Below are 71371 nucleotides of genomic sequence, written 5' to 3'. Positions count from 1 at the left end.
CCCCGACACACGTGGGCATGCTTTCAGGACTCACCCTTCAGTACCGAACCTGCAGGTCCTCACACGGTGGGACTGCCTCTGCACATCGGTGATACCGGTTGCCTTTTCCTGTAGGAAAGCAAGCGATGCTATTTTCCCCCACTTTTCTTCGTTTTAAAAAAAAAAATTTTTATTGCATGGCTAAATGCCGATCAAGGTTTGTTTTGATCTGAAAAGATATTTTGTTGCCAGGGGTCAAGAACATGTCTGTATTTCCCGAGAATAATTACACTTAGCTCTTGAAGTTTTAAATGTACTACAGTGTGAGATAATCTCTGCCTTGCAGGCAGGCAGGGAACTGTAGGCTGAACAATGATGCAGGAGGGTATTTTCTGTATAAATATGGCCAGTGATCTTAATTCCTGGTCATGGCGGGCCGTGGGGTCTGCTGGTTTTTGTGTTTACTCGGCACTTAATTGATAAATTAAAGCAGTCTGTTACTCAGTTAACTCACCTCACCTGGTTTCTTTAGTCTGAATTGGGTACTGATATTAAGGTGGAAAAAACCCCAAAACCAGCAGACCCTGCGGCCCATCAGGACCAGGAATGAAGATCACTGCGCTAGGTCATAATAATCCACCTGGGGAGTATTTCAAAAGAAACATTATAAATCGCTTTTTAGAAACTATGTTATCATCAAGGCCACCGGACAGAAAAGCTACATGGTTCGATGCCTGAGATGTTCCTCGGAAATTACAGTTGATGTCTCCCAGCGATTAGCCGTCCGAAGATATATGCATTCCCCTCAGTCTGGAGCGCGGTTCATGCACTGCCCAGCAGACGAATCACCGTAAAACACGCTGCACCAGGAAGGGAGCTGACCGTAATGAGCGCTAACGTTTATCACCATAGCCCATTTCAGTATTGTGTTAGCTAGCCATTCATACCGTCATAATGACTCCATTAGACTCGAACACCATTAACCGTGACTGAAAAGGCATCTCGACTTGTTTAGAAATCTATATTAATTGTAATTACATTTTGTTTATAATGTCGATATTAATTTATGAATTATTAGTCAGATACGTTATTTTAACGATGATCGTTGTACTATCGCGTCACATTGAGGGGGTGAAACGTGCACGCGGTCTGCCTGATACGTTTCTGTTTCCGCAAAATTACAACCAACAAAATTAAATCGTTATAGCGGACAGCATTGTGGCAACAGAAATTTCTGCTGTTGACAAACGTTGCAGTCACAAACCTGTTGCTTCTCTCTCTAGTGTTATTCTTATTGATGTTGTTGTATAACTGTTGTATTACATGTTAATATTAGAATTTACTCTATGACTTTGACACAATGCAAAAAAAGGGAGATATTCTTTATATTTATTGGTTATAAATAGGACCTGGGATAAACACAAAGTACTATATATTTTATCTATGTAATTATTTATGAAGTAGTAGGAAAGAACATGTAAGCTGCATACACACTTTTACAAGTACACAGTAAAATGTTCAGTGTTTTTTTTTTTTTAATTAACTCTTACACAGAGTACATGCGGTCCCATTTGGGACTCCCAAGTGTACTGTGGTAGAGCTGAATGAACACTGGGCATTTTACTGTGTACCCACATCCACTCAGAAAGTCAGTATACCCTGAGGGGGCAGGTTTAATGCCCCCCCCTTCCCCCCCCCCCCCACCCTCCCCAGTGGCTGACTTTTATTTTATTTTATTTTTTTGCCCTTGTTTCGTCATTATGTTCAGCACCTGTAGCGTGTAGGTGGTTCTCCTCTATTTAAAAAGCAGCTCCCCAAAAACCTTCCCTAAAATGAAAGCAATTAACGTTCAGGAATGGAGGTGGACAAATCAGAGAGATCCTGGGAGATGTTAAATATCAAGTTCTCTATCGGGCCATAATCAAGCGTATGTAATAAGTCTTTGTGTGTGTGTGTGTGCGCGCCTGGTACGAAGGAACCACAACTTTATAAATGGCATTAATTGAGGTAATTGAGAAGTTCTGGTCCTTGGCGCATTTTCTGTCTTCTTTATTACGCCTGCAAACGGTTAAACCCGGTAATTCTACACGGAGGCTCTGCTCCCTCATTACCCATCATGCCTTTCACCCACCACCACGCCTGGTGACGGCTCTTTGTGACAGCGGCTCGATGCACAGACTAAAGCCTCCTGCTGTTTAGCCGGCGGTTTCTCTGGCGATGCCTTCGTCTTCACGGTAGCCGTGAGGTCCAAGCCCCCCCCGACCCCCCGCTCATGTTCCGTGCCTGTTCCACTGTGTTCCTTTTCCCTTTCCGGAAAAAAAAACCTCAAAAGCAATATCCTCCAGAACTATTTTGGGGATTTGGACACCTCAGCATCTCTTTCCCCTATTGGGTCTCTGGGACTGTGGCTGCCGAGCACAGATGACCCGACGGAGCACAAAACACCGGACTGAGGGATTTCCAACGCGGCAACAAAACCTTTTACCGGTGCGGCGTCTGCACCCATGCCTTCACACGGACATAAGAGGGGGCGGGGAATGGGGGGGTGAGTTTGTTTTTATCTGCCCCCCCACCCCCACCCCCCCCTGAAAGAGACCCCACATTGAAGTTCAACTTTGGCTGATGATCACACTTACCCTGAACTTGCCTTGGACGCCTGGATTCCCCTCGACGTCACTCTACCACTTCCTCCTCCCCAGCGTGCCCCCCCCCCCCCCCCCCCCCCCCCCAGAGTATTCGAGGCCCTCCACATTGTTCCTCGATGTCCCCCAAAGGACACTTGAAAATGTAGAACTTGTGTACATGTCGATGCTCACTGCTTTCTTATGTCCTTTGTTTGAAATTGTTTTTTTTTGTCCACGTGTGTTGATTTGCTGAAAAGGCCAGTTTGTTCATCATTTCAACCTGGGCTTGTACGCATTGGCTGCGTTCAGCTAGGCCATTCCTCACCACAGGAGCTAGTCACTTTTCAAGAAGAGCCATTGTCAGCTGTGCATTTTAAGGGCATTGTTGCTCATCCAGTCCAAAAGAACTAGTCATAAGGAACACACAGTAATAATGCATAAAATTAATTAAAATTAATTATTGGACATTTGTACATGCATCATAAATGCTTACTATTTGAATAACCTCATGTCTTAATTTCTTATTGTTATTATTATTATTATTATTATTATTATTACAATTATTGCCACCATACACAGTACATATCTATTCATATATTTAGCCTTAGGAATTGTTTTATATCGATTAATATTTATTTTCTATTGTAAATTTAACTGTACCTAAGCAGCTTTGAAGCACTGCTCCTACAGGAAAGATGAACAGTGTTTGAAAGGTACATCAGATTTGAACAAAAAAAGACAAAAAATGGCATATTAACATACTCATTATGTATGCGTGTATGAACGAGAGGCAGAAACTAATCCACTAGAGAACGCCTTTCTTTATAGTAAAGCCATTTCATTTTCTCTAAAATGTCTGACCTCTTACTTGTGTTCTGGCTGTGAGATGTTTATTCTATGAAATATTAGTTTGAGCCCCACTCTGTTCCTTCTACGAAAACAAACACACACACACAAGCACAATAGCAAAACTATTTTTTGATTTATCACGTTTACATGTCTGTAGTTGTGTTTCAATAACACTGTGCACGAACGATGGGAACACATCATATCTGACATGACTGCCAAAAGTTGAATGCTAAAAATAAGTCCAAAGAAGTAATAAATCCACATGATATCAATCATCCTTACCCCTTTATAGCAGTCAGAAGACTTACTAATCGATCGCCTGCTTACTGTTGTTCACATTGAGAAAAATAATTACACCATGAGTAAGTATCCTGCGGGTTCTCAGTGCTCTTGCCCCCCCCCCCCCCCCTTTTTTTTTTACAGACTTTTTGGTATTAAAATCCACCCTGATCACAACTACAGTAGAGATCTGTAGCCCTCTACGTGAAACCTTAAAAGATAAAACTGAGCTCTACCACCGTTGTCGGGGATTTCAAACGTCTGTTTCGGGTTTATTGAAAAATCCAATTGTGAAAACCCAGCTGAAATTGTGTCCTGTCAAAACAGGATTTAAAAACAAGGCATCTGCCATCTGATGCCCATCAAACCTTTTTTTTTTTTTTTTAGAAATCCCGTCAGATGTTTGGCCGGTGGATTTTCTAAACCGATGTAAAACTACTTAAGTTACAAATGCCCAGTTGTGTTGCCATGCCTACGTTCAATTTGCGAGTGTGTGGGTGAAGTTATACACAGTTTAGTGATTGCTATTAGCCTAACTGTTCAAAAACAAAATCACCAATCTCCAATAGTGTATGCTGGGTAAATATGCAAATTGTTCCCGCTCATACCGTGAGCGGTATCCAAATTTAATTTAAGATCTTTGAGAGGCCGTTTATTGTTAATATGCTGCTTTTTTGGGGGTCTCAGAGACTCGACGTTCCGGTGCGTAAAGCTCGTATCCGCTCAGACTTCAGAGCGGCTTGTCTCTCTTTTCATCCGTCAGACGTCTTGCTCAGAGCTGCAGAGAGTGGGCACGACCCGTCCCTTTGAGGATGAAAATCGATGTGGCGGCTCCACCGCTGGTTCGAAGCAGCGAACGTTTATTGAGAGCGCATAGATACGGCTTTCAATAAAATAAAGAGAAATGCGGAGATGTAAAACAGAGTTATCTTATTGAAGATTTCTACCTTGCCTTTTGGCCTTATTTTTTGGGTCTTATCGCAGGTATAAATTCTCTTAGAATTTCAAACAAGCGAAAAAGTTCACGCTTTTCATTCATTTCAGCCCTGATGGAATGGTCTCCCGCCTTAAAATGAAATCCAGAAGCCCGTGACTGCCCGATAACACCTCTCCCTTTCCAGTATCCGTCAGTCTCCGGAGAAGAACGGGGGGGAATTTAGATTTAGCGAGTCGTTTGACCCGGGTAATTATGGGAGGGAATGAACTCACACATACTCCTACAGAAGGTGCAAAAAGGCCATTATGTTGTTTTTTTTTTTTTTTTAGCGCTGTCCAACAGGCGCGGTAAATAAAGCTGTGAAATCTCTGGAGAGACGCCGTTCCTTCTACGCCTCGTTTCCGACGCGCGGATCTCGATGCCTATTGGCTGACGCTTAATGGAGAGCGACGGCACGACTCAGTGAGCGTTTGGCTGGAACGACGCCGTTGCACTGGCTGGAAATTTTATCTTTCTATGAATCTGTTGTATCGGTCTTGCCCTTGTGCTGAGTTCCTGTCTCTCCATGTTCATACCGGTCTTTCTCTATATAGTGTAGGTGCAGATTATTTGATATGTTTTCAGCTTTCAGGGTCTGTTCGCTGTTAGGGAGAGTTCTCCTTTCATCGTTTTTTCATAATTGGTCATTGAATGTCCGATTACCGAACAGCTGTGTGTGTGTGTGTGTGTGCGCGTGTGTGTGCGTGTGCCTGTGTGTGTGCGCGTGCGTGTGCCTGTGCGTATGTTGCGTGGTGTGTGTGTGTGTGCGTGTGCGTGTGCGTGTGCCCGTGCGTGTGCGCGTGCGTGTTGGAACATTGTCCAGCCCTGCTGATGGGTTCATTAATATCTCCACTATATGAACCTTCCTCTCTATTTCCTGTGTTTCAGTTAACCTATTCACACACACACACACACACACACACACACACTGCATATACTGTTCAGACTCCAAGAGAGGTAATAAAAAGGCTACAAGGCAACACTATATATTCAGTGAGTTCTTTATTCTGCACAAGAGGAGTCAGTCCACACATGTTTAAGTGCCCCTGCAGGGTGGTCCCTATGAGCGTTAATATCATTCATGTTTGCATTCAGCCCTTCAGTTGCAAGCAGATCATCATATTTTTATACTCTGATTTTCATTACTGATTTCCATGCAAGAGAGAATCGTCTACACACGTGTTCTAACAAACACACGCACACACATCCGAAACATAATTGAAGTATATAAATTCATCTGAACATTTTAACCCCCCTAACACCACCAATAAGGTAAGTGTGTAATTATTCTGGAGCGCTGCCTCTATCGAGATGCTTGGCACGGAAGTCCGTGTGAGATTGGAACCTTTGGGGTCCGTCGCTGTCTGTACTTGTCCGCTCAACTGAAGCATACATAATTCAGCCCCAATGATTCATCCTTGCCCCCCCACAGAGGGGACAGCTAGCCTCCTCCTCCGTTTCTATTAGCCCGGACAGCCACTGTTCCTTCTTTATGGATGTGACGAACATAAAAAACAGCCTAGGATTAATAAATAATAAAAAATAAGATTTAAAAAAGCGCTCTCATCGTAAATCAGTGCGTGCTTCCGTGGAGCTGGGGCCTTCAGACATGTTTTATTGAAAAAGCACTGAATGCATTTTCTCCTCGACTCCTGTGGGAGCGGTAAATATTAATGCCGTCTCTGCCACCATTAAGAAGGGTCAGGACTCTCAGTCTTTAACATGAGCTATTCCCTGTGGAAGTGATCATGTCCGTGCCTGTCCTGAATAACATAATAATAATAATAATAATAATAAGGAATAAGGAACTGCTGTAATTTGCGTGCATTTTTTCTCTGGATTTATTTGAGAAAATAACTGTCTAGTGAGACTACCACGGTAATCTTAGTCAAGTCAGGATTCACACCTGAATAGTGTTAGTTTGGTTTTTACTCCATGGAAAGAAAAAAATAATTAAATATAAGATGAGTCTTAACACTGACTGCATGGCTCCTTTGAAGTTTGACTTGATAAAATGTGTATATCGTACTCATGGTACGGTATGTAGCCTATACGATGTCCCTTTTTCCAAACGCGCTCCTGCTTTGGAGTCTGAGGAAATCTTCCGGAAAGGTCCTCAAAGCTGCATTGCACTGCAGCATTCCATTAGAGGGGTGTAACACAAAAGGGGGGGGGGGGGACAGCAATGTTTAAAAATGATAAAAGCTCTAACAAGAGACCTGCACTGTCCTTTACTAAGAGTCACTTAATATATATAGATTATTTTTTAATGCAATTAAATTATAAATTACAAATCCTAACTGACACCTAATCAATACCTGCCACTAGCACACAGTACCTTTCCAATGAAGAGTAAAATTGGGATTCATCTAGTGCCAGATCTCAGATATTGGCGACTGAACCATTTGGAAATGAGTCTGACGCCTGGATGATGGACTGCTTGAATTGCTAATCTAGCACCAGACATTAATCAGTAAAGAAGGTATAATGGGGTGATGTTTTGTCTAAAGGCCACATTGCCCTTGATTTACTGAAGCGGTGATGGTCGTAATGTGAAGTCTGCGAGAACAAATTATTTTTCAAACTTTACATCAGAGAACAAGAGTAATTAAATTGTGTTCTCTTCCTCCTCCTGCCATTTTCGGGAAAAAAAAAGTCTATCCAATTTTTTTCTTTCCTCTCGAAGTGGTATCAGAAATATGTTAACAAGTAAATTGCAGTCATTACATCGAATGGAATATTTTTTTGCCAGTCAAAAAATGATGGCGCATCATTACTTTAATGAAATTACATCAAAGTAACGAAATGTTTCTACAGGACTGCTCAGAGTTTCTAATTGCTCCCTTGCCTATTATATTTTAAAGTCGATGTGATTTTTTTCCTCTTCTGAAAAAGTCCAACCTGAATTCTTTTTTTCCAAGTTATTACTGGCCAGTTTCTAAACTTCCTTTTATCTCCAAAATGCTGGTAGCTATAATGATATATATCTGACTACCAGACAGTTAATGGTCCACCGTACTGTAGAACACTGCCTGAACAGATTTGGGTTCCTTCGACTCCAAATTCCACTGACGAGTAAAGATGTGTCTTTTTAAACTTAGGATTTAATTTTTTTTTGCATTTCTTTATTTTGCAGACCAAGTTTAACATTTTTTTCATATACAAAACATTCTTGTTTTACAAGTTTTACATTAGGAAGGCTTTAAGTTCGAAACACCCTGGCCTCCCTGTCTGACCAATGTGTACGGCTCTACTGTCCTAATACTGTAGCTTGTTCTTCTGCCTAGTTGGCTTAGCAGAGGTTAGGTCAGAACAGTGTTCACTGTATGACCTAAACTGTTCTTGGCTAGAAATAGCTGTACAAAATAAGTATTGCATCTTATTGAACCTGTGTTTTGTAGTTGTCCGTGACTATGAAATGCACTTTTTGTACGTCGCTTTGGATACAAGCGTCTGCCAAATAAATGCAATGTAATGTGTACGGCTCTCGCTGCCGTGATCTTGTGTAAAATCTGAAAATTGATGTTGCCGTACATCGTCATCGCTGATTGTGGCTTGTGCTTTTTAGCACATTTCTACGGCTTTTAAAAACAAATCATTGCAGAAACCATATTACGGGCATTTTTGTGCATGTGTGTGTGTGTAGGTGTGTGTGCGTGTTTGTGTCTGTGTGTGCGTGTGTCTGTGTGTGCGTGTCTGTGTCTGTGTGTGCGTGTGTTTGTGTGTGTGTGTCTGTGTCTGTGTGTGTCTGTGTCTGGTGTCTGGTGTGTCTGTGTCTGTGTGTGCGTGTGTTTGTGTGTGCGTGTGTCTGTGTGTGTGTGTGTCTGGGTGTGCGTGTGTCTGTGTGTGTCTGTGTGTGTGTGTGTGTGTGTCTGTGTCTGGGTGTGCGTGTGTCTGTGTGGGTGTGTGAAGCCGTCGTTTCCATAGCTTTTGGAATAAGACTGAGACCTCAATTACACTTCAGTTTCAATCTAACAGCAAGTCCACTCTGAAGCTCTCGACAGGGAAGAGCCAGAATAAAGAGTAATAGGCAGCCAAGTCGTGGCAAAAAGCCTGCTTTTGTGAAGAGGCCCTATTTTCATCTATGAGAGTGCATTGGTGAGAGTTCTGCTGCTTTAATTTTTTTTACAAAGGATATAAAATCCTTTAAACTTTTGGCCTAGACCTAGAACAGTTGGGGGAGAGGGAGGGGGAGGGAGAGAGGGAGAATGTCATTTTCGCTGAGAGATTGCTGCCAAAAATACCTTTTGCTCCTTGCCAGTAAAATATATCGAGAGAAACTTAATTTACTTAATTTACAAATACACTCGGTGCCAGGTGCCGTTCCATTGTTTGTTTTATATGAAGCGTTCCTGAAATTGATTGCTTCTGTGTTCGTTTGCGCTAAAACTAGCCAGAAGCAATTTTATTACACGTTACTGTGTTAAATACACTCGGCGTATGACTTGCTCCCAGGAAATAATACATTTACGTTTGAAGTCTATAATGGGGTAATTTTTCTCTTTCAATAGCTCTGTTCCCTCATATTGACAAAATATTTAGAATTTTATGAAGAATAATTTTTGATCGACAATTGCCTTATCTGAAAAAGAATATGCAGGAAGGTTTAGGGTATAGACACTGTAGTTAACCCACCTTGAACCCGTCCATCCTGCTCCTATTTACACATCGACTTTGATTCTATTGCTATGTGAATAATGTCGACAAGTAACCTGTAAAGTATGTATTTATTGTCCCCTTTTATGATTTATTCATCGCACCGTCACGCTAAAAAACATATATATTTTTTTAAATCTATATTAAAATATAGATTTTTCTCTCTGCATTAGTCACAGATTTATGTGCACCATAAAGCTAATGTATAATGCAGGTGTTTAAGAAAAGGAAACATCATTATCTTCCATTAAAGAATGCTGATGCCCGGAGACCCATGGCCGATATTTCATTGTGGTTCTCAGATCGATATTAATAACATGATTCACATGTATTCTCACCGTGGAGTGCATGTAGACGTGCGTGCTCAGTGCGTGTGCACACGTATGTGGAGTGCGTGTAGACGTGCGTGCTCAGTGCGTGTACACACGTATGTGGAGTGCGTGTAGACGTGCGTGCTCAGTGCGTGTGCACACGTATGTGGAGTGCATGTAGACGTGCGTCCTCAGTGCGTGTGCACACGTGTGTGGAGTGCATGTAGGCGTGCGTGCTCAGTGCGTGTGCACACGTATGTGGAGTGCGTGTAGACGTGCGTGCTCAGTGCGTGTGCACACGTGTGTGGAGTGCATGTAGACGTGCGTGCTCAGTGCGTGTGCACACGTGTGTGGAGTGCATGTAGACGTGCGTGCTCAGTGCGTGTGCGCACGTGTGTGGAGTGCATGTAGACGTGCGTGCTCAGTGTGTGTGCACACGTATGTGGAGTGCGTGTAGACGTGCATCCTCAGTGCGTGTGCACACGTGTGTGGAGTGCGTGTAGACGTGCATGCTCAGTGCGTGTGCACACGTGTGTGGAGTGCGTGTAGACGTGCATGCTCAGTGCGTGTGCACACGTGTGTGGAGTGCGTGTAGACGTGCATGCTCAGTGCGTGTGCACACGTGTGTGGAGTGCGTGTAGACGTGCATGCTCAGTGCGTGTGCACACGTGTGTGGAGTGCGTGTAGACGTGCGTGCTCAGTGCGTGTGCACACGTATGTGGAGTGCATGTAGACGTGTATGTACACGTATGTGGAGTGCATGTAGACGTGCATCCTCAGTGCGTGTGCACACGTGTGTGAAGTGCGTGTAGACGTGCGTGCTCAGTGCGTGTGCACACGTATGTGGAGTGCATGTAGACGTGTATGTACACGTATGTGGAGTGCATGTGGACGTGCGTGCTCAGTGTGTGTGCACACGTGTGTGGAGTGCGTGTAGACGTGCGTGCTCAGTGCGTGTGCACACATATGTGGAGTGCATGTAGACGTGTATGTACACGTATGTGGAGTGCATGTAGACGTGCATGCTCAGTGCGTGTGCACACGTGTGTGGAGTGCGTGTAGACGTGCGTGCTCAGTGCGTGTGCACACGTATGTGGAGTGCATGTAGACGTGTATGTACACGTATGTGGAGTGCATGTGGACGTGCGTGCTCAGTGCGTGTGCACACGTATGTGGAGTGCATGTAGACGTGTATGTACACGTATGTGGAGTGCATGTGGACGTGCGTGCTCAGTGTGTGTGCACACGTGTGCTGAGTGTGTATGTACATGTATGCTGAGGCCTCTAACACCCGGGTTTTTGAAAAGGGGGGGGTTTGTGTACTCAGGGGGCTCCTTAAAGGTACTGTAGGGCGTCCCGGGCCAGACTTTATAGGCAGTGACTGCATATAAGATTTGGGAGTATATTTAAAAAAAATTTAAAACCTTTCTTTTAAAGAGAATCCTTTTTACCCTATGATTGGGGGGGGGGCTTGTATAATATAATCAAACATTTCCCTGACAACATAGAGCCAAATTTCAGTGTTCATAAAATGATGACACTATCCTGGGTTAATTGCAAGTTTCGATGTTCTCATTAATTACAAACTATTTGTAAATGCTATCTTTTGAACAATAGTCAGATTAGTCTTTCTTTTTTTAAAGAACAATGATAGGATCAATGTTCTCAGTAATTACAAACCGTGTGTAAATAAGCTCCACAGAATTAATAATCAAATTCATCTTTCTTTGATAAAGTACGCCATCGCTCATTGTTGTGGATAATTGCGTCTCCTTCTCCTTGGTATTATTATCACTTGGCCATTAGCGTGACTCAGGTATGGAATGTATCTTTGCGGTGGTGGTTATATTTACCTTAATAACGTCTCCAGAAATAAGATCGTAACTAAATGAATGCGAACAGGCCCGTCTTATAAATAAATCTGCAGGTCTTGAGGCGGTCGCATTAACAATCACGCTTAACACGATTGTAACGTTGCGTGTCTCTAACCCCCGTGACGTTTGGATGAAAAGCATCAGCCACATGATTATATCGTAAATTGTATTTGTAAGTTGTCTCAACGCTGCCCTCCATTTTTCTCTGGGCAAAGTGTAAGCCCATTGTTTATTTATAACAGCGACTTGTTTATAGGGATTACTCTGGAGGGTTACATAATAGGTACCTGAATATAGGTTGTTTAGCGTGGGGGGTGGGGGGGGGGGGATGAAAGTATAGATGATTTGTGGAAGACGTTAGACACTGGAAGAACAGACATTGCAGATGTTTGCCAGCAGGAGGAGGAATAAGGTGTGGCCACAGGGGAAGGGGACCTACGTGTACAATTAATACACAACACGCAGCTTCAATTGATGATTATTCTCATACGACCACAAATGACTTTCTTTTTTTTTCTTCTTTTTTATCGCTCAGCAGCAGCACGCTTGATGGGAGCAGCAGAGAAAGAGCAGCACGTTTGATAGGAGCAGCAGAGAAAGAGCAGCACGTTTGATAGGAGCAGCAGAGAAAGAGCAGCACGTTTGATAGGAGCAGCAGAGAAAGAGCAGCACGTTTGATAGGAGCAGCAGAGAAAGAGCTCGGAGGCGGAGAGCAATGCCGTGGGGATTCGAGTGTTATCAGTCAGTCATATTTTCAGATTTTCCACTTGAATGTTTTTTTTCTTTTTTTTTAAAGCACCGTAGAGAATCTGGGCAAGGGGGGGGGGGGGGGGCAGCATTTCGCTGAGCTCCAATAACAGTTTGCATAAAAGCCATTCTTCCCACACGTAAGCCTACTGTACAGAACGCAGGACGCAATCATTTCAGCTCTTTTCTCCCGGGCTTCTCCGATGAGATATTTAGTCTTTATCAAAGGCAGATTTGAAAGCCTTTGAGATTAAAGTTTTTTTTTTTCTCTCGCTCTCTCATTTTCAGTAGAGGGGAGCGTAAGGCTTTTTGCCCAAAGACTCTTTCCTGCATCAGCGTTTTGGCAGGAAAAAAAAAAAAAAAAAACTTTTCATTGATCTTATATTCCACCGGGCTGTCAGCTTCTAGCTGCCAAAACATAGCCTTTGGGGCTGAACCATTCTTAATACACGGTGGATGAAAAACGTAACAGCTTGGAGTGGAAATGTCCTTGTGTAAGTGACTGAGAAATACTAGCAAAAGTGTTATCGCCTCTTTTATAAATCATGGAGGACACGGGGAAAGCCTGGCGTGTCCACAACCGCTTCTCCGTGAGAAAAAAAAATGCCTGAATGCTGGATTTGAGCCTATGAATTCTCTGTGATTCCTTTTCCAAAAACTAGACATACTGGATCCTTACTGCTGCTGCTAATATTAATGCTGCTGCTGCTGCTACTACCACTACTACTAGTACTGCTACTACTGCTACTACTACTACTGCTACTACTGCTACCACTACTACTACTACTACCACCACCACTACTACTAGTAATACTACGACCATCACCTCGACTGCCACTTTTCCTACAAAATGGCAGTGAGTGAGTTGCCCACTACCCCTAATAACAGTATGACCGCAGGTAGAGCTGGTTGTGCTTCCTGAAGTCGGGCGCTTGTGTGATGGGAGTCCTCGTGCTTTGCCTGACTCTACCGCGTCGGAGTGACGGCGGAGTCGCCGTACCGTTATAAACGCGTTAGCGAGCCGTCGCACGGCAGCACTTCCTGTCGGGATCCCCGGAGAGCGCGGCTCACGCCAAACGCGTGTCGAGGGCGCGGCACGGAGCGGAGCGGATACACGGGGGCCCCTCGCAACACGCGAGCGGCCGCATGACTCATCAGCGGCTCCGCTGGCGGCTGCGGGGCTCCCGTTTCCCTTGGTGACGGCGGGCCGCGCCAGGTGCGACGGCGAAGGCGACGGCTGACGAGCCGTCGCTGCAGAGGGCGGCCCGGGGTCCACGCGCGGTCCACCGGCTCCGTCCGAGGGACCTGCACAGGTCAGGCTGGAGATGACGGACAAACCACAAACCTTACCGCTACCCGCCCCCCCCCCCCATCTCAGTCCCACCCCCCTGTTCTGACCCTCAGAATTGAGTTTCTCAGGCGGCGCTACCCCCTGGAATGCACGGGCAGGCTGACGCATCGCTCTGCGAGAGCAGACGCATCCATCAGCCTCTCACAGTCTTACTGAGAGCCACACAAATCACGCGCCCCCCCCACGCCCGCCCCCCGTACAGCAGTGCTGTAAATCACAGGCTGGTTTTGATCACAGCAGATGAATGGAGGTACCAGGCTGAACACGGGCACCAGTGCTGTGGGCTTCGTGTCACTGTGCAAAGGGATGGGGGGGGGGGGGGGATTAACCCTTTGAAGAGTAGTTGATTCTAAGCCAGTGCCCTAGAACTCCGCTGCTATCATACACCGGCAGTGACTGTGACATCAGCGTTAGAATGTTCGGTTAAGAACATTCTAATGGCGTATTTGTGACCTCACACCTTCAAAGGTTAAGTGCTGGCTGTCGTAACACATGGCGTCCAGCTCATATTTAAAGCTGCAGTGCAGCGCATGGCACATGTGCAGTGTGATGCCTTGTGTCTGTGGAAACTCCGCTCGGACGGACACAATTAGCATTAAATTAGCTCAGACTCAACACCTTTAATTTAGCTAGGGTTAATTACAAGGTCATGCATTAATTAAATAATTATGATTTAAGTACTATAGAAGTACTATAGTTTTGTGTGCAGCTTTTTTCAGTCGTGTTTAAATAAACGTCTTTCTAAAACTATTTTTGAATTCAGGATCAGGTTTAACCTTGATGGAACAGAACGATGTCCTTCCTATTGTTTACATCATTAGTTTAATTACTGTATGGATTGTTGAGTAATTCTGCGGTTCGACAAGGTTCATACATATTTGCTCGGCCCTGTGCTCTCTGAATATCTCGTTAATAAAAAGGACATTATACAAGGGAGAGCCAAAAAATGATTTGCTCGACAACTGGCCTTTGTGTATTATGGTATGCTGTAAAATGTCTGAAGGGTTATGTTTCCTTAGACTTACAATATGTCAAACACTGTGCCTGAGAAGTAGATATATCAAAAATGTACAAATAATTTTCCACCAGATCTAAATGGTCTACAATTGAGTGAAGCTGACTGTAAAGCTTTCCAGCCAGCAAGCCACTGTATATCTAATCTGCTTACATAATACATGCCACCTGGCATGTACTGGCATTGCTTTGCTTCCCTTTGTATTAGCCTCAAGCTTTGATTTATCACACCATTTTAAAAGTCGCCCCCCCCCCCCACCAAGGCATCTCCATGGTTATCTTCACTGACATTTAGAAGATTCACCACGGGCTTTGTCATCAGCAAATTTAATTAGCCGTCTCTTTGGGATGGTTGCTAAGACAATTATTTGTCTTACTGTCTAAGCCAAATAGCAGTGGCAAAAAAAGCTCGCTGCCTAGAGAAGGTGAAATCCATTCCCGGACCTCGGCTGAAATCCATTTCTCGACCTTAGCGTTTTCGATCCCTTCGCTTAAAAAGTTAAGTATCCAGAAAAGGGCCCTGTATCGATGAAGCAGGCACAGGGACGGTTGGCTTCTAGTGTTTTTGAACAGTTCAAGCATTTTTATTTATTTATTTTTATTTTTTAACTTTTTAAAAAAATAAAATAAATGCATTTTTGGGGTAGTCCATTTTTAAAAAATCCTTTAAGGCAAAACAATGGCCAGCTTCGTCACAATTTTGTGTTTTCACCAGTTTTGACAGGAATGGATTGGCTATTTGCTGGAATGTATTGGTTTAAATTAAGCAGGTATGAATAGTCTCTCTACTGAACATACCGCAGTAGAACATGTGTTAGACAAATATGTATCCTCCTAAAACGGGGCAATTCATGTTTCCATGTACAAGACACAAGTCTCTGGTCTTAACCTCAAGAACCATATGCAGTATTCTACTATACTGAAACCTACACTACAAGAGACATTGAATATAAATGAAATTTTTAAAAATATTTTATTTGCAACATCTATTTAAAAAAAAAAAAGGTTGTTTGTCTAACATACAAATACACGATGTTTATGTACTTTTATATTGCCTCTCAGTTGGCTTGCATTGCCGAAAGGAACAGATGGATTGCTAACCATGTTTATCTTTAAAATAAGGACCCAAAAAGCAGAATGTATTAATTTTATTCAAGGGCATAGCGGCTGTATTACATTAATCACAAAAGAAGCACAACTTATTTTGTGAATATCGTGTTGCATAAGCGTAGAAATCCCTATTTAAATTTGACAAGGGTGCACTCATTTTTAATTTCAAGTGACAGGATAAGGGCCTACTCCGTCTTGCAGTTCTTGTTCCAAAAGCACTTAAAAATCTATAACCCCAGTCAAGCTAATTAACTAAAAGATTGAATATCTATAGCGCTCGAGCTGTTGAGGAGGAATTTGGCTTGTCAGGCTACAGGTGAAGACCTTTGCCAGGTAATATCAGGTGCTATTTTTAATGAGATAAAGATGTGTCAAAGATGTAAATTGAAGGAAAGACATATAGGTGAACTCGTCATGTTTTATATATATATTATTTATTTATTTGTTTGCTTAAACATAACAATATATAAATAGCATTTTGCAAATAATAATATTTAAAATGCATGTACTGTTAAACCTTGTGGGTCTGTTGGATTTTCTACATAATCAAATTAACATATTCCATTGTGACCACATGTAGACTGAAGGTTGTATTTTGCTTGACATAGCAATAACCTGGCATTCTGGGAATTTAAGCACTTGTTCAGAATCAGAATCATGGTAAATGGACTGCATTTATATAGCGCTTTCATCCAAAGCGCTTTACAATTGATGCCTCTCATTCACACACACTCACTCACACACACCCACAGTGAAAGGCTACCATGCGAGGTACCAATCAGCTCGTTTGGGAGCAATTAGGGGTTAAATGTCTTGCTCACGGACACTTCGACACTCCCAGGGCCAGGGATCGAACCGGCAACCCTCCGACTGCCAGACAGTCGCTCTTACCTCCTGAGCTATGTTGCCCCATGAATCAGAATAGTCTTTATTTGCCAAGTATCTTTACACATGCAAGGATCTTGGGATTCTTGTTTTTTTTTTTTTTTTTTTTTTTAGGCGTATGGTATGAGCACAATATAAAATTAAAATGCAGAACCACTGCTCTACACCGGGCCCGTGGACAATGAAATTAGCTCTACTCTGAACATGAGATAAAATTAGCAGCATTTCCACTTTATCAGGCCTTCTTTAAGCCTGGGTTTGCTAGGCTGGGTGATTTATTGTCTTATGAGGAAATATCGGAAGATTTATTTGGTAATTTCATCACCTGGTCATTTGTCAGGGAGGACTGCTGTAATGTGGAGGAGTCTGCTTAGCATGGTGCCTGCTCTTAGAAACCAAAGCCTTTATCACTTAGCTCCCCTCTTAAATCATTAATCTCATCCGAGAGAGCGAGAGAGAGAGAGAGAGAGAGAGAGAGAGAAAGAAAGGAGAGATAGATACACAGACAGAGAAAGAGTGAGAGATAGTAGACAGAGAGAGAGAGAGGGAGAGACAGACAGATACACAGACAGAGAGAGAGAGAGAGACGGAGGGAGGGGGAGACAGACAGACAGACAATGACCTCAAACTTTCATCTCTGGAAAAGGAAGCAGTTAATGTCCTGGAGGAGGGAGAGGGGGGGGGGGTGGGGCATTGCTCCTCGCCCCCCTCCCAAACTGTCACGGATCAATCCCCCCGGGTGTGTGTGTGAGTGTGTCTTAATGAACTGTGCCCTCCTCCACAGGCAGATGTCATTGGACAGTAATGAGCTCTCATGTCAAAAAGAGTGGCTGCCCGCCCCCCTCCGGTCCCTCCACCGCCCTCCCCCACAGGGCGGCATCACTGTCAAGCTCGCCGGGCTCCCAGTTGGTAAACATTCTATTACCCATCATCCTCCCCTGCTCTCCGAGGAGGAGAGTAGAATTCTCTGAGCGTTGCTGATGCATCTGTTCGAGGGAAAAGGGCGGTTTGGGGGAAAACAAACGGATCTCTAATCCATCACTGCGTTTAACGATGAACTTTTATTAACCTTTCGGATGTGCATTTAATTACGAGCGTTGTTGCTTTGTTGTTTCCTGAGACGATAGATGCAGAGGGACCTCTGAGTTAATGATGCCTGATCCAAAATGGCGGAGTAGTCCTCTCTGCTAGAGAGCGACGAATAATGCCTCGCACTTTCCAAAGTGCTTTTCTCAAACTCAGAGCGCTTTACAGTGATGAGGAGAATTCTCTGAACCACCACCAATGTGTAGCGCCCACCTGGGTGATGCACAGCGGCCATTTTGCGCCAGAACACTTGTCACGCATCAACTGAGGTGGAGAGGGAGAGAGAGGACAATTTTAGCCAATTAAACTGAGGAATGATTAGGTAGCAGGTTGCCAGGTTGGGAATTTAGCCAGTACAAGTGTTGTGGCATCTTTAATGACCACAGTGAGTCAGGACCTCAGTTTAGCGTCTCATCCAAAAGCCTCCTACAGCACAGTGTTCCCATCATTATGAGGGAAGATCGCCCCCTACTAGCCCACCAACAACAACAACAGAGGTACGTTTCTTTCACTTCTGTTTCTGTGCCGAGCTGTGATGTAAGCGTGATGGAAACACACCAAGAATAATAATAACAAACAAAGGAAAACCAGATCAAGTCCATTTAGTACAAATGGCGAAACTGTTCAGCTGCACCTCTCCCTAACTTCCCTATCCCCCCTGCCACCCCTCCCCCCTCTCAACAAAAATATCACTATCGATGCGAGATGATTCATGGGTCTTAATTGCTCGTCCATTCCATCTTGTTTTTCTTCAATGAAATAAGTAAGTGGGTTTTTATTAAACTGAGAGCCCGGCAGTTCCCTGATCACAATAAATGACTGTCAGGGGATCTCCTGCTGGCTGATAGCGCTTCATCTGCCTGTCCTTCTGTGATGCATTGCCCCCCCCCCCCCCGAGCTGAAGGAGCATTATGGTAGATTGGATATTTACCTTTCCCCTTTGTTGCGACGGTTGACTGTATCCTTCTTCATCATGTCACATGTTCTCTCATTGGTCTCACTAAATGACAATGCCGGCGGTTTCCAATCGGCCTAATGTGGGTACCGTGTACCTCAGTGGTCCTCGGCTGGCCGAGCCCTGCAGCCATGGATATTGAGTTGTGGGTGGGATGCCACACTTGTGTCCCCGAGTTGTTTGTCACTGGGAAAACCCCAACTCTCAGTCGCTTTATGGATTTAACAGGGAGTTCCTCTCGCTGCCTACAGAGGGCGCCAGAGGGAATTCTAGTGAAGAAACTTGAACGGGGAATGCATAACGTCTGGCCTTTGAGGCCCAGTAGTGCTGCTGGGTTTAATTAGTCTCTAATCAGGGACTGATTTAAAGCTGACAGACCAGGTGAGTGTAGTCACTGGCCAATCCAGTGACAGGATTGGACTGTGGACTATCAGCCAGAAGAGAAAACCAGCAGTACTACTGACCTGGAGGGCCAGATATAAGTATCCCTGAACTTGAGGTTTTACAAATGATAACTTGTGCGTATCAAAAATAGGTTTTGGTTATTGTTGGTACAGCATATTTGTTTGAACAAACTTGAACAAGCTTGAAGTATTCCATTGCTGAAATTGGTTGAAAGTATTATATTTGAAGTAGAATGGTAAGTTCAAGTGCATCGGCAAGGTGAAAGATCATAAATGGGATCAACGGGAAACGTGAGTCTCTCTTGCTCTCTTGTTATTTTACAATGTCTTTTTCTCCTCAGACAACACAACCATGCAGTGGGTTAGCCGCTACTGCTTCAAAGCGGGAGTCAGAAAGTTAGTGGAGTTAGTTGAAAGACTTACAGTGAACTTTCCGTTGAGGGTGGGAAACGTCCGTCCAAACAATGAGGGGCTTAATAGAGGGTGACAAGAAGACATCGATTCCTGTCTTGGCTGAGTTCCTGGTGTACGTTTTTTGAGGTAAGGTTGAGGCTAGGGCAACGGGGTCCGTTTCCTGCCTTAATCAAACTGTGTACCATTGTTGTGATGGACGTGTGAAAGCTTTGAGTTGATGCGAAGGAGATACACCTGCCATGTGAAAACAAGGCCAGGTCAAAACCTAGTACATGGCTGGACCTAACACACGTGATCCGGCCGACCAATGGTGCAACTGCATAACTCCGCCGACCAATGGTGTAACTTCATCAGTCACTCAGTCAGTCACAGACATTCGCGTTTGTAGGGCTGGCCGCGCTGGTGCGGTCCAGCCAAAAAAAGAAAATTGATCAGTTGCCATAACCTGGCTGATACTAAGTAGTGAAAATGAAGAATTGACACACAGGTCTAAACCTTCTGACACCTGCTACAAAAAAAGCCGCCTCCCCCTCCTTACCTGTGTAGGTAGTCTCCAGAGGAAGATAAATCCTTGGAATTATTGCCTGAAGAAGTGTTGCTGTCAGGCTCAATCCTGGATTTTAAAGGATGGCGCTGTGCCTGCTATATGGAGGACACAGCTTTAATGGATGTCCAAGGATAAAGTCTGTGTTAGAGCTGTTGAGCGACTGGATGACAAATATAGTCAAGTGTTTTCACTGATTGTGTTTGTGTCTGGACACAATTTACAGCAGAGGGAGAAATACACTGGTGTTTGCTTATGAATGTCACGCTTGGCAAAGCGAAGTTAGTGATTTATAATATCCGTAAATAGTGATACAGCCCTGTAGCCATCTCATGGCTAAATGCCGAAGCAAAGCAGGGAAGGGCTTGCTTAGTACCTGGATGGGAGACTAAGGCCGTGTCCGAAACAGCTTACTTGCCTACTATTGAGTATACAAGTTGAGTACACTAGGTGAGAAAATTAAGTCAGTGAAGTTTTCTGTTAATGTAGTGTACTTAAAGTCCCTGGATTATATGCTTATTTCCCAGGACTTCACTGAGTGGTTCAGATAGTTCAGAGAGGAAGAAGTTGGTCTCTCCCATGTAAAAGCTTTGCTACGTGGGTGAGATGTCTTACGACGCTTCCGTACATCCGGCTGTACATCGGGCTAATTAATCGTTGATTGGTTATATAATCCCTTGCATTCGTACCCACTCTGAGTCCCCATGTCATCCCCAGTGTGGAAGCCACAAGCCAAAGCTGAGAACTTTGGTGGCTCACCTGTTTAAATAAAGTAAAATAAGGCTGGTTCTGATTGGCAGGGTTATGATGCTGTAGTTGGGGTTTTGTCAGGCTGAGGCTGCTGCATGCTTTTTATAAACTCGATAGAAACATGAAAGCACAGGTGCGCAAGAGATGGTGCCGTCTGTGACGTAGGCGGGGGTGGGGTGGGGTGGGGGGGGAGGGGGGTTGAAACTGTGGAACAAAATCTGCTCGATATTGTGCTTTTTCTTTTTTTAATCTGTAGATTTTGCCTCGTGTAATTCTTCTCTGACTCTCTCCTCTTTTTCAAGCAATTGTTGAAAGACCTTTTAAAGTTCTCTCTCTCTCTCTCTCTCTCTCTCTCTCACTCGCTCCCTTCCTCTCGATATTTAACTTTCTTCAAAATATCGCAGGGTACCGCTCGGTATTTTCTTTGCACCTCATGCGACAGGGCCTGCCGTCTGACTCAGACTGCACAACCGCATAAACAAACCAATATTTTACCTCCGTGAGCAATCTATACCCACGATGTCGTACCTTATCGTGTTTTGTAGTTGTTCCAGTTACCACGATATGCACGATACGTACGCCGCTTTGGATAAAAACGTCTGCTAAATAAATGTAATGTAATGCAATGTTGCATATAGAAATGTTAAAAATAACTATTTAATTGAGAGAGTCTTAATATATTATTTGATCAATAATTTCCGTTACCGTTCCTCATTATAGTCTAAAGCTGTGCTGTCAGGAAGAATCCTGCCCTGTTTAGGAAACACTGGCAGACTGAAGCTCCTGTTAATACAGCCCTGCCAGATTTAGTGTTTGTCACTGCGATCCAGTCTTTCATCGTTGCATCACGGCTCTGTGGTGTCGAGCTTGCGGAGTGGAGGTCATTTTCTCTTCCTCCGGCTCAGAGATGCGACATTAGCAGTTTCTTTCATCTCCAGGGACCGGGACAGGCTGTGGATCTACGCAGAAAGTAAACCTCTTTTTTTCCGTCGGTGAACAGAATCAAGAGAGGCCGCCTTCTCAGCAGCCCGAATTTGGCAAACGAAAAGACGGGCACAGGAATACACATCGCGTGCACACATCATTTTTTTTTTTTTAACCGACCCCCTGATGTGCTGCGGGAACACCTTGACCCTTTTCATTAAAGGAGCCTCCTACCCCCCCCCCCCACCCCAAGATGATCCACTTTAACAGGCAAGCGACATCACTCCCCCCCCCCTTCGTAAGGGCTCCCCCCTCCCCCACTCCCCCCCTTCTGACAGATCAATGGTACTACCCTTCCGTATACTCTCTGTCCGGATAATGGGATTTAATGGGTCCGGTCCTGTGGGACCCATCTAACGTGCCCCGGGGGTGAGTGGTGAGGTGGGGGGGGGGGTTCGGCTTGTTGGGGAGGGGGGGGAGGGTTTGGCTCATCTGTTGTGAATCTTGAGACAACACCCTCTAGCTGTCATAATGCGATGGCCATTTTGATAGACAACACCAGACCGAGTATTAATCAGACTCAAATTACATATGCAGCCATCTGCTCGCAATAAAACGGCCCTGTTCTTTCTTCCCTTTTGCTCATTCCTGCGATCAATAGTAAACACCGGTTTGATTTCTCTTTTTAATCTTCCTTCATTTTCCCGAGGTCGCTAACTTTTAGAAGGAGGCAAACTGCACGATAACATTTAATACAATTTGTTTTGTTAAAAACACATCCCGGCAGGTAATATCTTGTGATCGAAGCGCCTTGCAGCAAACTTGCGATATTCCGATTGATTCCTGAATGCATTATTCTCGACGTGGAGGAAGTCTGCAAAAAAACAAAACATAAATTTGCATCGATTCCACCGTTTCATATTGCATTGATTCCCGCGTCTCGTATTTAAATTATTAAGTTGTGTACCAGCGCGTTGTTCAGGTTTGCCATCGAACAGAAACTGAAGTCGATACGACGGCCGGACATCAAACGGAAACTTTTGTCGCAAATCCCCCGTAGCGATTATCTTGCCGTTTCTTGATACCGGGGCAGACGGACGCTCAGCGGCTAAGCCGGTTTGGCAGACCGCCTTCTGATTGGCAGACGGATCCGTCCGCCGATTCGGTTCGGTCCCACGAGCCACTCGAGCGGCTCGAAGAGCGAGCGGTATTCGCGAAAGGCCCCGCCCCACGGAACGAACGCGGAGAGACGAGGAAGAGGAAGAGGAGAGCGAAGAGTAAAACATGCGCCGGTACCAGGGGCGGATTTAAAGAAGGTTGAGGGAAGGATCAAAGAGGGAGGAGGGGAGTTGTTCCTGGAATGGAAAGGAGGTTCGAGACTTATGCACACATGCTAACCGCGGTGGTCCGGGCCTTATGGTTTTTGTCCATCGCGTGCAGACGCGGGCGCGTCTAATTAGACGAGATGCCAGCAGCCTGGCGGATCAGCCCGGCGGTGCTGTGGGGCCGTCGTGCTTTGCTGGCGTCGGTGCCCGCTGATGCGTGCCCGCTCGCCATGCGGTCCGCGGGCAGCGCCCTGCTGGGCTCCTCCGCACGCCCTCTCTCCAGATGGCAACACCGCTGGCAAGCTCTGTAGCTCCCGTGGCTGCACATTTTATTCTTAGACGGTCAGCCCTGACTGATCTTACTCCGTCTTCTCATCTTATTTTCAGGGATTCATTTTTTTTGTGATGATGAACATCAGTATTTATTTTAGAATCAGCGTGCCTAAGACTGTGATTGAATATTATGAATTTCTGGTCTGTGAGTCTGGTTGATGACCAGTTGTTGGCCTAGACTGACCACTGTCCTGATTGGTCCTGTTCAGGTTATATTTCCATCATGTTATATTTTCATTGGCTGCCCCCCCATCCCACACTTCTGGACCAATAATGATGGATCAGGTTGACATGTGAGTCCACCCAACAGAATAAGTCTGTTATTTATCCGCACCTGTCATTATTGCACCTTTCTAATTATCTATTTGTTGTTTATTGTCTTGTTTTTTCACTCAGTTTATAACTAGTTTACAAGAAAAGTCATTAGAAATGCTTAGAAAACAGCAGGCAGTGGAAAAAAATACGCTCAAAAGTAGCAACTCAAGTTTACTGCTCATATAGGGCTCCTAAAGTTATACGTTGTTATTTTTCTATTCTGTTATTGTTGGTGAATTAGCCCTTTAAGGTCTAAAATCAGAAATATGTGATTGGAAAACTCTCAGCTGAACATTCTAATGCCGGTGTAACAATCACTGCTGGCAATTGAAGGCAATTGAGTTCTAGAACACCGCCTTAGGAAAACAAATCCCAGAAAACCTACTCTTCAAAGGGTTAAACTGATGACAGTGCTTTCCCCGAAGTAAAGCTACTGTAGTCTGAAGGGTTTTTTTTTTTTGCATTTACTTGCAGCTCCTTATACGACACAGTCTTGAATGCCCAGGCATGTGTGTAAGTACGTGACACACATCATATAATACCAGTTAGATGTTTTCACCGGATTTTTCCCCCCCTTTGAGAATGATTGTCATAACTTGTTTACGCCGACATTTTCTGGGAGGGCAGGGCCTTTCCTCGGGGGCCGAAACCAGCAGCCCGTGGCTCATATCGCCATAGTAACAGGCGGCAATCCACCCCGGGCAAATCTCGGGGAAGTGTGCGTCCAAGCTTGGAAAGGCGTCCGTGGATTACTGGGCCCTGATGCCGCTCCGAGCCGGGGGCGAGCCAGCCTCGGGCCTCGCTCCGATAGGCCGCCGTCGTGTCTCACGCCTGGCGGACACCTGGCTGTCGGTGGGGGGGGGGGGGGGGGGGTTGTTTGACAGAGGAGCTCTTATCAGCCAGCCCTACAGGGCGCTGCTGAAGAGACAATGTTCATCACACAGAGCTGACACCTCGCCCCAGTCGAGCCTCCGGGCAGGGGAAGGGGGGGGGAGGCGGGGGGGTTGGGGGGGGGTGTGGGGGGTGTGTCTTCTGTCAAATTGCCACCGACGTCGTCTCTGCGTCCCCCGGCAGGGGTCACGGGTTTTCGGAGTTGGGCCCCGTGCCAACGGTGTGTGTGTGTGCGCGAGAGCCCTCCTCATTTAAATGCTAATTGTTTAGGCGCCCAGAAAAGGGGGAGAGAGAGAGAGGAGGGGGAAGAGCATGGCATCGATCGCCCGCGCCGAGGCAGAGAGCAGGAAATGAGGTCTGGCCCGGGATGGGATACGGGATCCAGTTTCAACAAGGATGGAGCTTCTCATCCAGGTTTTTTTCTTTTTCTTTTTTTTATCATATATCCAGTACAGACACCTCTGTGCACAAGCCTGTGTGTGTATGCACCCTGTACTCGTGCTTGTGTTTGTGTGTGTGTGCGCGCATGCGTGTGTATGTATGTGTGTGTGTGTGTGTGTGTGTACGTACGTGTGTGTGTTTTTGTTTGTATGCATGTGTGTGTGCTTGCATGTGTCTGCTTGCATGTGTGTGTGTGCACGTGCACGCTTGTGTGTGTGTGTGTGTGTGTGTGTGCACTGTTGCTGTGTTGTGTTTTATTGTTGGTGCGTGCAGCTGTGTTGTGTGTGTGCGTGCTGTCTGTGTTGTGTGTGTGTGTGTGTGTGCCGTGCGTTTGTGTGTGTGTCTTGTTGTGTGGCGCGCGGCAGTGTCGTTTGGTGTGCGCTGTGTGTGTGTGTGCGCAGTCGGTGGCGCGCGCTTGTCTGTGTGTCGTGTGTGCCTGTGCGTGGCGCGCTTGTGTCTGTGTGTGTGCGCTGCGCTGTGTGTGTCGTGTGCGGCGCGCTTGTGTCTGTGTGTGTGTGCGCCTGTGTCGTGTGTGTGCGTGCGCGCTTGTGTCTGTGTGTGTGTGTGCGCGCTTGTGTCTGTGTGTGTGTGCGCGTGCGCGCTTGTGTCTGTGTGTCTGTGTGTGCGTGCGCGCTTGTGTCTGTGTGTGTGTGTGCGCGCTTGTGTCTGTGTGTGTCTGTGTGTGTGTGCGCGCTTGTGTCTGTCTGTGTGTGCGTGCGCGCTTGTGTCTGTGTGTGTGTGTGTGTGTGTTGTGTGGGCACGTGCGGCTGTGTGTCGTGTTGCGTGTTGTGTCGTGCGGCGCTTGTGTTGTGTGTCGCGCGCTTGTGTCTGTGTGTGTGTGTGTGCGCGCTTGTGTGTGTGTGTGTGTGTGTGTGTGTGTGTGTGCGTGCGCGCTTGTGTCTGTGTGTGTGTGTGTGTGTGTGTGGTGTGTGGTGCCGTGCGCTTGTGTCTGTGTGTGTGTGTGTCTGTGTGTGTGTGTGTGTGTGTGTGTGTGCGCGCGCGCATTGAATTATTTCCTCCCCAGACAGATTAATTAGGCGTCTAAGTGGCCGTTAGTTCTCTGCATGCCCCGGCGCTGCAGGCCAGAGCTGCGCTCACAGTTCCCCCGGAACTCTGCGAGAGAACCCGGAGATCGCAGGCGCACGGGCTGAATTACCCGCCGTCTTTACGGGCTGAATCTCCGCTAAGATCACACACTGCTGCCCTTTGTGTGCGTGGCAGGCGTGTGAATGCGATTATGCAGAGCTGGGCTTACGTGCCGGCCTCCCGCTCGATGCCGAAGCGCAAATCTCCCAAATCCTTCGCCTTTTTGTCCTAGGGGTGAAAGTAAGTGGGGGCGGGGGAGGGCTGGTATCACCAAAAAAAAAAAAAAAAAAAAGGAAAAAATGATCTGCCTGGTGATTTAAATGGAGAACGCAGACTCACTCCACTGTTCTTCAGACAAAAGGAAAATCTCCCTCTCGGGTATCTCGAGTCTTAATGGGTCTGTGTCTAATTATGCATTTTAAATCTATTCAAGTTATGAAAAGACTCTTTGCTAGGCAATAGCAGGGGTGTAATGTTACAATTCTTTCCTGATGATCAGGAAAAAAAGAAAAGAAAAATAACTTTAATGAAAATAATGAGGCATGGTTTCAAATCTTTCTTTTCCGGTGATGCGAAGCTCTATTATACGCTGTTATGAGGAAGGTCTGTGAGATACAGCTCATTTTCTGGCCTTTTCTGTTCATTCTTTATTGAAATTGAATTACAGCCTTTGATAACACTGGGGGCAGTACCACCGAGTCAGAGGTATTGCTCCTTATTACACCTGGGTCAGCACTAAGGGAAGTACAAAGCCATTATAAAGAACCATTTTTTTTCCCCACCACGGTAACAACCAAATGAAATCTAATTTAGTCTGTTGTCAGGGGCCAGCCAGCACTCTTCAGACAGTGAGCAATGCGTTTCAGCGTGCACATAAGGGAATAACTGTCATAATATGAGGATGCATCTGGTCAGGTTAGGCAATGTCTTAACCATCCGAGCAAGGTGCTTGCCAGCTAAAATGACACCTCAGGCTGGTATTGACAGGCAGCAAGCTGAGGGTCATGATTGGTCAGTCACACAGGGGATCTAACAGCAACTGAAATGCCAGTTGTGGATTACCGTGATACCGCCTTTCTGGCACAAAGATGGTTTGATCGTTTCCTGGGAATATTCCGTACTGCCATAGAGAAATCCCTGCCTCTTGTGACATCAAAATTCAGAGATCAAAGACAATTATGTGAGTTAAACATTATAAATGTCTGGGAGTTTGAAAGTAGCAAAAAAATAAATAAATAAATCTCAATTTCAATTTTATCTCGCTGTCGGTTGGTGATTTCAAAGTCAAAAATGTGTCACGCTTAATTATCATTTAATTGCTCCCGTGTAGCTGCACATATGTTAGGGTTTATCCAGCTGTGCGTTCTAGTGAAGTGCTCTGGGATCAGCAGATTAACTGCACATCAGCACAGTTCCGCAGAGTACAACCTGGAACGTTCCGGGTCTAATAATAGTCGGTTCCAGCGTTCGGCAGGCAGTGCTTCCGTCGCAGGTACAGTTCTGTGGCAGAGTATTTCGACGACAACACAATTTTTGTTGTTTTTGTTTCCCTGTGCTCCAGCACACTGGATTTGAAATGCAACAATAGATATGAGGTTAAAGCACAGACAGCCAGGTAGCTTTAACTGAGTGAATTTGCATCCGTATCGGACGATCTGCGTAGGCATCACAGCCCCTGTCATTCGCTGTTTCATTTCAAATCCACTGTGCTGGAGTACAGAGCCCAAACAACGAAAAATTGTGCCACTGTCCAAATACTTATGGACTGCACTGTATAGTACATTCTGCTCTTGGAGGAGTACAACACTCTCTGGATGTTTTTCTGCCTCAGCTGACTTGTTATCTTGTTATCTTGTTATCATTTCAAACGGGACGTAAACCAACTTGCTAGTGAAAGTGTACATCGGTTGTTCCTTGATAGGGTATTTATAAATGCCAGCGGCTCCACAGGACCTTCAAGACCGGGCGAAATGTTTTTTAAACACGCTCGGCACGAAGTCGCTGATGTACTCCATCATAAATCTGTAAATATTTCCACTGGGGTGGGGGTTTAGGTGATTCTCTGATCCTTTATGTTTGCTCTGGCCTGGTACCAGCCCGCCACTAGACTTTGTAGAGGAACAGATTGCGTCCCCCATCTGGCGCGAAGATTTCTGGCCCGATTTTTTTGCGAGGTTTTCGGCAGCCATTAGGATGAAGATCCCGGGGAGGAAGAGGGGGCACGGCGGGCCTATTCCTCACCGTGACAGCGCCGGACGACGCGGACGTCCCGCGTGGAGCGCTCCGGTTTCCAGAGCTTTTAGGCATCATTAGAAATCACAACTATCGATCCCTGCCCCCCCTCCCCCCCCACCAGCCAGCAGCAGATGGATTCCACCTTCTGGGAGTCAAGAGCAAATGTTCTGGGCCCGGAGATGTGCCTGGAAGCATTGCCAAGGCTGGTTCATTCTTAAAGCTGCGTCATAAATGCACGAGCACACCCTGTTTTTTTTTTGTTTTTTTTTGGGTTCAGGCCCATGCTGCTCTTTGACCAGGGCAAGGGCTTGCATCATTCAAATGAAACGGAAAAGTAAGGTAGTAAGTCATAAAAAAGGCTAAACTAATACCTTCAACCCATTAGCTTTTAGGCTCTCCGGCACTGTCGTAAGGATCGTAAACCTCTAGGCATTCACAATTGCACTGACTGTATTAGATAAACAAGTATCTCTAGCTGTTGAATGAGTGTGTGCTTTGTTATGGTTGGAGTTAAAACCTACAGGAGGTAGATCTCTAGCTGTTGAATGAGGTGCTTTGTTAGGTTGGAGTGAAAACCTACAGGACGGTAGACTCTCTAGCTGTTGAATGAGGTGGCTTTGTTAGGGTTGGAGTGAAAACCTACAGGAGGTAGATCTCTAGCTGTTGAATGACGTGTGTGCTTTGTTAGGGTTGGAGTGAAAACCTACAGGACGGTAGATCTCTAGCTGTGAACGAGGTGTGCTTTGTTAGGTTGGAGTGAAAACCTACAGGACGGTAGACCTCTAGCTGTAGAATGAGGTGTGCTTTGTTAGTGTTGGAGTGAAAACCTACAGGACGGTAGACCTCTAGCTGTTGAATGAGGTGTGCTTTGTTAGGGTTGGAGTGAAAACCTACAGGACGGTAGATCTCCAGGAACAGGGCTGGTTACCACTGACTTTGCATGAAGTCCATTGGCGCAGAGGGATACCTGCTGAGGCGGTGCAGGTAGGGGGCCTTGCTTGAGCGTCTGATGGCGGTGGGCCACCTGAGTTGCGGACCTACAGGCTTGGAGCTACAAGGCCGGTTCCTCGACTCCGATGCCACGCTGCTAACCCTAGCCTCCAAACCCGTCTTTGGGAGGAAGCCTCTCTTCTCTGGCACCCCTAGTTCAGGGGAAGACGAGGAAGAAGGAGAGAGAGTCTCTTGTTTTTGGGGGAAATGTTTGCGGGACACCGAGGTTCAAGTTACTCCAGTGACAGGCCTTCGCTCGGTCGCATCAGCGGCTATTCATTATAGAGACAGGGCAGTGGGGGGGGGTAACGGGGGGGGGGCTTGGGAGATATCACATCACCCATCCAAATAACAGACAGGCACGATTCCCCCCAGAGCAGAGCGTCCATCCCTCCGTCTGAGCGAAGGCAAATTGCCTTTGCCATTATGACGTTAAGTAGTCCAAATGAAAACGAATATGACGACGGGGAATGACACAGCCAGCCATTTAGGAGGGGGGTAGGGGGTAGGAGAGGGTGGGTAGGGGGGGTAGGGGGGTGTGGGGGGGGGTGCGGGTAGTTCGGGGAGCAAACTTCAGGAATGGGGGGTTCCTGGGGGAGCGGGCTGATCGGGAGGACGGCGGTTTTTGAAAAACGATGCCGGTTCCTCGCTGTGTAAAAGGAGACGGCTCGGTAAAGCTACGCCTGCCTGGGATTTATCAGATGGACGCACGGCCGACTCCGACGCGCTGAATATTTCATTTCACATTTACCGGATTTTGGCTCCGTCTTCCTTTACCGCTAAGTGACTGCGGCGCGTGATCCAGAAGCGCCGACGCGGGCAACCTGCTCTACATTTCTATCATCTGAAAAATCCTGTTTTATTTATTTTTTTTATTTATTTTATGCAGTTGAAAAGTCCACACGTTCCTCTGTGACTCGTGTGTCCGTGTGCTCTGAATGTAACAGGCCTTAGAGTGTCAGGAAGAACACCATACACTCAGTGCCATGGAGGGCCGTGTGTATGCTGGTTTTCATTCCAGCCTCAGATCTTGATTATATAATTAGTTCAATTATTTGCTGAATTAGGGGATGCAGGTTTGCACATAATGGTGACCCGACGTCTATGGTGACCCGCGTTGCCTAAATAAAAACTTGCTTATATTCCGTGCTTCGATGCAGTTAAATACATATGGCTGAATGAGTAATTGGACTCAATTGAGGCAGCATTAATTGGTTGGAATGAAAAGCCTGCATGCACACGGCCCTCCGTGGCAACGAGTTTGAGACCACTGCCATACGCTGAGACGGACATGGGGCCCATTTTTATTTTGTGGCCATTTAAACTGTGATAAGATCTGCTACCAATATTTCCTGCCCGGCCAGTATCTTTCGCCATGACATTACCGAGTCGCCGTTCCGCTTTATTGCAGGAGATAATGCGGTTATGGTAATACGAGCCTCCGTCTGCCAATAGATCCTCATTCATTCCGCCTTTCCTCGTGAAGCGCTCGGTTATGTCTGTGTTTCTGCCCCTCTAATACAGCATCTGTATGAGTCACATGCAGCTCTTCATATGTATGTACATATTTGAATGTATGTATGGGCCTGTATGTATATACAGTGTGTGCGTGCGTGTGCGTGTGTGTGTGTGTGTGTGTGTGTGTGTGTGTGTGTGTGCGTGTGTGTGTGTAGTGTGTGCGTGTGTGTGCATACGTGTGTGTGTGAGTGTGTGTGTGTGTGTGTGTGTGTGTGTGTGTGCGCATGTAGTGTGCATGGTGTGTAGTGAAATGGCCGATGCCGCGTGATAGGTGTGTTCATGTGTGCGGCGCAGTGGTGAGTGTCATTGTGGCAGTGCGTAGGTGTGGTTCGCCATGGATGGAGCAGGGTCGGGGGGGGCTTTCTCACTTATTTTGAGAATTAAATTAAGGATGGAGATGGATCTGTGTTCTGCTGGGTGTAGAGCGTGCATTACCTCAGCAGAAGTCTAAAAGAACAGCGAAAGTTTAGACTGAAGCCCTTATCCACCTGCTGGAAGACCCGGAAATTCATTTTCTCTCATGAGTCTCTGGCCTTAATCTCAAAAACCATATACTACTATGATGAAACTTACACTACAAGGGAAATCCAATAAAATGTAATAATATTTTGGAAAATATTTTCATTGCAACATGTTTTGTCATCCAAGACATTTGTGTTATGTCTATATATATATATAATATGGGACTGGTCTCACAGACACAGATTAAGCTTAGTCCTGGACTAAATTGAGTTTTGTGTGGAGAATCTCCAGTAAAAATTAGATTTGGTCTTGGACTAGGCTTAATCTGTTTCTGAAAAACTGGCCCTTAAATTTTTTTCATCCGTGTCTCAGGATATAACAAAAACCAGCAACATAGGAACTATCAGAGCTGTCACAAGTTGGGGTTCTGATTTTTGGGGCTCTTTGATAAATCCACCTGGGAGGTCCTTTTTGTACCATCAGTCTGCCTGACAAGTAGCTATAACTTTTGATTACTTCAACTGGTGGCTTTAAAAACGATACTGTGACACCTGTAAGAGCCACACATCAATTTGTGTCACGTATTTTAAACTCCCTGAAATGAGCCGTATGTCAGCTGGGGAGAAACGGGCGTGACTCGGCAGGTGGCTGGACGTTCACACCTGTCTAAAGGACAGTCTGAATTCTGGGATTAATGGCCAGGACGCATGTCAGTGGGAATGAGCGCATTGTGTCTGTTGTTTGTCCCAAAAGGTGCGGTGATTTTAATTATGATTAATCATGCAGGTAATGGTGTAGCATAGGAGCAAGGAGCTGGTCTTGTAAGCTATAGGCCACTGGTTTGATTCCCACAGCTGCTGTTGTATCCTACCCATGAGCAAGGTACTTAACCTGCATTGCTTCAGTATAGATATCCAGCTGTATAAATGCAATGTAAATGCTATGTAGTTGCGTAAGAGCATCTGCTAAATGCCTGTAATGTGATGTTCTTGTTCCTGCGTAACTGTTTGACTGAGCACCTTGGGTAATCGCTCGCCCACTCGCACTCTGATATGGATGGGGTTGTCTTCCTCAACTACTAATTTGGTCAGTCCAGCAGAGGGTCTAAATTTACATCGCACAGCAGGGTAGCATAATGGTCAGGGAACTGGGCTTTTGCAACTTCGGGATTGTAGCCTGGGTTTTCCGGTTGGGGTGATGGCGGCGCGCCTTTGAACATGGTAAGGCATTCTGAATGACTTCGGTAAATATCCAGCTGTGTAAGTGGATCGTATGTGAAGAATGTAATCCGTGTAAATCGCTCTGGGTAAGAGCGCTCGCTAAATGCCGGTAATTTAATGTAATGTAATGGATAAGAGCAACTGCTAAATGCCTTATATGTGAATGTAGCGTCTGTGGCTTACAGTACGCGTACAGTGCTGCATTTTGGTCGTGCACGATTGTGTTCAGCTGTGTTAAAACGGTGGTAAACTGTGTTTACGCACTGCACGAAGACATGCAGAAAACTGAATAATGTACAGTCAATATCCACATAGCCCTGATCTGCAGTGCGCTAAATAGAATACTTCTGCATCATAATATTCTGAACATGTTAAAACAGGGACTGTCATAGGCCAGGCTACAGGCTACACCAAAATTATTCAGCATTAAAAAAATGCAAATTTGTTTGGCATGTTTAGAGAGTAATATTGTTATATTATTGTTATCTTATGGTTAGAAAGTGGTAATTTGAATTTGAATGCTTAAATAAATCATCGTGCTCCAGGGTCTTGTTGAATCGTGAATATCCACTCAGCAAAGAGTGCTTTATACAGTTTGGGTCAAGAGTCCGTCTACTTCCTAGAGAGAGGGTTAAACCAATTCCAACTTCCGTAATGGGGCAGCAGCAGACTGTAATGGGGAAGTGACATATAACTGTGACACTTTTATGATTTCTGGTCTGGTTTCTCAGACCTGGAAATCGTAAAATTGCCACAGTCGTACGCTGTAGAACAGCTTTGAAATACTGGTTTCCTCCTTGAGACGTCCTCAGAGACAGAATATATGAAAACAGTTGTATGCCGTATACCGTGTGTTTTGTGTGCATGCACGTGTGAACGAATGCAGGATGTACACACACACACGTGACTGTAAACATGCGGTATGTGCGTTAGCCTTTTTGTGTGTACAAGGTTGTTTCTGTGTTGACAGGCTGCGTTCGAGCCTGATGAAATGGGGCAGAATTAGGATTTATAAAGAGCAGAGATGTACAAGGACACAGAGGATCCCAGGGCCTGCTGTATGGAGTCCGTCTGATGTGATTGTGTGCATATTGTTGCATGAGAAATTCATTAGTGAGGTAAGTGAAGGGGGAGGGGGGAGTGGGGGAGAAGGGGGAGGGAGGAAGAGGGGGGTGGGAGTTGAGTTGGGGGGGAGGGGGGGGGGGCATAAAACAGACCCCGTCGGAGAGAAGGGGGGAATTCAGCGCTCCCAGTCTAATCCGGCACTCCGAGCGGAGCAGAGCGGCAGCGGCAGCGGCTGAACACAAAAGACTGCGGGGAAGAGGAGCCGGATCGCCGTCTTCCTCCCTCCCTCCGTTTCATCCCAGAGAGAGAGAGAGAGAGAGAGATGAGGAGCGGAGAGAAGAGGGAGTAGAAGGAGAGAGTGAAAAAGAGGAGCGACGGTGAGCGCTTGCGTTTTCCAGAATAAGGGAAGAGGACGGTGGGGGGGGGTAGCGCAGGGGGACGAGAGCTGAGGAGTGGGGTGGGGGGGGGGTTGATGTTACGGACTATGAAAGGGGACGGAGCAGGAGGAAGAGACAGGAGTGAGTCCAAGATTGAAATAGAGAGAGGGAGAGACAGGAGAGAGTCTGAGAGAGGAAGAGAGTGAGAGACAGCAAGAGAGAGAGGGAGAGACGGGAGAGAGCAAGAGAGAGGGAGAGAGGCAGGAGAGAGTCCGAGAGAGGGAGTGAGAGACAGAGAAGGAGAGAGAGGGAGAGAGGAGAGAGAGGGAGAGAGAGAGAGAGAGAGAGGGAGAGAGAGAGAGAGAGAGAGAGAGAGAGAGAGAGAGAGGAGAGGAGAGACGGGAGAGAGTAAGAGAGAGGAGAGAGAGACAGAGAACGAGAGAGGGAGGGAGAGAGAGAGAGGCAGCGTAGGCTGTTTTCGTTGGGAGGACACATCCTAATGCGACAGGGCTGCAGTGAAGCCGAATCGCCTCACACTGAGGGAGGGAGAGAGAGAGGGAGAGAGCGAGGGTGAGTGAGTGAGTGAGCGAGGGAGAGAGGGAGGGAGAGAGGGAGGGAGGGAGAGAGCGAGGGATAGAGAGAGAGAGAGATAGATAGATAGAGCGAGACAGCACAGATCTGTCAATGTGAGTGCGCCGGGGAAGAGAGAGAGAGAGGGAGAGGGAGAGCGAGAGCGAGAGCGAGAGAGAGAGAGCGAGAGAAGGAGGGAGAGACTCGTTATGTGAAAATCCCATGCGCTCTCCTTTTATTCCAGGACGCCTCTGGAGGACAGCACCGCCCGCGCCTCCGCCACCGCCGCCGCCGCCGCGTATGAGCAGCGATCCACGCGTCTGCGCGCCTCCCCCCCGCCCCGGCGTCCACACAGCTCGGCCGCGCAGCCAGGAGGAAGCCGGCGTCCCGCTCCAGCTCCGGCTCCGGCTCCCGCTCCGCGTCGCTAATTAAGGTTAGCGCCCGATGCTGCGGGACCTCCCTCTGTTACCCGCTTCTGAGCCAGCCCCCTAATTAGCACCGCCCGGGGCGGTTTTAATCGCCCCGCTCCGTGTTCCTCGGCTGTCGGGACGTTAGCCGCTGGGAGGGTGGGGGGGGGTGGAGGGGTGGCGGCGGGTTGGGGGGGGTGTGTGTTGGTAGGGGGATGGTTCTTAAAGTGGCATGGTGCAATGTTGTGACTGTAGTTTTTGTTTGTAATTGTCATGAAAGGGGTGCCGTTTTTTCCCGGGACTGAGCGGTATAGTGTAGATGATGGGGAGGGGTTGTGCGTAGTTATCGGAGGATTCATGGAAATCCTGAAATTGGGGCTGATTCTGTACGGACTGATTCTGTGTACCGACTCCCAGCATGCACCTGGCAGACCTTTCCGAGCTGGTGTTGTCATCGCACTCATCTCTGGTCGTGTCCTAACCTTCTCCGCACATGTAGGGCATCCCCCCACGCCCCCCCGGCCCGTATCCTGAAGGACAGAGGCTGGGGCAGTCAGTTGTGTGGTCAATGCTGCTCTTATGGGTTCAGAGTGGGGCTCCCCATCGCCTGCCTGGGGCTCTTCCTGTTTGTTGGGCTGATGAGCTGAGGCTCTTCCTGTTTGTTGGGCTGATGAGCTGGGGCTCTTCCTGTTTGTTTGGGGTGATGAGCTGGAGGTCTTCCTGTTTGTTGGGGTGATAAGCTGGAGGACTTCCTGTTTGTTGGGATGATGAGCTGGAGGACTTCCTGTTTGTTGGGGCGATGAGCTGGGGCTCTTCCTGTTTGTTTGGGGTGATGAGCTGGAGATCTTCCTGTTTGTTGGGGTGATAAGCTGGAGGACTTCCTGTTTGTTGGGATGATGTGCTGATTGGCTGCGGACGGGTGGTGTAAACACAGGTGCACCACAGGGCCCAGCTGGAGTGTCTATCTCTCTGTTTCCTTCTATTTTCTCTCTTCCTCTCCCTACTTCCTTCCCTCTTTTCCCCTCTCTCATACTCCCTATCCACCTCACTTTCTCCCTCTCTTTCACCCCTTCCCTCCCTCTTTCTCTCGCCCCTTCCTTCCCTCTTTCTCTTGCCCCTCCCCCCCCCTCTCTCATTCCCTTCCTCTCTCTCTCTCTCTCTTGCTATTTCCAGTTGTGTTGGGCTGCCGGCGGCACCACAGTGGCTCAGCGTGTTTTCTGATCCACTGGGCGCAGACGGGCAGTTTGTCTCCAACCCCATTTGTCTCTCCAGCTCCGGAGCACCGCTCCGGACGGCTGTACTTTGTCAAATCAGTGCACCGGCCGGGCCGGCCACTGGCCGATCCCAAATAGAGAGCAGACACATTAATGCCAAACCGATTACCGTCAGTCTGTGCGCACTTGCGTTAGCATGCTTAGCTTTTCTGCGCAGTGCGCCTTAATTACATCCACTGTGCACTTTAGCGAAGTATTTAGCATTAGCGAAAGGAAGAATTGGACGTTTGTATGGGGTTTTTTTTTTATTCAAAGTGCTTCTGACGGTTAGCTCACTCATCAGGAATGAACCCCAGCGTTTCCCAGTTTTCTTCAGATGTACAGATACACTGTGGACCTTAGAGAGAACGCATTCACGGCTCTCGGCCCGGAAAGAGAGAAACGAGCATTGTTAGGCCCCGGCCTGTCCCGCTGAACAATGTGACTCTTTGACATGCGCTGGTCCGCGCTGAGCGAGTCGCGTAGCTTCTCCGACGAGCCCAGTCTCTCTCCTCCTCCTCCTCCTCTGTTTTTATTTATCTAATTCTGTCATTCTCTCTGAATCAAGCTGGTCTTGGCGCTCGGGCTGGTCTCTTTGTTTCTCTATTGTTTTCCCTACTCATGATCTCATCCCTCTTTCTCCCATTGGGGACCCCCCCCGGCCACCCCCCCACCCCCATGTCCTTAAAGAGAGCCACAAGGGGTCAATATACGATACTCCTGCCTCCCTCAGGAAACTGTTAGCCTCACTGAATTAATCTGGGTGACTAATGATGAGGGAAGAGATCAATTTCTCGGGACACGGTCACGTCAGTCTCGCTGGGTCTTGAGTTCCTGACGTGCGTGTTCAGAAGATTGAGCCTTTCTGACGGTGACCAATACGGGCGTCATAAAGGAAGGCGTGGTCAGGCGAGGGCCGAGACGCTGGACGGTCTCGCCACAGATTTTTAAAAAGCCAGCGAGGTGCGCGGTGGAGGTGCATGCTGGGAAGACTTCAGATCTCAGGGAGGACAGAAGGACAGGCCGGCAGACGTGGGGGCGGGAGGAGGTGTCAGTGTGGGTGTGGCGGAGGACGTGGGAGCGTGTGTGAACGGAACCCTGCACCTGAGCACCAGGTGGCTTAACGCAAGGCGCTCAGCGGTCATGTGACGTGCAGTCGCCCCTTAGTGTCCCGATCCCACAGGTGTGTGGCGCAGGTTCGAGCTTTTGGGCCGGCAGACTTCGACGTCGAAAATTCTAACCTGTGAATTGTGCGCTGCGGTGATAGCAGCGGCTCTACTTTCCGTTTCCAAATTGCCATCAAACCTGCGACTACCACCATTACCATAATGCACCTGCGCAAATGGATGCAGAAATTATTCAGTTAGACTTTTTTGGCTCGGAGAAAACCGCATTTATCCGCCCGTTCTCATTAAGTCAAAGCAGAGGGCGTGGAAGTTGTGCATTTATTACAGTTCGACCAGTTCGAGAAACTTTTAACAGCTCCATTTCTTTTTTTAAAAAAAGAGAGCATTTCACAACACATATCAAGTTGTGGATGTGACTGCAAAATCATTTTTTCAGGATGCTCACGTGTGTGCTTTTTGGGGTTTTTGTGTTTCGCATGTAAAATTCACGAGCTTGTCTTCAGCGTTCCTGCTGGGAGTTTATGTGTGTGTTTCTTTTCTGGTTGCGCAAGCTGTGTGACTGTTTAAATACCTCAAAACACCTTCAACCTTTTATAGAAACAGGGTTTCACTGCGGATGTTTTTTGCCTATAGGTCTGAGAGAACCTTGTTTGCAGCGTGGCGATTACAGATTGCTTGGACGGGTTCATTATTGTTAAAATATTTATGCACCATTTCTGTTTTCGTGGTATTTGCATGAGTCATTCTGTTATCGTCTTTAATTTTTTTTTTACATATTTTGTGAAGCACCTTGCGCTCCACTTCCTGCCACGAAACTTGCATTACCTCTGAGCCCCCTGATGTAGAAATGTACGAGATCTCGCTGGGAATGTCCCGGAGATGCTGTCTGATCCCTGTCTTCCTCAGCTTTACACGGAGAGATTAAGTGTTCTCAATTTGCATTGGGCCCACAGATATCCCAGTATTTTAATCAGATAACGTGTCAGGACAATTTATGGACCTAGACACTCCAGGACAGAAGCGGCTCAGATTCGCGTTGGCGTTTTTTTTAAGGTTGAGGTCCCTCAGTTGTCCCCTTCTCCCGCTCCTCCAGGGAAAAAAAAAAAAAAAAGAAAAATTTATTCTCTTAAATGTGAACCTATACACATTTTCAATCTCCATGAAAAAGTGCAGCAATAAAGCTATGGTGTGGAGTAGTAAAGTTATGAAGGATTTTGATATAACACTGTCAGACACTGACATTAACGTACGGCAAGCTCACCCCAGTGCTAGCAGAAAGTCTCCCTCCTGTCCTTAAGCGTTCTGAGAGAAGGAAATACATTCGTGGGATTCAGTAATAATGCGAGCGCATAATTCTCTTTGCATAATCTTCGGTCGCCTCGAGCGTTTTAAACGTCCTCCGTTGCCCTTCACTACATGTTCACACCCTCCCTCCCAAACCCCCCCCCCCCCCCCCCGGCCCCACCGACCCCCTGCGGGTCTAACACTGGGACAAGGGCCAGGGACGGCCCCTGGAACCGAACCCGCCTTTGGGCCCGGGTGGCCCGGGAGATGAGGTGGCTGCTGTCGATGCTGCGTGGCAGCTGGAGAGGGCTGGAATCCCTCGTTCAGCCGCCAGCCATATTGATTTCCCTCCTTCCCCCCCCCCCCCCTTTCACTGGTCCCGTCCTCCACGTCCGAGTCTGTGTTTGTGTATGGATCTGACGGAAGGCTAAGAGGCAGGAGCAATATTGAGGGAGCTGGGCTGTCCCAGGGGGCCAACACGCCCGTCCAGGGGCTCGGGGGGGTGGGTGGTGGGGGGGCAGGCGAGGTGGGTGGGGGGGGGGGGGGGGGGGGTGCGATCTGTCAAGGACAGGCTTTTGGTTTAACACCTTCTGGAGTGGTACTGCGTTGGGGGGAGAGTCCAAGCGCTCGCTGTTCAGTGTTCCAAAACCAGCTCGGGGCAATGCGAGAGAGAGAGATGATTCTTTTACATCAGGACCCCTATTACTTTTTTCTGTCCGACCTTTTGTGTTCAGAACGTTTTACCGGGCTTACTGCCCTGGAAAGTGTCGAGTTACGTGCAGCCAGCCCAGTCTCGGGGCGTTCTGTAAATACATCGAGCATGAACTCCTGAGCAGTTATTCCAGTACCTCAGCCGACACTTCTGGCCAGCCTCGTCCTTGGTAGCGTTGCCACTTCGGATCAATACCTCCCTTTCCTGATTTAACGAATCGATGCCTGCGAATGGCATTGGGCGAACTGATTTCCGACGCAAATCTTGGTGTCCCTGTATATCTGGTGGTGTCTTTCCTGTGGACTTTAAGATCGGGATGTTAATGATTTATAAAAAGGGGCGGTCAAAGCAGGCCACTCAAGACCCTGAAACGATTGCATCCGGAGGTCAAGGGTCAAACAGAGATCGGCCAGAGCATCTGCCAGTTCCAAGCCAGTCTGTTCCAGACCCTGGGGCACGTACAGAGGGAGCTGTGTGGGACCGGAGAGAGCTATCATTAATGTGAAGTGCGTGTCTGTAAATAAGCCTCTGTTTAACTCTGGCATTTGGTGGGGGTGGGGGGGGGGGGGGGGCAGAGCGGCGGGGGTTGGTGAGGGGTGGGGTGGGGTGCACCCCTGGAGACACAGAGCCGTCCATTGTTTCCCAGAATGCAACGCAGACGCAGATGCGACATCTATGGCTCAGATCTGCCCGGCTCCGATGACTCAGTCAGGTGATCGTCTCGCGGCTTCGCTGTGCGCTTCCACGACCGCGAGCGACTGCTTCCTTCGGAGACCGTGTTTTGACTGACAGGAATTAACACCGTGACTCACAATGACTTCATTTCATTTCGCCGAGGGCCCACCGTACAGTGTCTAGTTAGAGACGCCTCAATATAGGAACTGATCAGCATATAGCTGTCAAAGCAACTTTTTTTTTCCTGCCGGGGAGAGCTGGGACGTCGAGTTCCATTTTAAAAACGAATGTAATGAATAGTGAATGTCTATTCTCCAGCATATTCTGTGAATTCAAATGTCCAGTGCAGTCTGCTGTTTGAAAGCAGATGCTTGCTGATTGTCGCTTGCTAAAAAAAAAGAAAGAAAAAAAAGAAAAGGAGCCTATAATCTTTTTTATAGGAACTTATTAACAAGAGGCATTTTCAATGAATGGATGGAACAATTAAAACTAAACAAAGGTGGATCTCCTGAGGCTCATAAATTCTGAAATAAATAATCAAAAGAAAGGGTAGACGTGTATCCAGCCAAAATCTAAATTTGGAGAGTTATCAGCTCATCAGGGTAATGGTAAGAGATCAAGAGGGCAATCACCATCCGTTGAGATCTGAGGCTTTTCACTCGCTGGCCAATTGCTTTTCACCTTGCCAAGGAGGTCTATAAATTAAGTGACTTTTCTTTCAGGCTGAGACTTAATCTTCCAAACTGGACTTTTTCCAGAATTTTTCAGTCTCCCTTGCAATTCAGTGAGAGCCGATGCTGGAAACCCACCCGGGCGAGATCAATTAGATGATTATCTTCCTCTGCAAGCCAACGAGCGCCATCTGTACCGCACACGGGGTTCGGATCAATAGGTTGACCACGTACACGTTTACATGTCGATACAGTAAGCCAACATCCAGCCCTTTTAATGCTGTTGCTGCGGTCTTAGTTGGCTGCACGACATGGCATAAACACACACACGTGCACATGCACTCAAATGCATGCACGCACACACACACACACACACACACACACACACATACACACACATACACATGCATGCGTGCACACACACACACAAATACGTGCACACATGCACGCACACACATGCAGACAGATGTGTGCACACACACACACACGCACACACACAAAAATTCAAGCCTACGTGTATGTACACACACACTCACACGCACACACAAATTCATGCCCGCGTGTACTCACACACAAACACACACACACAAAAATTCAAGCCTGCGTGTACGCACACACACACACACGCACACACAAATTCAAGCCCGTGCACACACACACACACACAGTACTGTGTGTCCCGCACTTAGCTGACTGCTCACCATTTACTGCAGCAGAACCCGGCTCTCCTCTCATTCCTGCCTCCCCTTCGCCTCTCAATCTGCTTGCTAAAATGTCCTATTTCTGACGCGCTCAGCAATTTCCTCTCCTCTCTCTCTCTCTCTCTCTCTCTCCCGGTCCACTTCGCCCTCAAACCGCCAGCTGGGGTCACGATACAGAAGACGGACGAGACCCAGCCGGTCTGAAACGCAGACGAGCTCCACCGGCCTTCTGCTGAGCCCGTACCGCGCGCCGCGAGCGCTCTCCTTTCTGCGCGAGATTCGATAGCAATTACAGTAGCGCGGGCGGCGGGGGGAGCGACGGGGGCTATTGTTGGGATGAGAGGGCGGATTACGGAGCAAAGCAGCGCTCTTTCAGAAAGTTCTGGAAATGATATCTCGGGGTACAAGGATTCCGGGCTTTAACCGGGGATGTCAGAGCAGCAGCCGGCTCTGTGGACTGACAGATTTCAGATTTCGCTGGTGCGTCTGCTATTGTGTACTGTGAAACACACGCGAATGCTTTATGTTGCCAGCCTTACATCTGTAATTTGAGCTGACAATACCTATCAGAATTGAGTACTAAGACTGCAGAGGTAAAAAAACCTGTCTGTTACCACACCGTAGCAGGATAGCCTTTCCTTGCCTTCTGTAAAGACGCGCACTCACGCTCAGTGCTCGGAGAGAAATGACGCGAGACGCACTTTTTTGAAACATTTAATCTGGTCGCTGCCGAGAAACCACGGAGCGGTTCGGTGCGCCGCCCGCCCGCCGCGGCGTTCCCTCGCGCCCGTGAGCTCAGCGGGCTCTCTGGCTGCGGGGCGGCGGACGGAAGACTGGGCCTTTGTATCTGTCAGTGAAAGGGTGTGCTAGGGTGTCGGGGGGTTGGGGGGGACATGGGGGGACATGGGGGGGGATGCAGAGAGCCAATCAAAAGGCTTTGTGTCACATTGAATTGTGGTGTCAAATGCAGGTGCCTCGTGCAGCTGCATGCTGGGAGAAAGAGAGAGAGAGAGAGGGATGAAAAGGAGAGAGAGAGGAGAGGGAGAGAGAGGGAAAGAGAGAGAGAGGAGAGCGAGAGAGTGAGCGAGAGAGAGAGAGAGAGAGAGGGATGAAAGGGAGAAAGAGAGAGAAAGAGAGGGAGAGGAGAGGGAGAGAGAGAGAGAGAAAGAGAGAGAGAGGGAGAGGAGAGCGAGAGATAAAGGAGAGAGAGGAGAGAAGAGAGGATGAAAGAGAGAGAGAGAGAGAGGGAGAGAGATTGATTTGATAGCCGCACGCCCCGAGAACACTTTGAGAAAGTCCTGCGCTCGCAGTCGAGCGAAGCCGCAGCTTCGGGTCCGATGTGCGCGCCTCTCGAGAGCGCTCATTTCGGTATCATCCCGTTTGGGGTGCGTGTGCGCGCCCGCGAGCACCGTACTTACGCTGATTGCTCTCTTGTGTGTTTCGAGTTCCCCCTTTCTCTGTCAAAAGCCCTCCCTCGGGAGTGATGTCACGGTGAGAGCCTGAGATGGCCTTGTCATTTTCGTGAGCGTCGCGCCGTGTATCTCCCCCGGAGGAGCCGGCGAGGGTGACTTTATTTTTGGGCTCCGGGCGCAAAGCGGAAATCGCATCTTTTCTGTCGAAGGACAAAGGCCTTCATTCAGGCTCCCTCTACGGAGCCCTAGGGATTGACCTTTGACACCGCGTCTAATACGACTATAAAAAAAATGGCGACCTACGGAGGTTAAGGACAGCGTGTCGCTACAAAAGCCCTCGAGCTCTGCCTGGGGTGCTTTGCCCTGGCCATCCACTACGTTGTCAGGCTTGACAGTGGACAGTGGAGGTCTTTGTACCCTATGATTGACAGTCAGCCACAGCCAATGGAGTGCTGCCACTGAAAAGGGCATAGGAAGTTGAGCGACCTCTTCAACCTATGCTACTCGGAGTGACAGAGGTTGTAGATGCTTCACAAATTCCCTTCCTCTTCTCCCACCGTCTAAATATGTATTATTATTATTATTATTATTATTATTATTATTATTATTTATTATTATTATTATAGCAGTGCTGTATAAAGATGTTGTGGAGTGCTTATTTTGTCCAGGTTGACAGCTTTCTGGTGCTACAGATATCTAAGTTCAGCATTATGGGCTTTTCAAGCATTATTTCCTCAAAATCTGACATGTAATGAATTGTCTTGCGCACATATTAAATTCTGATCAGCGTTTCCGGTTTATGTTTAAACGAAAGTATTGTTATTGTTATTATTGTGGTTTATTCCGTCTCCAGGTTCGCGGTGTCTCACGCGGAACTGGACGAGCTGGGCATTAAATCTCCATTAGTTCTCCGGCGCCTGTAAATCACGCTGTCAAAACATTTTTTCTGGGTGCTAATGTCTGGTTGGCTGAGATATTAACCACCTGTGCTGATGGCTGTTCGGGGGATTGGGAAGCTGGGCTCTTTGTCTGATTTACCCCACTCTTCTGCTCTTAAGCTGCGCTCCCGTTGTGTGCAAATGAAACATAACTCCAGGAAAAAAAAAACGCCTTTTATCGCCTTCCATACACGCCACTTACTTCGAAATGATGACAAACTCCACGATGTTAGCTGCGCTTCAGAAATGTAGTTTCGGTGTCTGTGTGAGACTCGCGGTTTTCGTTTTATATTATCTTTCGGGCTGGGGGATTTGCGTCAAGCACCAAAGTCACGGCTGTGACCATTATTTACTCGTTTGCGTTTGTGATTCGCGGTGATTTATATTAAAGCTCTTCTCTGTCGGATGCTCTGGATGGTGATTTTATGCGGCAGGCACACAGCCTTGACAGAGCACCTGATGCTGTAGTTCCAGGGCAGGGCTGCTCCACACAGACGTGACCCTTTTTGACAGACAGGCGCAGATCTGCCTGGTTACAGGGGATCTTGAGGGGTGGTCTAAAATGGGGGAGGGGCCTACGGTGTTTCGGCTGCTCAAAAAAAACCTTTTGAATAAATAAGCGGTCCTGTGTCTGCTGCTCACGTCCCGCTCTTCAATCAGGGTCTCGTACAGAGCGGACCCCCTGCTGGGGGCGGGGGGCTCCATTTAGGGGGAGACGTCCCGCCAGCAGATGTCTGGGATGAACTAAAAGCATCCCCGCCTGGAGCTACCATTAGACCTTCCGTGGGGTGAAGGGGTGAGACTCCGGATGTGCGCCAGTGTGACAGAGTGACAGTGTACGTGTGTGTGTGTGTGTGTGTGTGTGTGTGTGTGTGTGTGTGTGTGTGTGTGTGTGTGTGTGTGTGAGTATGGGGTGTGTACGTGTGGGCTGGTGTGTGGTGTGGTGTGTGTGGTAGCGTGTTGTTGGTGTTTGTTGGTGTGTGTGTGTGTGGGGGTGTGTGTGTGGGGTGTGTGTGGGTGGGTATGCGTGTGTGGTGTGTGTGTGTGTGTGTGTGTGGTGTGGGTGTGTGGTGGGTAGCATGTGTGGGTGTGTGTGTGGTGTGGGTGGTATGCATGTGTGTGGGTGTGTGTGTGTGGGTGGTATGGTGTGTGTGTGGTGCGTGTGTGTATTGTATGCGGGGTGCGTGTGTGTGGTGTGTGTGGTGGTGTGTGTGGTATGTGTGTTGTGTGTGTGTGGTGGGTATGTGTGTATTGTGCGTTGATCTGTGTAGAGTGTGTATATGTGTGTGTGTGTGTGTGTATGCGTATGCGTGTGTGTGTGTGTGTGTGTGTTTGTTGCCTGTTTGTGTAATATACACAGAGCTTCCTGTTCTCACGTGTACGCTCATTTAATCCACTTACATAGCATGTGACTCAGCCAATCACATAGGCCCATGCTGGGATCCAGTTCAGGTCCTATATACAGCAGTGTATCCATGGAGGAGATATAGAGTGGGAACACTTGAGAACAGCAGTCATTGCCAGAGTCGTTCCTCGAGCAGGCTCGCTAGCGTTGCCATTGGATAATACCGCAGTGCCCAGGGTTCCATGCATGCGTGAAAACCAGCGAGTCACTGCTAGACTGGCAGCAGATCTGAGGCCGGTGGTGGAGCAGCACTGGGTATATTTGAGTTACTGTAACTAGTTTAATCCATGAATGGCACAGTCGGCGCAGTCGATCGGCATCCAGACTGCTTAAACTGTTTGGTTCGGGGTTCCGGGGGGGGGGGGGGGACGCTTATGCGAGATGCTCGCGCGCTCCTTAACAAGCGTTCAAAAAAAAAAAAAGTGAACCCCCAATTATGGAGCCAAGAGGAGACGTGTGTGGCCCTCCCCGGAGAGGGGGTGCCAGGATAAAACAAAGAGGCGCAAGATAAATTTTTTAATCCGAAAACTGAGCCATGAAGCAGTCCTTCAGTTTCCCCAGTCAATCAAATCCTAATTTTACTTTACAAAAAAAACACCTTTTTTTCCATCTGATCACGACTATAATAATGATTAGTAATTAGTGACAGAATACGTGAAGGGAACACGGGGACCCTGTCGGAGCTTCACGTGTGCGGTGTCGTGAGAATTACATCCTGGGGCGGATTCCTCGTCCCGAATCCAAAACTCCGGCGATGTTCCCGGTCCCCCCGTCCTCTGCTGCGATGGTCGGAGAGGCGAGGGTTTCAAACGGCCTTTTTTTCTGCTGAAATTTTAATGGACGCGGTCGGAGGAGACGCCGGCAGGAAGTGCCGAGCCAGCGTTTCCCGGCCCGGGCGGGGAAACGGCCGCCTCGCCGTTTCGGAACAAGTGAAATGGCTCCGAGGGCTCGGTTTCAAAAAGCCGCCGTTGCCGCCGCCGTTACCGCCGCCGTTGCTGCCGCCGTTGCTGCCGCCACCGCCAGACTTACAGCGCTTGGCTTTTGCACCTCGTGCCAGCATATAAACCTAACAACAGCTCCTCCTTCCCCCCCACGCCCCAAAATTTATTTTCACCCCAGCCCCCACAGCTGTGCCCCTTTCGTCTGCTATACATGTACATCTGTGTTTGTAATTGAACTGCAAAAATGTAATTCAGCGTACTGTAAGAGCATTGTGCCGGATAGATTTTTTTTTTTTTTTGAGAGAATACTAAATCAGAAACCATTTTGTCCTGTGAGCACGTGGACTCTTTCTGTGTGTGATTTTGGGCATCGCGGACGAGGGCTCGCCCCCGTAGCCGGGCTGCAGAGGGGAAACGGGAGGTGGCGGCGATGGCGGGTTGACCTGCTCTTTGTTTGTGACCCGCCCAGGTTTTTGGAGGGGCTCGTGGGCTCATGCCGGAAACAAGGCGCGGTCTCCTCTGGAGGATGGGGCGTCTGGCCCGGCTGCTCTGCCTCTGTTCCCTGGCCCTGAGCTACACCGTGGGTAAGACCCCCCCCCCTTTTCCTGAACTGTTTCTCCTTGGTCTATTCTGCATTGTGTCCCACACTCGCTTATAAGATGCATTTTTTATTTTTTTCCCCCTTGTGCAGCACCTTGTCCCAGTTACATCTTCGCCCCACACTTCCCCACCACCACCACCCCCCCGCCCCCCGCCCCCCGCCCCACCTGTCATCCCTGTCTGTTTTATGTTTCTGGGTCTCCGACTTTTTTTTTATTTTGTCTCGCTCAACATCCATCTGATGAAATAAATATGCAGGATGTCACGCTGATGAATTGGAGCATGTCTGCCATCCGGGGGAAATTGGGCAAGGTGGGGGGGGGTCCGGACGCGAGGATATTAAAAATGTATGCTGTTATCCTTGATCAGCGAGTGGAAGATATTTGGTTTTCTGAATTTGAAATTTTTTTTTCTGTTAAAATAATTCTGAGGTCTCATAAAATATGGATAGAAATTGTAGCGACGGCTGCGTTTCAATTATCCTGGCCCCGTCTAGTCAAGCATACACTCAAGCATGTGTTGACTTCGCTCTATTCATCCCGGTACCTGAAAGCCCAACATGTCATCGCCCTGTTTCTGGGCCTGGATGGTGGTGTTCATGTCTTTTCTGGGTATGAAAATGACACTTCTACTATTTAAGAATAACGATTGTTCTGGAGATAAGTGGGTCTTAGAGTACGCACTGGATCTATACTGGATCATAATGATGGTGAATTACTGTACTGCATGTCTGAAAGGGCAAACCACCGCACGTACGCGTCTGTCCTCCTTGTCTCAGAGATCCGTTCTCACATTTTCACCTACTCCCCTTCAGAAGGCTTACAAAGAACCACTGCAGAATCGAGTAGGAACAGGGAGTACCTGAAATTGGGGCAGTCCGGGGCACGTATCCACCCAAGGGGAACACCTCGCACCACAACATGTATTTGTAGGAAACATTCAGACCTGAAAGGTTCCAACTAGGGTCCCTGGAGTTCTAATGCAGCAGCAGTGTTATCCACTGCCCTGCCCATCTGTCGTGCCTACTCATAAATATTATATCTTTTTACATTATGGGGCAAGGCAGATAAAATAAATGCTTTGCTTTACAGCAATCCCTGCCCAATGAGAAGTATACTCGTATGCAGCGCTAAACATAAACTGAGATGATTTATATTCAGCGCCAGAGATGCGCTGTGTCTAGAAAGACTTTTCGTGCTCAGGGCTGGAATCCCATTACCAGCGACCGTAAACATGTCTCTGCGCAGTTGTGTAATCCTAGCCGAGGAAAGACCTTGAGGAACTGTGTTGGAGATTCTCCTCTTCCTTTTCCCAGGTTTCTCTCTGTCCCAGATTCAAAAAGGGACCCCCATTACATTGCAGGCGTTTAGCAGACACGCTTATCCAGAACGACTTACACAACATTTTTATATAGCATTTCCATTGCATCCATTTATACAGCTGGATATATATACTGAAGCAATGCAGGTTAGGTACCTTGCTCGAGGGTGGGACGGCAGTGTCCTACCTGGGAATCGAACCTATGACCTTTAGGTTACAAGACCAGCTCCTTACCCACTATACCACACTTCCACCCCAACCCCCAACCCCACCAGAAATAAATCCAGCGTTCCTGCCCCCCCATGCATACCCCACAGCTCAAGCTCCATTTAAAATTAAAGGCCTGAGTTCTCTGCACACCAGGGGAGTGTCTGTCCTCTAACACCCCTCCCACCCCCATCCCCCCACCCCCCCCCACGGCCCCCCTGGTCCTCCTCAAGACACATTTCTCACAACAGATCCAATTAACAACAGCAACATTGGCCCTGGCAGGAGAGGGCCCCTCGTGAATACAGTGCGTCCCGTTTTTTTCTTTTTCCTGGTGCTTTTCCACAAAGATGTGCGCATGATCGCATTAAGTGTCTTGGCTGTGCCTCATTCTCTAGCTGAACAACGGAACTGTGGCAGGGCACAGAGGCGGCCGCAAAATATTCCCTCATTTTGGTTTTTGTTTAATTTTATTTATCTGCCCCATAAGAGAGTCAGTCGTTCTCACCCAAATGCGTATTTATGCTGGCTGCATCTTTTTTTTAAATCTTATGTTGCTGAAGTCTTAACCGTTGCCATGGGTCACTGGCTTCTGGGAATGTATCTACGTTATGTATGAATCTGAACTGTGATTCATGGCCCCTGTCTAGGACTGATCCGAAGTGCCCCGGAATTCAATTATACGCCATCCGCAGGATGTGAGCTCCCGTTTAGTCCGAAACATATACATCTCAATTTATCCAGTTTGCAATGAAAACCATTTACGGCTCCTACCTGCCCCGTGCGAGCGGTAAACTGGAGGCGTTCGTCCGGGCTCGGCGTGTAGGGATGTGTCCGTAGGCCCCGGGAGTGATTTTGAAAGCAGCAAGCTGTTTCCTGTCGTGTGGGACCGGCTGTTTGTGATCGACCTTCAGGACGGCCCAGAACAGCTGGAGCCGCGCGCTAACGAATCGCCGTGAATGCTAGGGCGGGCTGGGAATTTTACCCAGAGTTCTCCGTTTCCGCGCTTGCAGCTGGCGAGGTGTGCGTGGCCGGCCATGACAGCGGCCCGGTGTTCGAGGAGCAGCCCTCCAGCCTGGTCTTCCCGGAAGGCCTCCCCGAGGAGAAGGTCACCTTGACCTGCCAGGCCAGAGCCAGCCCTGCCACCACGTACAGGTAATGTACTAAAGAAGCACAGAGGTAATGTACCAAAGAAGCGCACAGGTAATGTACCAAAGAAGCACACAGGTAATGTACAGAAGTGTGTAGGTAATGTACGGAAGCACACAGGTAATGTACCAAAGAAGCACACAGGTAATGTACAGAAGTGTGTAGGTAATGTACGGAAGCACACAGGTAATGTAAAAGTCCTCGCGTACATACAGCACGTACTAGCGTAACTACATCAGAGAAGGAATTAGCGGGGGTGTCGTGGGGGCGGGGCACCCTTATGAGCAGCCATGGGGGGGGCGCCCCTGAGCACCCAAACACACTGACTTGTTCTCCTCATTCACAAATGAACATTGTTTAATGAATGTGGACAAGCAACGGTGCGCATCGTTTGCGTTAGTACAAATAGAACACATATCTTGGTCGGAGTTGACGTTGAAATGTATCGTACCTTTCATCTCTCATCTTGCCTCACACCAGTATGTATGACAGGCTGGCCCCACCCCTAACCCACATGCATGTAAATAAGCATGGGTGTTTTGCACGTGAAGTTTCATAACATCGTGAACGGCGGCAGTTGGTTCAAAACGCAGCCGCCACATCATTGACTGAGACTGGAAAGACTAGTTAGAAAGAGAGCTCGTTTAACTACAGTACTCTTAATTTCACATTTCCTGTGCCTTTCATAATTGATTTTTTTTTAAGGTCCCTTTGATTGGCTTCTAAGGCACAGATGTGCTCAGCACCAACACGCACCGCTAATACTCTGCTAATAGGCGCCAGCCGGAAGGCAGGCTTAGGTCATCCGATTCCAGCCGGCTTGGCGTTCCACCTGTCAATCACGACAGAAGCACCCGGGGCAGCTTTTCGTTCTCGTGCTCATAACACCCTGCCGATGGGTACTATGCCAACATAATGCCAGCGACGGAACATTCTGCACGTACGCTGAAAACCAATTAACTTGTTATTTGTTTATTTATTTATTTATTCGTATATTTATTTATTTTATTCTTAAAGCACTTTGGGCAGTTTTTTTGTATGAGGTGCAATACAAATAATGATGATGAAGATGATGCTTATTATTATTATTATTATTATTATTATTATTATTATTATTATTATTACACTGGTTTGAAGTGGCTACATTACACTATTTAGCAGATGTTAGCTGTACAGTTTTGTTTACAATCCATTTATACAGCTGGATATTTCCTGAAGCAGTTCAGACTGAGTACCTTGCTCAAGGGTACAATTACAGTATCCCCAACAGAGAATCAAAGGCACATCCTTTGAGTTGAGATCCCCAAATTTACACTGTATCACGCTGCCACCCTCATATAATATGAACTAGGATGTGTCTACCGCTGGTGTATTGTGTATGTTTCATTCCTACAATATGCCCACAATGACATTATGGTTATTGATTTTTTTTGACATGACCTCATCTATCCGGGGTGATGTAAGATGTCTGGTTTTACACTGTATAGATCCTTTTCCTTTTAGTGTACAAGGGAGCCAGATGTGCTTAATCCTCCTCCTGACGTCCACAGCAGCAACTCATCTCAACGACACTCTAGCTACAGCACACCTGGGGGGGGGGGGGCGCACTGAGGACATTGAGCTGACATATATGGGGATATGCTTCTTGAATCCCAGCCCCTTTTTTCCCCCCTTCATAACAATCCTTGATGGGCGAGGCGACCGAAATCAATATCAATAAATCAGAACCTCCCCTTTTTTCTCTTAATTTGCATAGCGTTAACTCCATTTGTAAATCTTTCATAGTATCGCCTTAAATTTTGTGGAAGGTGACGTCGCTGCCCTTTTTTTTTTTTTTTGGATTTATGACAACCGTAGATTGCAGCATTACTTTCAACTCCCATTTAAACTGCTCCAAACTTAAAAAGGCTGGTGTTACTGCAGGTGTCACTTTGTTTTAGCTGTCGTTCTGTACCTGTGTTGTTGTTGTTGGGGGCCTTAATGGCTGCCAACATTCAACTTCAACAACAACAACAACAACCAGAACAACAGAAAGTTCTTTGATTGTCCTCTCACGCTCCCTGATGTTCGACCTGACGTTACCGAGGTCAGCAGCCCGACTCTGCGCTCTTTGGCTCCCCCTGCAGGTGGAGGGTGAACGGCACGGACGTGCTGGTGGAGGGGGACCCACGCTACAGCCTGGTAGCGGGGAACCTGGTGATCAGCCAGCCCCTGAGTGCCCGGGACGGGGGGTCCTACCAGTGCCTCGCCACCAACCGCTGCGGCACCATCGTCAGCCGGGCCGCCAACCTCAAATTCGGCTGTGAGTACATTCGGGGGGGACAGGGGGTCCCTTTCGCCACAAGTGCCCGATGGGTCCCTTTGATTTAATTTGTAATATATTTTTTTATATACGTACATTTGAATTATTATTGTTGAGGTCATTCATTTTTATCCACTCATTTGGGTGAAATATGTTCTGCACAATAACTAGATGTCATAAAACTGGATGTCAGTATTTTTTTTTATTTTTTAAACAAGCTCTAACTCCGTAGCAGCAGTGGAATATTTATTTTAATTATTTTATTTATTTTTTCACAAAGCTGGTAGAAATTACCACGAAGAAAATCGCAGCTGTGTGCTTACGCATCAGTTCAGCAGTTTTATTGCTGCTTGTGTCATTAGAAGAAGTTGGGTTCTTTTTCTAGTGTTCCAGTTAGCTGCAGGATATGTTGACTTGCTCCTGACAGGCTTATTAGAATTGCAACTTTTAATTTATTTTTGCTTTTTATTGAAGAGAATGTTTTGCGCTGCTACACACTCACACTCATAGTCCTGTGCTGTCATTTTTTGTATTTTTTGATTTGAGCTTAATAATCACAAAACCAATTCTTTTGGCACTGTTCAAGTTCCATTTCTCAGTCCTTCCTATTACTAATTGTCATTTTGCATGATTATCAAGTATAATCTATTATAAATTCAGATACAGCAGCGCATAATAGTTGGAGAGTGAAAACCCATCTCAAAAAAGTTATAATGGAAAATAAAAAAAACACTTGCATTTAGCTTCAGAAAATCCAGGTAAAAAAGGCTATTCAAGAGATTAATAGCCTTGCTTATAACCTAAAAATCAAGGTGACCCATCTTCGTTTTGCACCTGACGTGACTGCGTTTGGATACAGGTGAGGGTGTGTTTGGCTTTGCCCCATGAATGGGGAAGCGTTGTTATACCTGAACTCATTTTTCTTTAGACCTCCAGGAATTCTCCCCAGACGTGAGGAGCCCACAGACCGTGTATGAAGGAGCAGGAGTCACACTTACCTGCCAGCCACCTCCACACTACCCAGGTACGCACCTCCACCTCACCTGTCACGCCAGGTACCCCAAGAAGGCCCTGTCACTCTGGAATCCCATGTGTTTACCCTGGTATCTCCATATGTGCACCTGAGACCTGGCAGAAAAAATATGAAGTTTAAGTAATTATTTTAAGTTATTAACTTAATACATTTCTTGGATAAATAAAACATATTATATGTGATATGTGAACAAGGATATTAGGATATTAGAATATGTGAATTAGCATGTAGTTGATGGGAATCAATTCAAGGATTTACATCCGAGAGAAGCCAGCCAGCTAATGCTGGAGCCTGTAAAGAAAAAGGAAATTACATGCGACACAAAACCCACTGACATGACAGAGGAAATGACAACAAAATTCAGTTATATTGAAGAAATAACTAGGAGCACATAACATCAACCCTGTTCCTGCAGAGCTTCACTCTAAACCTATTAAAGCACACCTCGTTCAACAGCTAGCGATCTCGTTGAGCTGCTAATTAGCAGAATCAGGTGTGCCAATTTAGAGTTGACAAGATGGAAGATCTCCAGGACCTGGGTCGGGAGCCACTACTGTGAATGTTCTCAGTCTTCTTTTTTTCCTTCAGCTCTGTCCTACCGCTGGTTCATCAACGAATTCCCGAAATTCGTCAAGTCGGAGAAGGGCCGCAAGTTTGTTTCCCAGGTGACGGGGAACTTGTACCTGGCCAAGGCAGAGGCCAACGACTCAGGAAACTACTCCTGCTTCACCACCAGTCAAATGGCTTTCAACACCAAGAGTGTCTTCAGCACAGCCAACCAGCTCACAGTGCAGCCTGACGGTTTGTAATGTTTTTTTTTTTATTTAAATCTACACTGATACACTGACCCTTAACTGAACCCATTATTGATACATATCTGTACTAAACCCGGGAGCAATACTAATGCAGACACTGGTAATGTTAATAACTCTGATAAGTAAAAAAAAAAAAAAAACATATATACAAATATACATATATCCACCACCCCCGGGTTTGTGATCTGTTCCAACAGCTATCCCACACCTCCAGTCAGCTGACAAACCCCCCCCGGTTGTTCAGTCTTGATAAATTCTAAATCTGGCAACTCTAGCTGTGTGATGCTGCCTATCCTCATAATCTCCAATCTCCCCTCTAATCTCTCCCCCGTGCCTGTAGCCAACCCGAGGAAGTCTTCTCCCAACATCAAAGTGAGGTTCCCCTCAGACACCTACGCTTTGGCCGGGCACGGCACGCAGCTGGAGTGCTTCGCTTACGGAAAGTGAGTCTGATGCCTCGTGCTTCTGCAAAGCCTCTACCCTGACATACATACAGTGTGAGGAAACCAGGCTTTCCCTCTGAGCTTCTGAAATAAGGCAATGCAGAACCTCGGGTTTTTATCGGATTTTAAAGGGCATCGCACGACCCATTAATACTTACAAGGCACCCTGCAGTTTTTGTCCCAGAGCAAAATTTTTACAGGACGTTTTGATCCATGGCGTGTAAACACATTAACTTTGTCAGTGAACATTAAAGATTATGCCCATTAAATATCTGATGTTGATAGCAAGCGAGCCTTCGCACTCGCAGTCAGGCTAACTGAGGTCATCAGCATTTCTAAAGTTACCGTTCTGGAAATCTGTAATGGGAAGCGCCTGGCCTGGGCTGCAGTCCCGAAAACGGGCGTAACCCTCGCCCGTCCTCACCTCACACGACCCCCCTCTCCCCTCCCCCTTCGCTCTCTCCGCAAGTCCCGTGCCAGACATCCGCTGGAGGAAAGTGGACGGCACGCTGCCCTCGAAGGCCACCACGGGCAACGACGGGCTGGTTCTGGTGCTGCCCGACCTGGGGTTCGAGGACGAGGGGACCTACGAGTGCGAGGCCCGCAACTCGGAGGGCCGCGACACCCACCAGGGCCGGATCAACGTGCAAGGTACGCCTCCGACCACAAGAGGGAGCCAAACCGAGAGGCTGGTTTTTTTGGGGATAAACTGTGCGGCCGTCGCGCTGGTTGTGGTGAATTCGCGCAACACGCGCACCTACTTCCTTTTACTCGGCCGACTCACTGGAACTCAATTTCGCTGTTCAGTGGAGGCTGGTTCTGAGGCCGTATAGGGAAATTGATGTCCCAGTAACCATCAGCGAAATTATGTTTCGTGGAATGTATATAAACGAGCTGAAATAAGTGTTAATATTCAGTGTTGCTGAGATAGTATTGAGTCTTTGAAAATAATCATTAATGTTCCTCCTCATCAGTCACCAAATTTGAAAGTGATGATGCTTGAAAAACAGGAAATTACTCTGAGGGCCTCTCAATGACCTTTAGCAACCTTTATTATTTATTTCAGAACGTGCTGGGAATCGTATATTTTGATTCTATTCTGTTCATGGAGCTACTCCTGCAGTTGCTACAACCTGTCCCGACTGATTTACTAGTTTGTTGTTTTTAAAAAGCATAACCAAAAATGTAAATGTAACGTGTTGAAACTGAAGCAAATGTCGACACAGTGCCCTGATGTCAGGATGGAAAGCTGTTCCTGAAAGTGTTGCGCACAGTGAAAAATGATAGCGGGGTGGCGGTAAGGTAGCGGTCAGGGTAAGGTAGCAGTGGCGGTAAGGTAGCGGTGGCGGTAAGGTAGCGGTGGCGGTAAGGTAACCGTGGCGACCGTGTCCCCGCAGCCCAGCCGGAGTGGCTGCAGGTGATGAGCGACTCGGAGGTGGAGATCAGCGCGCAGCTGCGCTGGAGCTGCATGGCCGCCGGGAAGCCCAGGCCGTCCGTCCGCTGGCTGCGCAACGGCCAGCCGCTCGCCTCCCAGGTACGCGGGAAACCATGGCGACGCACCGTGGGAAAACCCCGCTCACACCACGGGAAAACCCCACCCACACTGCGGGAAAACCCCGCCCACACTACGGGAAACCCCGCCCACACCATGGGGAAAACCCCGCCCACACTATGGGAAAACCCTGCCCACACCATGGGAAAACCCCGCCCACACCATGGGAAAACCCCGCCCACACTGCGGGCAAACCCGCCCACACCACGGGAAAACCCGCCCACACCATGGGGAAAACCCGCCCACACCGTGGGAAAACCTGCCCACACTGCAGGAAAACCCCGCCCACACCATGGGGAAAACCCGCCCACACTGCAGGAAAACCCCGCCCACACCATGGGGAAAACCCGCCCACACTGCGGGAAACCCACCCACACCGTGGGAAAACCCCGCCCACACCTCGGGAAACCCCGCCCACACCATGGGAAACCCCGCCCACACCATGGGAAAACCCCGTCCACACCATGGGGAAAATCCGCCCACACTGAGGGAAACAGCGCCAGCTGGCGTCATTATGCACTACACTACGTTACGTCCTGTTATGTTACGTCCTGTTACATTACGTTACATTATGTTACATTGCATTGCGTCGCAGTCAGTTGTAAGCTCTTATCCAGTGTAACAGCAGCAGTGGAGAGCACTGTGTTTCTCTCAGGAACAATTAGGATTTAAAATGTAGCATCACCAAGAAGGTACTGGCACCACGCTTTTCATATTCATCTCGAAGTAACTCGGCTTTCACTGGCGTCGGTTCTTCATCTGTTCGCACTTCAGTTTAGACGTGCGCCCAATGTCTAGTTCCCTGTACTGAACCCAGAGCGAAATCTGATATTGTCCAATGTTTCTCGTAAAGACAATTTTTTTAGGAACTGTGGGCACGTTAGAGCGATGGAAGGTAATTATGCACTTACGGTATGAGCCATTAGTGGATACCGTCGCATATGGCAATCTTTACCTCAAAGACTTTAATTAGTCTTCTACGTCTACATTGTAATTACTTAAATGTGTTTCTGCCACTGAAAACTTTAATGCGGTGTTACTTTACAATTGAGAGCTCTATAAAGGGTAACAGCGGGCAAGAGGGCTCAATTCAATTAAGTTTAATTTGCCTAGCGCTTTTTACAGAGACACTGTCACAAAGGTGATTTGCACACGAAAAAAAGAATATACAAACCAGGCCTGAACCCGCCAAAAAGCGAGCATTTGAGGTTAAAAAAAAAAAAAAAAAACCTGTTAGAAAGAAAAACACTCAAGCGGCGGTGAGAAAAAACTCTCATGGGAAGAAATTTGGAGAGGAACCCGGCTATAGAGGGGGAGCCCATCCTCCTCTGGCTGACCTGGTGACATAGTTAGATTGCTAAAGCTGCTCTGTTTCCTCTTTTGTTGGCTAGATCCTTATTCTTAGTTGCCGAGGGAACCTAAGCAGGCACTGTACCGTCAGATCAAAAGGCACTTGGTAAAAAAACGTTAAATAAATAATGTCTAAAAACTAATCGCAATATGATGTAGTTTAACTTTGCTTTTGACGTCCAGAATGGGGTTTGTCCTACAATGCATCACAACCCTGAACGGATGTCACATGTTTATGAGTTTGCCTGGTGCATTGCATGCTCAGCTCCTTGCTCTCTCTGTCAGGATCGAGTGGAGATCGACGGCGGCCAGCTCAAGATCAGCAACCTGGCCCTGGAGGATTCTGGGATGTACCAGTGTGTGGCCGAGAACAAGCATGGCACCATCTACTCCAACGCAGAGCTGAGGGTGCAAGGTGAGAGGTCAGGGGTCAGATGAAGTACTCCGATTAGATGAACCTAACTGCACAGCTGAGACAGATTGCCTGTTTTATTTGTATATAACTTTTTACAGAGACACCGTCTCAAAGACGCTTTACTGTGGAAATGCAAAAGAAAATTGGGCAAAAAAAACAGACAGAGAGACATGAGACTTGGTCTGATTAAAGCACTGAAACCCTCAAACTGCTTTCTACCGTACGTCACCAGATTAAGCTTCCTGAACGGTTCAATACTAATTCTGTTGTTTGTGTTCTAATTCTTCCTTGTCTTCTCACACCTGTGTCTCACACATTTGTGCTGTCTCTTCTTTTTCTCTTCCTGCCAGCCTCTGTGTGACGCCTGTTGTGTTTTTGCCCTGGTTTTCCTGGTCGGCGTTCGGTTGACCTGTAGTGCTTTGAAACCTCGCCTCCCCCTCCGCACTCGCCTTGCGCTCACTCTGTCCTGTGCTCTGTTTCCGCTCCGTCCCTCTCCCCTTCCCTCCCCCTCCCGCCCCCCCCATCCCGGGCCCGGACCCCTCTGTCGCCGGCCCCAGTCCAGGCTCCGGATTTTCGGCTGAACCCGGTGCGGAGGCTGGTCCCGGCAGCGCGCGGGGGCCAGGTGCTGATGCAGTGCAGGCCCAGGGCCGCGCCCAAACCCACGCTCTTCTGGAGCCGCGGGACCGAGCTGCTCACCAACAACAGCAGGTGAGGCTGGCCCAGCAGCCCTGCAGGCGTCCGCATCGCGGCCAATCACGGCCAATCGCAGCCAATCGTGGCTAATCCCTGCCAATCGCAGCCAATCAAAGCCAATCAAAGCCAATCGTAGCTGCCATGCATGGTCAGAAATGTTGCCTTGTAAGGCGGAGGTTCTGGGTTCAAGTCCCGGCCACCCGGATCCTCTCTGTGCGGCATTTCAAACAACTTCACCTGTTTACGTGGGTTTTCTCCCACAGCCCAAAGACTCGGGGCTCACTTGCAACAGATGTCAATCTTAATCTCACTACCCTGGTTAAATAAAATAAACAATGGTTTAAAATTAATGGTTTGGAACCTGGGCTTGTTGTGACTTCAGTTCCCAGCTGGGGTTCCAGTACCTTCAGAAAGGTACTTGATCAGAATTGCTTTAGTAGAATAACCAAGGGCTTAAATGCTGGAATGCAATGAAGAGCACTTCAGCCTCGGCATCCACTGCAGGACAAGAATAAAATGGAATGGAATGGAGTGAAATGGAATGGAATGAATCGCAGGGATGCTTCCATGTTCTGTCTCTCCCCTTCTGCCCGTGGATGAAACACTGCCAGATGCTCCATGGCTACTTACGGGCATCAACCTGGCGTGGCAGTGGGGGAGAGGGAGTTACGCGTGATCTCTGGTTTGCCGTTGCGCAGGGTGACGGTCACGCCGGACGGGAACCTCTTGATCACCAACATCAGCCGGGCGGACGAGGGGAAGTACACCTGCTTCGCGGAAAACTACCTGGGCAAGGCCAACAGCACCGGCCACCTCTCTGTGAGAGGTAAGGCTCAGCTTTTAGCATGGGTCTGGTCGTTCCTGCTGCCTAAACAGGCTCATCAGTCACATTAGAGTTCACATTCATTCTGTTAGCCACTGATCAGATCCTGAATAAACTCCAGCCTCTAACCCCAGGGTTACATTTTGTGAAAGTGAACATTTTAGTCTGCGTATCTCGCAAGGAGTCAATGGACCTCATTCACAACTCTTACTCTTATTTTTGTTCTTAAAAATGTTCCAACGAAAAACCAATATGGGATTCATGACACATGTGCAAGACCTTTGTTTTTGTGCATGTCCCAGGTGTATGAGATGATGAATGCTGACTCTATTCATTTTACACGCAATCATGTTCATGTGATTAGCATAAGAAAACAGCCATGAACAAATACAGACAAGAAAAAAAATGATGAATACCAAAATGTTCTTGGAAATGTTCTTATGCACAGTTTACGATAAAATGTGATCGTACGCATGTTTTGTGAATGAGGCCCAAAGAGCCCATAATACTATGAGCATCTTTGGTCTACTGGCACAAATGCAGTACATTTAAACTGGACTTGCAGCTAAATGCCCTGTGGAGAGAACAGCTCTCTTTCACTTTCCTTCCAGATGCCACCAAGATCACGCTGCACCCGTGACACACAGGAGTCTGTACTCTGCAGGCCCTCATGACCGATGCTGACTACGTCTTGAACGGTCTGCGGACTGGAAGACACCAAGCCTCATCGCGACCGTGATTACGTCGCCGTTCAGAACGGCACCCGGTCTTTACAAGCGCTGAGCAAAATGTTCAATAAGCTACCAACAGTCGATAGCTGACATACTCAGGCACGACCTGCAGTGCACCTCACATGACCAGTGGACCTACCTTCACCTGGTCCTTGAACGGGGTCCTGCTGGACCTGGAAGACACCAACGAGCACTACCATCGCGCAGAGACCGTGAGTTACCGTCGCCGTCTCCACAGATACGGCGACCACGGCGATCATTTTACTACAGCTGCTAGAGCAAAAGAATTACTGTTTCAAAGCTACCAACAGTTGGTATAGCTACAGTACAGAGACAACACCCATCCCATGACTCAGGGCGGCCCAAACCTGTTCCTGGATATCTACCGTCCTGTAGGTTTTCACTGTAACCCTAATGAAACACACCTCATTCTACAGCTAGAGATCTACCGTCCTGTAGGTTTTCACTCCAACCCTAACAAAGCACACCTCTTTCAACAGCTAGAGATCTACCGTCCTGTAGGTTTTCACTCCACCTAACAAAGCACACCTCATTCAACAGCTAGAGATCTACCGTCCTGTAGGTTTTCACTCTGACCCTAACAAAGCACACCTCGTTCAACAGCTAGAGATCTACCGTCCTGTAGGTTTTCACTCCAACCCTAACAAAGCTCACCTCATTCAACAGCTAGAGTTCTACCGTCCTGTAGGTTTTCACTCCAACCTTAACAAAGCACACCTCATTCAACAGCTAGAGATCTCATTGAGCTACTTATTAGTAGAATCAGGTGTACCAGATTAGGGTTGAAATGAAAAGCTACAGGACAGTAGATCTCCAGGAGCAGTGTTTGGGCAGTCCTGACTTAACTACACTGTCTCAGTTAAACCCCTGCGTTCCGCCATGTGATGATTTGGCTCCTCCCCTCAGAAAGAGACCATCGGGGACCTACTGATCGTCAACGCGCAGCTGATGCATGCTGGGACGTACGTCTGCGCGGCCCAGACGGTGGTGGACAGCGCCTCTGCTTCCGCCAAACTCGTAGTCAGAGGTAAAGGGGGGCAGGGGCAATAAAAATCTGTTTACCCCCCCCCTTAAAGCTAACTATGTTTGTCCATTCCTGCTTATTCATCCATTGAGAAAACATGTTTAAAGAACGCATGATTTTCTGATATATTGTCAGTAAAATAATACTGGCTTGACTAATTACTTAATTTCTTGTTATTTATTGTTATATCTTTATAATAGAGTCCATTGTGTCGTCCTGGAAGTCCATGTGCACTAAACTAGCGAGTATGTTAGTAACATACTTTTCCTCTATTTCAGGTCCTCCTGGACCACCAGGGGGCGTAGCTGTTAAGGATGTGAATGAGACGGCTGTAGAGCTGCGATGGAGTCGGGGCTATGACAACCACAGTCCAATCGGGAGGTACATCATAATGGGCCGGTCGCCATTGGCCGGTCCCTGGAAACAGATGAGAACAGGTGGGCCCTCACAGCTTAAAGAAGGCGACGTCAGTGTTAGGGACGGATATGTTAGTCCACATTTTGGAGAGTAATCAGACAGCCAAGAAAATACAGCAGTTAGTCTGTGGTTGGACATCCATAAATTTAGGCAATGTTATAGGCATAGCTGTGTAAAGCCTGGATATCTATCTAGTGGTATTTTTCTGTTGTCACAATTGATATTGTTGTTTGTTAGATTAACATTAACATTAAATATATTGGTTATTAATGGGCCTCTGTGCCTAATTGGTGATTTTTATGATCACAGATTAGCTTGGTGGTTTTAATAACCCATTCTTTAAGAACCCCTTTGTCACTGTACACAGTTTCTAGTGTAAACCAAGACAGGGTAAAAAATAATAAAAGATTGTAGCCATAAAAGATGCATGTTCTTCGTTGGATTTGAGATTGTGCTAGGATGGGGAGTAATGGGAGGAGTATAGGGGGGTGAGGAGTTAATGACATGTTTTGACCCCCCTCCCCCCACAGATCCTCCTAACATCGAGGGGAACGCGGAGTCGGCCCGCGTGATTGGTCTCTCGCCCTGGATGGACTACGAGTTCCAGGTCATCGCCAGCAACATCCTGGGCAGCGGGGAGCCCAGCATGCCCTCGCAGGTCGCCCGCACAGGCCAAGCAGGTCAGTGCAACCGCACGAGTGTGCACCCGGCCTTGTGAGGACCCTGTGCACTCACAGGTCGCCCGCACCGGCCAAGCAGGTCAGTGCAACCGCACGAGTGTGCACCCGGCCTTGTGAGGACCCTGTGCACTCACAGGTCGCCCGCACCGGCCAAGCAGGTCAGTGCAACCGCACTGGTTTCTACCTGACCTTGTGAGGACCCTGTGCACTCAGAGGTCACTCATATGGGCCAAGCAGGTCAGTGCAACAGCACTGGTCTGGACCTGACCTTGTGAGGACCTTGTCCATTTCCAAACAACACAGTGTAGCATAGCATAGCACATCACAGAATAATGTGGCACATCGCAGCACAATGTAGCACATAGTAGCATACCATTGCATAGAATAGCATGGCGAAACACAGGAGGAGCTTATTGGACGTATGGGCAGTATCGCTTCTATGCAGTTTTGCTGTTTTTGTGAGCTCAGCCATTTTGGAAGACTGAATGTGAATGATGTATGATTTGGAAATAACCTGTGCATTTGTGGTTTTGGGTTTTATGTGTGGACCCACAGCCCCCTCAGTGGCCCCCAATGGACTCGGTGGAGGAGGAGGAGATCGACACGAGCTCATCATCACCTGGACAGTGAGTGTGTATGTTTATGCGTGTGTATGTGTGTGTTCCTGTGTGCGTGTGTGTGTGTGTGTGCGCATGTGTATGTGTGTGTTCCTGTGTGTGCGCATGTGTGTGTGTGTGTGTCTGCGTGTGTGTGCACGTGCGTGTATCTGTGTGTGTGTGTGTGTGTGTGTGTGTGCATGCGTGTGTCTGAGTGTCTGTGTGTGTGTGTGTGTGTGTGCATGCGTGTGTCTGAGTGTGTGTGTGTGTGTGTGTGTGTGTGCGCGTGTGTGCACGTGTGTGTGTGTGCGTGTGTGTATGTGTCTGTGTGTTCATGCACAATGCCAGCCCTTGATGTGATGTCTCAGGTCTTACAGGTAGCTGTGCTCTCTGTGTCTCTCCAGCCAATGGCTCGCGAGTACCAGAACGGAGATGGTTTCGGTTATATCCTGGCCTTCCGCAAGAAAAACTCTCCCACCTGGATGGTGGAGAAGGTGCCCCACGTTGAGTCCACGCGCTTCGTTTACCGAAATGAGAGCCTGTCCCCTTACTGCCCCTTTGAGGTCAAGATCAAGGCCTACAACAAGAAAGGGGAGGGGCCTTTCAGCCAGGTGGCCTTGGTTCACTCTGCCGAGGAAGGTGGGTTGCGAGCGGTGGCTGCTGGGTAATTGGAGCAGTGGCTTGTGGGTAATGGGAGCAGTGGCTTGTGGGTAAGGGTAGCAGCAACTTGTGGGTAAGGAGAGCAGTGACTTGTGGGTAAGGGGAGCAGTGGCTTGTGGGTGAGGGTCGCAGTGTCTTGTGGGTAATGAGAGCAGTAGCCTATGGGTTAGGAGAGCAATGATTTGTGGGCAAGGGCAGCAGAGGTCAGGAGGGGCTAGTCTTCTGTCTGAGGAAGCTGAGAAACCTAAATGTGTTACAATAGCAATGAATACCTCTAGCAGAGCTCTCCTATGGGTGTTTCCAACTACCCCACCAGAGGGCAGTATCTCCCATGGAGGAGTGAGTCAGCTAGACTGGAGGAGACATGACTGTACAGAGGGGCCTCTCTACCTGAACCTGGCATGTTTGGCTGACATTTATTTTTTAGAAAAATGGCCTCATGCTCCATTCTACTGCTCACCATAATCCCCCCTCCCTCCACTCCCCCCGCCTCCCCCCTCTCCACAGAGCCGACCATCTCCCCCCGGAAGGTCAACGCCACCGCGCTGACGGCCTTCGAAATCGCAGTGTCGTGGGATGCCGTGCCTCACCTGACCGCCAATGGCGTCCTCCGTGGCTATGAGGTCAGCAGAGCTCCTACAGCGAAGGTCCCAAATACCTACTGGCCTCCATTTTGTACCCCTAGTGTCAGCGAGCTATGAGGTCAGCAGAGCTCCTACAGCGAAGGCCCCAAATACCTACTGGCCTCCATTTTGTACCCCTAGTGTCAGTTGAGCTAAGAGGTCGGCAGAGCTCCTACAGCGAAGGCCCCAAATACCTACTGGCCTCCATTTTGTACCCCTAGTGTCAGTTGAGCTTTTCATTGGCTGCAGTTTCACCCCTACTGAGTCACTCTCTCGTGTCCCTGTGGGGGAGGGGTGGGGGTGCACTTTACCTCGTATTAATTTGTGTTAGTTGAATACTTGGCGGATAAATGTTTGGGGGGGAAAAAATTCTCTGGTCTAATCGTTGCACTTATTTTTGCAATCTTATATGTAGAAAATAATGCTGAGGTTGTGCATGCAAGCAACCGCTTCATCTCCCTACCCCCCCCCCCCCCGCCCGTGGAAAAGCAGCTGTCTAATCTGCTGATTTATTAATTTATTAATGGTTCTGCGTGCCGTCCGAAGTGTACTAAAATGTTCTCCATCAGCATGTTTTCGTTTCATAGAGGGAGATAGCACAGACTAGTACCATAACCTGCGACACAATGGTGTCCTGTTCACCCAAGAACTTTTGTACCATTGGCATAGGTTGATAAAACGGAATTCAGCCGATAACTGGGGGGCGTGGGGGGGTGGGCGAAGTCCAGACTGGTGGGTTTGCCAAAAACATAAAATCAGAAAGGTCAGATAACAAGCACATAATTATTTATTAGCTCAATGCGGCATTAACTCCCAGTAAGTATGTGCCTGTTTTTAAGCGTAAGGTTGGCTTTGCATTGAAAAATATATCAGTTGCTTATTTTCATTCTGCCTTATTATAAAAATGTTTTTAAACATGCACAATTACTGCATTATGTGAAAAACGGAAAGTGGAAATCACTGATATGTTTTTGTGTATGAGCAATATAATTATATTCATGATAAAAGTGAGTTCTGTACATTTTATGTTGTGTAGTTTATTTCAAATGTTGAGGGAGGATAACAGCTTCATTAAAAAATTAAAGAAGAGATAGGGTGACCATTAGTTCATTATGTATTTATTATTATCATTTTTATTTATTTTTTTATTTTATTTTATGCTTTACCCAAGCCATGAGTACAATTAGTTGTTTTTTCAGAACAATGTGCCTGTCCAGCCTTAACACTGCAGACCAGATGCCCTTAGCAAAACACCTTGTCCAGCCTTAACACTGCAGACCTGATGACCTCAGCAAAACACCCTGTCCAGCCTTAACACTGCAGACCTGATGACCTCAGCAAAACACCTGTCACCTTAACACCAGACCTGATGACTAGAACACTGTCCGCCTTAACACTGCAGACCTGATGACCTCAGCAAAACACCCTGTCCAGCCTTAACACTGCAGACCTGATGACCTTAGAGAAACACCCTGTCCAGCCTTAACACTGCAGACCTGGTGACCTCAGCAAAACACCCTGTCCAGCCTTAACACTGCAGACCTGATGAACTTAGCAAAACACCCTGTCCAGCCTTAACACTGCAGACCTAATGACCTCAGCAAAACACCTTCCCAGAATGCCATGGTGTGCGTGTGCGTTTCAGATCCGGTACTGGCGCCAGCCGCACAAGCAGGCCGCGGCGGACCGCGTGCGGACGGCGGGACTGGAGACGACGGCGCGCGTGACCGGCCTGAGGCCCAGCACCCTGTACCATGTGACCGTCCTGGCCTACAACAGCGCCGGCACCGGGCCCCCCTCCCCCCACGCCACCGTGACCACCAAGAAGCCCCGTAAGAGGAGACCTGGCACTGGGGTGGGGGGGCAGAGGGGCGAGGGCGGGGGGGTGGGGCTTGAGAGGCAGGGCCGGTGGAGGGGCGGGGGGGGGGAGCAGGGGGCGGGGGTGGGGGGTGGGGGGTGAGGGAAGGTGTGGCCATGATAGGGGAGGTGGGGGGTGGGCAGGGGAGGCTGGGGCAAGGGGGCGTCAGGGGAGGTGGGGGGGGCTGGGGAGGCGGGGGTGTGGGGCATCAGGGGAGGTAGGGAAAGGGGGCAGGGCATGGCTGGTGGGGGAGGGGACAGAGGATGCCAGAACAGGTGGGGGCAAGGACAGGGCATGGGAGGCGGGGGCGGAGGGTTGGGGTGTAAACAGATTCCACAAATCACTGATACCGTATCTCCGCTGGAAAGGCGGCTCACTGTTTCGTCCGCACTAATTCAGAGTTTTTTCATTAGCTCCCTGCCAGGTGACGTCAATGTTATCGTTAACGATATCACAGTGACGTTGTTGAGCGTGAGATTAAAGAGTTCTCTGCCGCATGCAGTATCCCTGCAGTCAAACATAAGATGATACTCCATTTTGTCTCAGAGTGTAAACCAGCTTGTCTGAAGTTGCTCATTCTTGTTGTGTGTTATACTCCAGTTATGGCCTTGTGTCCGATGATCAGGACAGTGATTGTATAGGAAGTCCCTCAAGAGCCTGAAAATTGTCAAATGGTTCCCCCTTACCGAAACCCTTCAGGCTCCTGGGAGCACAGTTGTATCTCTGGCCTCTATCAGAGTTTATCATTTATAAATGATAATTAGTGAAAAGACAAAGTCAGAGTAGTTTGGGCATATGGCTTGATTTGATCGACATTGATTTTGCATTGTGATTGTGATGAATGAGACCTGTGATGTTGATCCTCCTTGCGCACAGCCCCAAGCCGGCCCCCGGGAAATGTGTCGTGGAAGACTGATGGATCGTGGGTAACGGTGAGGTGGGATCGCGTCAAAGCCCTGAAGAATGAGTCTGCTGTCCTGGGCTACAAGGTGAGTGAGTGAGTGAGTGAGTGAGTGAGTGAGTGAGTGAGTGAGTGAGTGAGTGAGTGAGTGAGTGAGTGGGTGAGTGAGCGAGTGAGCGTGAGTACGGAGGAGTGAGTGAGTGAGTGAGTGGGAGCGTGAGGAGTGGTGAGTGAGTAGTGAGTGAGTGGTGAGTGGTGAGGGGGAGTGAGTGAGTGAGTGAGTGGTGAGTGAGTGAGTGAGTGAGTGAGTGAGTGGTAGTGAGGCGGTGAGTGAGGCTGAGTGAGTGAGTGAGTGTAGTGAGTGAGTGGAGTGGTGGTGAGTGAGTGGTGGTGGAAGGAGTGAGTGAGGGGAGTGGTGAGTGAGTGAGGAGTGAGTGAGGTGAGTGAGGTGAGTGGGTGTAGTGGTGGTGGTGAGTGGTGAGTGGTGTGAGGAGCGGTGAGGCAAGTGAGTGTGCGTGTGTGTGTTCAGGCACACATACGCTGTATGACCAAAAGTATCTGGACACTCCTTGGACTCGGGCAATTTTTCATGGTTTTGGACTAGGCCCCTTATTTCCAGTAAATGAAAATCTCAGTGTTACAGCATACAATAATATTCTAGATGATTCTGTGTTTGCACAAAGGTTTGGGGAAGGCCCTATCCTGTTTCAGCCTGACAGTACCCCTGGGCACACTGTGAGGTCCTACATAGAAATGTTTTTGTCGAAAACGGTGTGGAAGAAGTTGAATGACCTTCACAGTTCTGACCTTAACCCCATCTAACACCTTTGGGATTAATTGGAAAGCCAACTGCAAGCCAGGCCTAATTTCCCAATCAGTGCCCAACCTTACTAATGCTCTTCTGGCTGAATGGAAGCAACTCCCTGCAGCAATGCTCCAACATTTAGTATAAAGCCTTCCCAGGAGAGTGGAGGTTGTTATAGCAGCAAAGGGTGGACCAACTCCATATTAATGCCCATAATTTTTGATGAGATGTTGTATGTTGGATGTCAGGTGTCCGCATACTTTTGGCCATGTAGTGTAAGTGTGCATCTACAAAAACGCATGTACTAGCTACATTATACTGCAGACTAATAGCTGGATTTGACTGGATACCAAGTACAGTATCTGATTGGTCCATGTCTTTCTTAACGTGTGCACATATGAAATATGACTGGTTAAAGGAATCTACTCTTTACTAAGCCCAAATATGTCTCACGTTAGATGTGCTTCCCAAAAATGTAACACAAAACAAAAATATGTGTTTTGTGTTTGAGTGCTGCTTGAGTATTATGGCATAACTTGCAATGAAAATTGCAAGCTGTTGGGTAAAATTGCTCTATGTTGTGTATTATTATATTTAGAGGGACATGGCAGATTAAAGATACTATCTTATCCAAAAGGGAAGGAAATATGAGTATCATAAAAACATTTTAATTTAGTGATTCAAGTGACCAATTTCTGTACTGTATTATATCTTCTCAAGATGATAATCTTGTAATATCATCAGTGATCTTGGATCCTTCGGTGAGAGGTGTCTGCAGGTTCTTTTTCGGTCAATAGCCAATCAAGGCCTTGAGAACAAGATGTGTGGATTCTTTAGCCAATCAATGACTGAAATCAGTCACTGTTGCTGATACACATGAAAAAGCAGCAGATATCACCATCGCCATCCAAGACTGGATTTTGAGAACCATAATCCAGGGAACCGTCTGATGATAAACATCACACGTCTGTTGCCTTTGAGAATACTCTCTGATGAAATAGCTGAAGCGGCCCGGCTCCTGCTGCAAACGTTGTACTTTAATCAGCAAAACTGTCAACGTGAGCCAAATTAGTTTGTCATGTGTGATTGCTTTTGCGGTGTGTAATATTGTAGATTGCTTTGTGGCGTGTCTAATATTGCTGCAAGATATGCGCTTGCAGCGAAATGCGTGTGATGGTATCACGTAGGACGTATGTTTGATGGTGGTTTTTGTACCTGGTGTAACTCAGGGTATATAGCCATGATTAAACATGTGAATTAATTTTTTTTTAAATCTAATCTTATTTCTGAGGCTGAGTGAGGATTACAGTTGTTTATGTGTGTGTTTTTAAAAAAAACTGAACACATGGAAACCAAAACTCGCTGACTATACAAGCAAACGTTTAGCATCTGTTTACTCATCAGCTTGGGCAAACATGGCATGCTGGGTTATCTACACTGCACAAAGCTTATAGCACACTATTTATTTGCCGGATTTGTTTTGTTTTGTTTTCACATAGCTTTCGTTTAACACTGTAGAGCAGTATATTTACTGAAGCGACTCAGGTCAAGTACATAGAATACAGGCACAGCATCACTGTCCCACCAGGGAAGTTAAGCTGAACCACGCTTAACCATTATGCAACTTTCCAGAGATTTCTATTAACATCTATAGTCTCCAAAAATTTCACGATGAAAAAAGTGAGAGCTTTGGCACTTTAGTTGGCGTGGTCTAAGTTAAGTTGAAGTGGACGTACGTTTTTTTTTTTTTTTTTGTTTGTCCCTTTCTTGCTCTCCTGACATCTTCTGTTCCTTCGTGACCGGCCTCCGCTCTGTCCCGTGAAAAAAGGTGCTGTACAAGCACGAGGGCCTGTCCGCGCTGAAGGTTTTGGAGAAGGACCAGACCTCCGTCAGCCTGCCCCTGCCCAAGGACGACGGCTACGTCGTGCTGGAGATCCGTTCTTGGGGGGAGGGGGGCGACGGGGCGGCCCACGAAACGATCGTCTCCCGGGACTCAGGTGAGGGGACCAGGACGGGGGGCGTGGGGGGAAATTAGGGGGGAATTTAGTGGATATTTAGCCTACGATCTGGAGGCCCTGTCCTCAGATCCGTCATCGGTGGCTCGTATCGCAACGTAGCACGCTTTTGTTTTTCGACGCTTTCTGCTTCTGTCCGTCGTGCGTTTTGAACATCGCAGGTTTCTTTTTTTTAGCTAAATTGGATAGATTGAGCACGGACGAGTTTGACGGCCCTCACGAGGCAGATTTCTGTCACTGGGTGTCGAAGGCAAACCAGTTTTTTATTCCTCGTAGCTAGCGCCCTGCGTGCCTTTTAAAATGGAACCCGGGAGCTGAACGGATTAGTGGACAGCGAGAGTGAAAGGGTAATTAAATGGTAAATTTGGGGTTTAATCTGACTAATTAGTTCTGCACTGCGGGGATACAGCTGAGGAGTAAATTAATGCTCTGCTTTAATTGGACTTTAGGGTAATTAATGCACCGGGGCTGTGCGACTCGCGGTTTTACCAAAGAGCAATTACTCAGAGTTCAACTTTTTTTTTTTTTTTTTGTGAGATAGCAGGCCCTCGAGCTGATGTGGCTGTTCCCCCCCCCCCACCCCCCCTGCAAATAGTGAATGGAAATCTGGCTTTGATTTTTAAAAACAGAAACAGAACCAAGGTCACTCTTTGTAGCGTTCAGTCATTTTAGATGACAGCTTGTTTACACAAAATGTAATTCCCTACAACCTTGGGAGAAGGTGCTTTTGATTAGTTTTTTTTAGTAGATAAACAATACTACATTTACACAAGCTGTAAGGTCATAAACATTGCCTAGGGGGGTTCGATGGGAGAATGAACCATTAGGGTAGCTGTGTAATCTAGAATTTGGAAACAACAAACACATACTTCACTTTGCAAAGGACCCTAAAAACCTAATACACCCAACAACTTATTTTTATTCTGATAGTGGGGCCAAACAATTGATCATTTGAAAACTCGGCTCCATATCCTCATGGATTAAGTGTATGATGCTGTACAGCATATATTATATTACTAAATCTAATAATAATAAAAATGTAAAGTTCATCTGATTAATATGATATTTGCCTATCGAACGCAACCTGAGCATTTGCATGGTACTTCAATATATGTGTCCATTGGATATGTGTTCCCTACCCTAAGTATAATTTTGTCTCTCCTCCAGGAACTGGAATGATGGTTCAGAATTCAGCCAAGATTCTCTGCTCCCATAAGTCAGTTCTCCTTACCGCTGCAGCATTGCTCACTCTCACTGGTTTACTGGAACTCTAATTTCCACCGACCCAAAGGTGACTCTGCTTCAAGCTCTAAGCCTATTTGTTGGATCCAATTCACTTATTCCACTTTGGTGATTTTTGATGTAGGGGACAGGGGTTGTTAGTAAGGGGTGGGGGATTTGGGGATTGGGGGGGGGGGGCAGGGTGTGGGAAGTTAGGTTAAACGGGTGATAAAAAGGACAACTATGTCATTTTATTCTTTTTATATGAAACAGAACATTTTGTAAGACGGGAGAAATGTATGCTCGCATTGTTCGGACTGAGAAAAACAGACACAGACTGTATGATTGTGATTTGACATCTTCTTCATTGAAACATGCCTTATGGGAGCATTAGCCCAGTAAATAGTCCTAATCTCTTTCTGTTCTCCTGATACAGCCGCAATCTGCAGGCTTCTCTACTAACGACCCTTCAGGCCCCTAACTGAACATATTCACATATAAAAGTGCATATAAACACCACTCTTCCGTGTTAAATCTGTCCTCTCTGATTAGCTCATAAAATTGACTTATTAATACCGACAGTGCTAGTTCAACTGCATTAAGCAGGTGGGAAAAAACACGATAATTCAACCTTGCTACTCATTTTATCATAAGAGCGTGAAACCATAACTGAAAAAAAGCCATCTATTTGTTTACATGTGAACTTTATGTGAAGAATGTGTTGTGTCATTTCAGCTCAATAACTGATGATACCCTTGTGTTTCCAAGTCAGTATTATAATAATAATACTAATAATAATAATAATAATAATAATAATAATAATTTGAAGATGAAATTTACAAGGGAAAAAGGTCTGCAGAAGTATGACCTCTGTAAAAATGGTTAGGAAACACTTTGATGGAGGATTAAGTCATTGTGCTAATTACTTTTGACAAAAGAAGAGGCTATACACAAACCCTGGTTGTGTTTTCTTTGAGCCAGGAAAATACATTGTAAAAGCGTTTGACTAATCTGCTAGCAACAACCTCAAA

At 47.4% G+C, this 71371-nt stretch overlaps 2 protein-coding genes across 21 annotated transcripts in view; both read left to right on the top strand.

The window, feature by feature from the left end:
• Nucleotides 1–3456, top strand: part of nfasca (neurofascin homolog (chicken) a) — a 103423-nt gene extending 99967 nt beyond the window's left edge. For all 20 annotated transcript variants that reach the window (XM_064306696.1, XM_064306705.1, XM_064306704.1 and 17 more), the window contains one exon: nt 1–3456. This exon is cut by the window's left edge and continues 1422 nt beyond it. The gene's annotated coding sequence lies outside the window, so the exon portion shown is untranslated.
• Nucleotides 3457–34594: 31138 nt separating this feature from the next.
• Nucleotides 34595–70508, top strand: cntn2 (contactin 2). The gene is made up of 24 exons (XM_064306140.1): nt 34595–34993; nt 46556–46670; nt 49227–49368; nt 51489–51664; nt 52593–52688; nt 53286–53498; nt 53853–53955; nt 54425–54606; nt 55353–55489; nt 57143–57272; nt 57830–57980; nt 58664–58791; nt 59400–59424; nt 59650–59731; nt 60447–60567; nt 60843–61001; nt 61512–61661; nt 62217–62287; nt 62662–62896; nt 63425–63540; nt 65186–65372; nt 66275–66387; nt 68933–69101; nt 70287–70508. Exons 2-24 carry the CDS (start codon nt 46580–46582, stop codon nt 70391–70393), a joined length of 3084 nt encoding a protein of 1027 aa, XP_064162210.1. The 5' UTR covers nt 34595–34993; nt 46556–46579; the 3' UTR covers nt 70394–70508.
• The last annotated feature ends 863 nt before the right edge of the window (nt 70509–71371 follow it).

This window comes from Anguilla rostrata, chromosome 13 (genome assembly GCF_018555375.3).
Source record: "Anguilla rostrata isolate EN2019 chromosome 13, ASM1855537v3, whole genome shotgun sequence".
Lineage (NCBI taxonomy): Eukaryota > Metazoa > Chordata > Actinopteri > Anguilliformes > Anguillidae > Anguilla > Anguilla rostrata.
Note: the sequence above shows the minus strand (reverse complement) of the source record. Positions and strands in the feature narration are given on the sequence as shown.

Bases quoted from the DNA above. Each gene is read 5' to 3' on its own strand.
- cntn2 (XM_064306140.1), top strand. From the start codon at position 46,580: ATGCCGGAAACAAGGCGCGGTCTCCTCTGGAGGATGGGGCGTCTGGCC. The intron at 53,956-54,424 runs GTGAGTCTGATG...TCTCTCCGCAAG, and splicing joins GAGTGCTTCGCTTACGGAAA to TCCCGTGCCAGACATCCGCT. The intron at 59,732-60,446 runs GTGAGTTACCGT...TCCTCCCCTCAG, and splicing joins ACTACCATCGCGCAGAGACC to AAAGAGACCATCGGGGACCT.